The following is a 72,089-nucleotide window of genomic DNA, read 5'->3' on the forward strand; positions in this document are numbered from 1 at the left end:
TCCAAGTGATTGATATCGATTTGTGTTGAAGACCAATACAACTGTGATTAGTTTACATCAACCCTCTAACCATGAGTATAGAAAACTAAAGGAAAAAACGAAAATGGGACTGATTGTTGAAGGACTATGATATGGAGTTTTAAATGAGTTAATGAAGATTATTGTGAATGAGAATTGTTCATAGGCAATAACAGTCATTAAGAAACAAACAAGTGTTTTAGATTCCAATCTGTCGTGTTCTGATTATTTTTTCAAATGAGGATGATTATATCAGATGAAATGGACGAATGGACAAGACTGGAATATTAATCGACAGTAGAAAAGTATGACGGAATGTAAAGTCATGTCCATTGAAGGCTATTTTACAAACAGTAACTGTACATATCTAATTTCCGGTTATGTGGTGGATTTTAATGCGTATATTCAACTGGACAATTCAGTGAATCCATAATGCTAATTCTTCTACTCTCAGTAATATCAATGATTGTAATCTAGATTTGGTTACAAAGTGACAAAATATTTCAACCACACATAAATGTGAGCTAATCATATTCACTGGTTAGTTTGCTTTTATTGTTTAACAAACATATGTTCACGTTTGAGTAAGATTTGGTAAACAGAAAATTGTTTAACCATAATTTGATATGTTTACCTTGTAGAGATGGTGGCGAAAGTGGAATACATAAACACCTGGACATATTAACACTTTCTGAAGGAAGTTTGTCATTCACATGACTGATTGATGGTTACCTGTAAATTCAGTAGTAAAACAAGTCGATGCAATCAATTGACCGAATTTCTCACTTACTTCATAGTTTTGCAAGTCGACCGAAACAAATGTATTTATAAACTGCACACGTGACTCCAGAAATGTTTGTTGGAGCAATGTTGCTGAAATATTTGAAAATATCAGAGTGTAAGACTGTCCGATTTTTATTATAAACGTGTTGCATTACTAATTCAGTGTGTTAACAACACGGTAAGTGGTTGGAGGTAGTCCATCCTTTGTACTGGTGCTTCCTTTCGTCCAGCACCACTTTGCATGTTCAAAGGGTTGTTTGTCGATCTCTTTTGAAGTTAGCCTTTTCCTTACTATTTACACCTAATAGGTCTCACTTATTCCAATGTGTTTCAGGTTGAATCTCGTCGATTTTGTGACTATTCAAAGCACTTCCCCAGTCTAGCACGTTGTTCGGCCATTCCATATTCCCATCAGTTGCTGTTTTCCTGGTTATTAGAAGGGGGTCAGTCTTGTGACTTCCGGAGTCTCCTGGTTTCCTCGATCAAGTGTCTTAATGTATCTACACACTGATTTTTATCAGAATTTATTGGCTATCATTTCTTTCGCAGAGTTTGCTTTACGAAGTGTGATCGCTGGCCGTGCACTCCACCCTCCTCACTAACTGGCTTCATGACCGAGAGTTGTTCCTCAGTGTTAGAAGTCACGAAGTTTTCATAATGAGAAACAGTAATATTAACTATTCATGTTGTAAATAACGAATAGAGATTTCTTTGCGATGTCTGTATCAGGTTGACGTTGTGGGGAACACACTCTCTCACACCATTATTCAGTTATTTCCATATCTCGAAGTTCGCAACAGGATGAGGGACATCTGTCATGCTCTTCAGGCGCAGATCTTTATGTGACCAACTTCGGTTGAGTGTTATGAAATACATTTATTTCATCTATTGTTAATATCAATCCATTTTATAAATTGGAATATTGATTATCAGTGCTTTCTCTTGTTTGAAACCCGTCATGCAGATGTATTTCAATTCCATTTTTTGTTGTTAACAATGAGACCCACAGCTTGAGACATCAACTGATCATCCACTGAGCTACTGAGTGTAAGTTGATGTTAATTTATTTAACGAGCATGAAGTTATTCATTAAAACGGGGAGATAGAAATACTAAAAGTAACTTCACACCCGTTGAACAAGTTAGTGTTTACGCAGACTGAGTAGCTCGATGGACGGTTTGTTGGCGTTTCAGTGACGTGTACTGGGTTCGAGTCTCAGTGTGAAAATCAACAATGAGATGATCATCTAAACATTTGACGAGTGCGAAGCGATCAAATAATGTTTGTTTTACATTTCATTGGTAACTATAATTGCTACTTTACCAAAGGTTTTGACCAAATGGCAATACCGAAGCAATCCATGTAGGATGATGCATGTACATCAACAGAGACTGATCAATCACATTATTTAACATCGACCACGGAAAATTACGCACTGCTACTAATATCTTTCTATATAGAAATTAGTCATCCAATTAGTACTAATCTCTAAAATGAACAAGAATTCTTTATTTTAAATTCAACACAGTTATTGTTCAAACTTGTTCTGATCAGACAAAATAGATTCTTATGAAAAATAATATATTAGAATGGAATGTTTTAGAATTAAATTAGTAAACGAAAGTTATAATCACAAGTTAGAATATGAAATGAGACTTTGTGAACAAGAGCTAATAAGAAAGTATGCTTCTTTCAATAATCTATTCGTAAATTATTTTCTAATCGGTGAAGTAATGTCGTTTTTCTATTGAGAAGAAAGTTCATATAGAAAGAATATGATATTTGAGATTGAAACGTGATCCACTTTGTGTGTTTGAGCAGAATAGTGATTTTGTTTTTAATTAAACTTTGATTATTCTATTTCTTGATCGAATTTTTATATGTGATATTAAAAGTTCCCGTTCAGCACTGGTAACGAACGCTGCCATAGCTGCATTGTAATTAGCAATATTCAATTGATTAGGTGCTATGCCTAATTCTTCAATACAATATTTAGCTTCTTGTAAATCCCATCTTTCTGTCAGTGTTGGATCATCGGTATTAATGGAGAAGTTGAGTTTATCCGCAATGAAACGATGTACAGGGTGATTGTTTGGATTTCGACCATCAACGGAACCAGTTACAAAACTTGACGATGGACACACCTAAATCATAAAGAAATACTTTACTTCAAATAAGAACGATTGATTTAATGAAGGATTGTCTTTTTGGCGAATTCATTTGTCAAAACCGTACAATCGGAAGTATACAGTTATTTTCCAAAGTGATAATAATTGCAATCATAGTGATAATAAAATTCTACTAAACATGATAACAGTGAAGTAGAATAGACAAAGGGATACCAAAATTATTGTTAGTTTACTGAATAAAAATTACGTTTTCATGACTTTGTTTATTTTACCTGATTGTTATCCTGTCTAAGAGAATTCTATTATCATTATTATTGTAATTTTTATTTGATTATTTCACCTCTACCTTATCTTGTTGAACACACCACGTTCCAGCTGAATTTGATGTCAGGAATCGGCGCTGAATTCGGATGGTACATACATAATGGTTCTCATCAAAAATGCATCAGAAAGCGATCGGTAACTTGGAATTCTAAAGGTAATCGGAAAGTTGGAATGCCGAAAAACACACATAGTCGGGAATTTGAAGCAGACATTAAAATTATGGACAACAACTGGAAGATATTGCTTGGGACGTGTTGAATGGAAAATGCTGGTTTACGGTCTATGCTCCTCTGTGAGAGGTTACAAGTGTAAGGAAGCAAGAATAACATACTTACCTATAGATGATGTTCGTTAGAAGGGAATATTTAACGTAAATTTTATTCTTACGACTTGTTTGTTGTAGTGACTATGATCTGAACGTTATTACAGCCTTCTTATAATATCTTTCATTTAGATTGCTTGGTTTACTATCTTCTGTCCATCAATCTCTTTCATCCTGCCTTTAAACTGCCATATTTCTATGAAAGTGTTTTTCTGACGTATTTGTATGACAACGAATTTATACATCCTCGAAATCATATTGTTAGGTTGGGTTTCATTAGAGCTGTTTTCTTTATCTTAGGTAATTTATAAACTTCATTCGAAAGATGTAAATTTCACATTATTGATGTTATAATGTTGTGTCTAACACATATACAAGTATAAGGATTTAAGGTCAGTGATCCTCTAAACAAATCTTCTTACTTTGATTATTAAAGTTCTAAGATTTATTCATTCTTTGGATCAAAATTCCATGCTTATGTCTATAAATAATTGAAACATTTTTATTCATATGTAATGCGCCATAAACTTTAATACCTAACATTGCTCTAAATAAGAGAAATTATGTGATAAATTGTCGTTTATCAAATTTCTTTCTTAACTTCAAGAAGTAATGGTTGAACATGAGTAATGCTATAATGAACATTATATGTACCTTTCGGAAATGATACAATGTAAATCCAAAAACTAGATGTAGAGAGCTAGTAACCTGGAGAAAGGTGATTACGGAGCTCGTGATTTTCACGTAAATATTCATTTCACTAAGAACTAATTAACTCAGCTGACCAAGTATTCCTTTTTGTATTCGGTTTTACGTCACACTTTGTTTATGCCACCCGCTACGAAACCCGATGCAAGTGAAACTTAAATCTCAGACCTAGAATTTGGATGCCAAGCGCTTTAACCGTTAAGCAGCCATTGAATCATGATAAACATAGTAGCTTGTGATTTACTTGGTCAATGCATGAATGTTATGCTTTGGAATTGCTTCAGACCAACAACATGCAATTTAACCAGAAAAGGTGATCCTCAAAATAATATACTTTTCATACCCAACATTCATGTGATCTCATTCTATCTTCTTTTTGGTTTCGCGTATAAATTAACATAACTATGAAATTATAATTGTTAGTAAATTACTTCATCCATAATACCAAAACAACTTTGATTTATCAAAACAATCATCAGAAGACTATTGAACGATATGATCACTAAGTTTATGGATTGACTTCTGAAACTTATAAGTCGCCTGACGATGTTTACTATGATTTTCAACGTAGAGAAAAAAAACAATCAACATCCAATTATTTTCATTTGTTTTAATGCTAATGACACTTAGAAATATGATATGTCAAGCTGAGTAAATTAATTAACTAGAATACACCCTTTTTAGACATAAAATGCAATGAAAATGGTCTAACTAAATTCGAACGGCATATTTTGCGAATAGTGCAAATTGAAATTGAGTATTTATACTGAAAGAGAAAACAGTGTATAGTTTTGAAATAATATTATGCCCTGACTTGATGTTATTGAAGTACGGAATTTTGTTGAAAACTTAAATCAGCGGTTATTAACTGAATAGACTGAAATGGGGATCATTTTTTGACATGTGTGTTCTTTTCATCAGTGATATTTTAATGTTACTAGTATCAGCTGTTCTGGTGGGCGACCTATGCTCCTCTTCGAGGGGTAACAGGAGTAAGTTATTAAGTATCAGTTCTAGACTAACTGATCACTGATCAGTAATGAATGCCATGCTGTTTACTCGTTTGTATTGAACAGAGTCTAGTAATTAAGTATCAGCTAAATATATTCATGTTTTGTGGAAATTTGCCTCAATGAAAATGATACCTCTTATGAGATTTGATTTTTAATGAATAAAATGATATAAAGATTCCGATGGAATTATCTCGATTGTTTGAAATGGTAAAAAAGGAATGTGGAATGCAACATCTTGAATGAAATGACCTCTGGAATACTTTAAAGTGAGCATCAAAACAAATGAGTAGTAGAATATATCACGGCTTTGACTATTCTATATGCTTACTTTTGTTGTGAAATGACCTATATGAATTGTTATGCTTCCAAATTTCTTTATATTAATCATAACAAAGTAACTCTGGATAAAAAAAACATTCTGATTGATATTAAGGAAAAGCAAGAGGTATTTTTGACAATCAACATTGATGTCATCACAATATCGTAAAGAATCTATTTGATTATGCAATGTAATTTATATTCACTGTTTACTCTGTTTGACCTTTATTTCAGGCTTATTCAGTTTCTTTTTGTATATTATCATACTACTTACTAATATTCAGTAACTTATGTCATTGTCAATAATTTGTACATCCACAGCTTTATTTTCATTATTTTGAGCTATACTTCTAACTATCTACAAGAATCTCTTACATTTAATCCATTTATTATTACTGTTTTTCCTAAACATTCTTAACGGGTTATCTCCATTGTACATCTGCTCATTGAACACTTGTTTTTTCGTAATGATCCCCATATTTTATGTGTAGTGCCCAATTTGATTTGTTGGTTCTTACTCTTGAATTAATACAGCTATTGCTTATTGCTTAATTTATCGTATATTTTTGTAAATAGTTCTTATATAACTACGATTTTCCTTTAGCCGCGTGTAAATGCCTTAGACATCCTATGAATTGATGTTTTCGAAATACATTGCTTGCTTTATCATCAATAATACTACCGTTTCATAAATAAATTATTTATGTTGATTCTGGTTGGACCTTAAACCTAAAGTGGAGTTGAGCCTGCCTTGATTACCTAATCAATATACCAGTAGACATTTAGACACCGCTTACGATTTTAGTTTAAGTTGTAATCCCATTGTCGTTGTTGCATTGCCAATGATCGAATTGGCCGAATTTGACGGAATGCCTATCAAATTTTGAATCTTCATGAAGAGATTTAAAATGGATTTTGTGGCTAGTGATTATAACAAACGATTAACTAAGAATGCAGTGAGCCATTGTTATTATTTTCTGAAGTTGAAAGCTACACTAAGATAATGGATATTTCGTCTTCATATTTCGGGTTTCCGCTACTGATGTAATTGAAATATTTTTATTGGATTTATTCACCGGCTCACCGCTACATCCAGAAGAGGTGAGAGTGAAAAATCTCATAAAAAACACGATTAATTGTAAAATTACCGTCATAAATGAAGCATGGTGCTGACTTGCACTTTTTCACTGACTTGAAATGCATAAAACAGTGTTTAACTTTAGTATTCCAGCTTGAATAGACAGATGTTGTGAGCATCTTGAAGAATTATTCAGATCTGTTTTCTCTGATCTACTCGAATTTCTAGAACAATCAACTGCCGGATTTGTACTAGTGTCCTGATCCCCATAGTCGTTGTCAGTGGGTTTAAAAAGTGTCTGACATGCTAAAGGCATTTATACTACCTTTCACCTACATAAAGCCTAACCATCGAGAGATTAACTGCTGACAGTTTATGTTTTACAATATTGCTGGATCTAGTTCCTAACAACATAAATTGCTACACAACACAGACAGCTTTAGAACAACAGGTCTCTTAATCTTTCACTACACCAGCCGGCGCTCCCCTACGATTTAATCCTTTTAGACTACATGGTTAAAATATATGATTAAATAAAATCGCTTTGCCAGACAATGGTTTCTGGATCCGATCGCCTTTGGGATAGTGAATGAATACTGCTGATGAACCCTATTCTAGGGCGAGGTAAACGTTCAATGCACCCGGGCCTCTGATTTTCATCTAACTCATATGAGTTCATGATCTATACTACGGAATATTGATTACTTTAACGTTATTTACTGTTGGCTACGTTAGATCCCCAGAACTCACTTGAGAAAGGACCTAATTTTGTAATTTTATTTAGAAAATTTGAATTTCTTTATTTTCACGCCAAAGGCGCTCTTGTCACTTTCATGTCATATTCCCCACTGGGAAATATCTTAAATGCTATTGGTCCGTTGCGTCTTTCAGTATGCTACTTGGTAACTTTCCCCAAGGACGGTTTTTTACTGTATATATACGTTTTGAATTGTGTTTGTTGTTATTGCTCGTTTCTGGCTGTTTGTAGAATATACTTCCCCATTCTAAACTTGGACTTCTCCTTCTAGTTAGCGAGGCTGAGACGCATCAATAGCTAGCTTACTGGTCTTTGGTCACTGAGTGGACTCGTGATAGCTTCAAACCTAGCATTTACCGAAATGAATATGTATACAAGATTTGATTGTACTAGTCTGATGTATTATATTAAAAGATTTATCTTTTTTTTGAAAAAAAAAACATATACGCACACAAATATTTAAGGTGCCAATTCTAGTAATCCGTTGTATAGAAAAATATAAAAGAAAATATCAGAATAATTACTAATAAAGTTTTCACAGCTAATTAGCAGACAATTTCAAAGAGTTTCTAATAATAGTAATAATAATAATAATAATGGTAATTAGTCGTATTCATATTAATAGTAATAGTAATGACAATAATACCTAACATTTTAATAAAACGTCTATTGCTAACGTTAAACAACCTTGATTTTTTTTTATTTTTCAGAAAATAATTTCTATTTTGTCCTCAGTAAGAAGAAAGAAAAAAAAAGAAACAAGTGAAAAGGTTAATCAAAATATGAATGTTCTTATTGTTGTTGTCAATGTAAATCACAAATAATTCGAATCTCTGTTAGTTCAATGTTGTTTTAAATGAACATTATTGTTGTTGTTGTTGTGGTTGTAGTTGTTGCTGTTTATTTGACATATTCTTTATTTTTTTCTTCCAGTAAACTAACATGATATATCATATTCACATAGATTAAAAGAAAAATTTAACAAGCATCATTAAACAAGATTATCAAAACCAATTTTTTCCGGTTTCATTAAATCTTGTTCTTTATCTATTGAATGTGTATTATGATAATGATTAATAAAGTTATTATATAATTCAGTGACAATATCTCCTGTAATAATATCACCTGAATTAATAGTTAACATACGAATGATGAATACACCATCAGCACGTAAATATTTATCAATAAATTCATCTAAATCACTTTGTTTCAATTCATCACCTTTTAATGAATGAATACCTTTTAATCTAAGATAACGTTTAATGAAATTTTTACGTTTTGATGCTAAAATCATACGTGTTAGCCATAATAACAAACTAAGAATACATATGATCAGTAAGAAAACAATCCAAAACCAGAAAAATATATAAATTTTTTCATTTAACATATTTATAGGTAATGCACATTGTGCAGTATATGAATTTTTTACACCAACTAATCTTATACCCGGTACACGACAATATGCTACACGTGGAAATAGCATAGTTTCAGGCCAATCACGTCCAGAACGTATATGATTAACAACAGTTAAACCAAATCCATAACCTTCAACATTTTCATTTTCTGAATAGGATAAATCATTTACTGAAGTTTATAAAAGAAAAGTCATGAAAAATATACATTATTATATTCATTTCATTAAATATTGAATTTAGAAATAAGAGTCATTGAGTTCCGACTTAGTAATCTAAATGTAACGTGTTCATAGGTTCAATCTTTGAAGAATAGAGCATGTGGATGAACATTTCTGAGAAGTTCCATACTAGAACAAAACATATGTTGACTTTTAGTGGTTAGTTGTTTTACAAAGATGAACCGTCGTGTAGTGAACTAAAATTATTAGCCAATATGTGATTATAATGACTGTCCTTAAAAAAGTTGAGGAAGTCACTACTACCCTGCACAAAACGAATTGAATTCCAATTCACTAACCAGTTTTACAAACAAACTAATAATGTAACTATATAGTCACCACCACAAAGGTGTTTATTCAAACATTTTTGAACAAATTTGCAAACTGATGTGTCAAATTTCGCCAGTGCCATGAATCCGAAAACCAAACAAATGGAATAATTGCACAAAATTTGAAGTTACAAAATAATTATTATGTACACGGCTCCTAAACATTTTTTATAAACCCTAATGTATGCATATTACATATCATTACTTCATAATTATCTAAGTTTCAACTGGATGTATCTGATGTCAGTGCGTATGATGTGTTTGTAAGTAACATATAACACAAATTAAATGCCCCTTTACTAATCACAACGTTATATAAATACCTGACTGATGTGTAGTAATAAGATTAAAGCCGCTACTCGTAAAACTTCCTTTGACCTCCTTTTAGCGTCAAACCCAAAATAAAATACTTGAGTTATGTTAGTGGAAGGCTTATAGTGATTTCGCTATCAAACTACATACAAATGATATAACATAGCTAATTAATCATCAATTCAATCAGTAGTAATTCTTTGTAGAAAGCACTCACACAAACAGTGATTTTATGATGTTCAATAGTAAAACATTTGTTCTTTTCTTACAACTTAAATATTATGCCTTTTACCTGAATATTTGGTCAAACTTTGATACAAGTATTCAGTAATCACTTATTTACATGATAATGACCATATAACATATGAATACTTATTTTAAAGAAAAATCAGAACAATCTGTCAGTCAAGGTAATCAGTGAATGGCTAATGAGCGAAGATAGATACATCCAACTAAATTAAATATGAAATACCATCCCAAAACTACTTTTTACTGTGTTGGTACGACACTATTCTTGTTTATATCCTCTTGTTCTTGTTCAACTGTCGAATAATTCAATCGAGGGTATCATGTGCTCAAGTATCGTATTCTATTGATTTAGAGACCCAAGTTCAATGTTGTATTGAATAAATCAATTATTCTCCATTATAAAGAACGTAGATGACCTACACAATGAAATCTAATGGTAAATAGTTAAAACAACGACTATTATTAATTAATAGTATAATCATTATCAAACTTACATGCTTTAAAATCAGTCACTTTGCCTAATTGTAAGCTACGTCGACTTGCACTGCCATTTGAATAAAAGCCCAAAAAACGTTGAATTAAAAATAGTTGTAATGCAGCATTAATAATTGTAACAATTTTTACGCATAAATAAGAAAATATCAAGTGTGTACCGAGTCTTTTACTAGCTACAAATATCCCACCAAATTGAGCAGCTGTTTTAGTCAGTTTAGCACGTTTACCCTTAGAAAAAAAAAGAGAGACAGAGTTAGAATACAGTAAAACTGGAAAATGCAGTTTACGGCTGTGTTATAGTAGTAATAGTAATTATATATATATAGTCATTTAGTTGCAAGTTATAGTAGAGTTGAATTTTGGGTTAACAGCGAAATTCAAGTTCTATTTGGCATTTTTCGGCTGGAAATGGATGCATCATTGTGTTGTCGTTCACACTGAGACACAAACTATATACTATTTTACTTTAAACTCCGCCAAGTTATTCACTGAGTAACTGAGTCAACATGGCCATCAGCTTGTTCAACTGGTATGAATATATTTGTACGGGTCTGTATTTTTTTTTTGTTTTTGGTATTACGGACTATATTTGATCCATCATTTTTTAGGATAAGTCAGGAATGATTGTTTTTGGAATTTGTATAGTCTGTATCATTATTTAGACTCGAGTTTGATGGGGTAATGGCATATGGTTGTAAGACCCGTACTAGTCTTAAAGAAGGAGCTATCATCATGTGTTGAGGAATAGTGATCTACTCGTTGGCGACTGAATGTGACGGTTCGTAATCAATGAGTCACTACTACTTCCTGTGCTCGCGAATTCACTATTCTTGAAAGTGAAGGTTCGGCAAAATGTCCGATAAATTATAAGCATTTCAACTTTAGACATATGAATATATTAACCCTTGCATAAAGCAAGACAATCTTATTGTAATGACTTTATCATGGTTGAAAATCTTAACTTTTTTATTATTATAGCTGGTTTGCAGAGTTAGATTTTATTGTTTATATCATAAACTAACCTCAGTTAAACAAAACTGAAACTGAATAATTGTCTCAACCTAGTGTGAGTCTCATCAGATGCGATCACTCAGTGGCCAATTTCGATAGGTAAATCATGAGGCTCTTGTAAGAAATTGTGACCAGTGGAGCTCAAACCTATTGGATATGAGACAATCACCCAATAATGGGGTTGGTAGATGATTGAGCAATATTGACAATTAGTTGAATTTAGAAATGTCAACCATTGGACTTTGACTCAGTGATCTGAACTTTAAGCCTTTGTCATGAGATTTGAAGGTCTCGGGTTCTATCAGTGGAGCCCTACTAAATAGTCCCATACTTGGGGATATATTTAACAGTTCAGTTCAAACAATCAATTACCAATGGCAAACTAATTTTATCACCAAACAGTCAAACAATAAGCACAATACATTTTGTGATTATTTCGATTATCCTGTTGTTGTTATTTCAGTCGAAATTTGGTCAATCTTAGTTGACACATGGGCCTCCTATGTGGATTCCCTTGATAAAACTTTTATGACATAAGTTTATATAGAGTAAATGGAATGTTGCTAACAGTGAAATCCAGAACGAGTCTCAGATTGAATGGAACGCACTTCCTGGATTCCACTGCTAGTCACATTCAATCTATTTTACGTAAATAAACATAACATTTTATTTGTTCGATGAAAAATGTAAAGATGTCTTAAATAGGTTTAGAAACTTTTACTATAGGAAATCTGAAACTCAGTAAGACATGTCTAAATTAACTTACTTTCCGACATTCTTTGTGCATTCCAATCATGTCCTCGATGAATTCCGCTACACGAGCTACTGCTTTCTGACGATCATCTCGAGATAGTATGGCAGCATCTGCCGCTGATTTTACTAACGAAAACATATCACCACCAGAACGACAAGCACAAGCAGCTTGCCAAGCAATATGTGGAATATAAAATAATATGCACTGTAGGCCAAGTACAAACGGTACCCACTGATAATAAGCTAACAATGTAAAATAAAGTGAGAAAAATTGGACAATGAATAATATAAGGTATTATTTGATCAATATATTGTAAAGGATCAATCAACTGAAGAATTATTGTGTATTGACCAGTGACTTGTTTCTGGCTGGGTTCCACAAGTTCTTATAAGAGGCTATGTTAGGTAGAATTTGTTCATTTCGTTAGTTATGAAGATGTCGTCAATGACATCTTATAATCATCGCGCTATTGCTTCGCTGAAGTTGAACTTGCAGACTATTAGATTTAGACGCAGTGGTAAAAAGGTTAGATGCTCACCGCGAGACTTGAGAGTTCTAGGCACGATCTTTGGTGTGGTCGAAGAGAAGGACTGTTAAGAAGCTTTAAACTAGAACGAAACAGTTTTATCTATTTTACAATGAATCTCCACCTTAGGTTACTCCGGGAAGAAATCATCTAAGTGATTTTGATTACATCACAAATTAATAATTCTCAGTTAATCCCAAGTTAGTTAGTTAGTACTACACAGTAGTATTACATACTTAACACATTTGTAATCTGTTTAGTTACATTATGAACATTTACTAGTAAAATGATTTCATATATTTTCACATTATATATATATATATATATATATATATATATATATATATAATGAATGTTTCATGATAAATATTGATCACCGGACACGGTGTCCAGAATAAAAACGAGATGTATTATGTTTACGTAAACTAGATTGATATCAATACACTTTAGTTCAGACTGGTTCTATTTTACATGATTATGGAACATAACACAGTGAAAGTAGGTTGGATTGATCATCATTACAAAAAACTGTATACTCATTAGTTGATGAAAAACATATAGAAATTCATTATGGTAAAACTTCCAGACTATGAACTATGAATGTGTTTTTAATGTTTCAGAAAATGAGTACAGAACCGATTAGTTTTTCAATCTTTATCTAATTCGAATTAATTTGTAGTGAAAAATTCCCTTCAATTATTTTATTTACATAGTTCTTGATAGGTCTTGTCGATCGAACGCTATATACGTTTACCTAAGCTATTCTGGTAACCCGCAGTCTAGAACTACACAGCGACTTAAACACCAGGGAGAAGACACAAGTATGAGAGAAAATACTTTATCCAAAGGTTCATTTTTGTACAGAAAATCATAGGTATTTATAGATGTTGGCGTCTGTTAAATCAACATTATATTTCAGCCAATCCGTTAATGACACATTATGCTACCGACCAATAGTAGCATGCCACGTTGGAATTCTAGAACGTTCCATCATGCTCTGATTGGCTGGGACCCTTCGGCTCCTTTTGGGCCTCTGGAGGCTCCGTTGAAGTTTTCCGGAAGCCGACTCAACAGTTCTAATCTGATGGTTACGTGCAAACTAACAAACATTGATGTTAGAGACCTAATTATATTAAAACTGTTCATCCCCATAAACACAATTACTGTATACATTAACGATCATTAGTCTTCGCAAAAATACTAATCTATCAATCACATCATTGAAAAAACTAGTCAAGTAACTTTCTGCATTCAAACATAAAATACATAATTATGAAATTCGGGGTATGAAACCGAGTGACATAATTTTTTCTTCTAATTTATGAGCGGAGACAGAGATTTAGGTAATTTCTGAAGTTTTTAATCCATGTCATGCATATCCAGTACTTTGAACTATTTTTCCATCCATCTAATAGGTGAATGTTGTTACTTTCAAACAAACGTTTCTTTTAGAGGTATGTATATTTACCTCACTCAATTTATTCAAGTATATGTCCTTGATTAACCAGTCTATTTGTAGTTAAAATGCCACCAAACAACATTTTTTGCACCCCAATCCAATAGTTTTTAGTTCTGTATTAAAAATCAAATAGGTATGGTATTGTAATGTACTGTGATCCAAATTTCCGAGAATGAGTACATTGGTGTTATGCTAGGCTGAATATTTTATGTACACCATATTTACACCATTTTAATTCATGAATATTTCTAACCATTGATTTATATCTATGCAAATTTATTCATAGCTTATATTAACTGAATGCCATTGTTCATATAAAACATCATTCATGTAAACAGATTATAAGTTCGAAACTAGTACTATTCACATTAATACGGATATTAAGGTTTATATATACAAATGATAACTCACTGAACATGAATTATGTATGTCATAGTGAATTTTGATGTTCCTGTCACATTTAAATTTATATCCATTTTGATTGCTCCCCATCTGAGCACTCAATCACTCAGAAAGTTCAAATAGTCAATAATTTGAAAATACTAAGTAGTAGAAGTATGGACTAGTAAATTCTTTACAAGTGGTTTCAAAAACATTTGTGAAGGTGATATGATGCGCACCGTTATAAAACAAATCAATCGATCAAAACAAACTCAGAATAAAAAGTTATCTAAAAGTTGAATGATAGAAATTCGCCAAAAACAGTGAGCTTCCTTTTTCCTACCATTGCTGAAGCCTTTACTATATTAACATTTAGAAAAACGTGAGCTATTTACACTAAAGGATTCTTCTCGAACTTGCCTTCTATCATAGTCTTAATTAACTCCTGGTTTTATAAAATCATAATCTTTCCCATCTTTCTATCTCTCTGTTCACTTTCTACATATGATTGAGTTATTCTGTCTCTCTCTCTTCGACTGCATTTTATTTAATCATATCATGTTTTCCATCCCATTTTCTACAGTCCCTATTCTTTATCCAATATGTTTGCTGGTCTCGAGGAATATTCAAGCTTTTCATAACCATATTTTGAGTTTTATCATACATATTAACGATTATCTTTGCGATTGTACAGCTTTGAAAATGAATTGGACAAAAAGACAATACTTTATTGAACCATTCTTTCCACATTTATTTCTCAGTGGGTGTATTCTGTTTAATTGTGAGGTCAACAATAGCAATAATTAACAATTCTATCAAACACCAAGAAAATTGAAATAGATCAACAGAATACATTACGGATAATATTATGAAAACGATACTTAATGCATAGAGGACATGGGTACAATAAACTGTTACTGATTGTAGGAGAGAGGATTAAAGGTTTCCCTCTAAATTATATTCCTTAATTTAAGCAACTAAAGGTAACTATTCATAAAGAATTGTATAGTACATATCCTACTAACAGTGTTGTAATGTAATGTAACTCATTTACGAAATACTCAACTTTAAGCCACAATACTATTTATCTGTTTTTGAGGACTAAGAACACCACTATGCTGTGAATATCGAATTATATCAAAAGAGGATTGAAACCTGTAACCTACTGGTTGAATACCGAGTAGCTTAATGGTCAAATTAACGCTTTAGTATGTCATAATAATCAAAATCATTTCAATTATTTCAATCAATATAGATTTAAAAACACCCTGAATACTAAAGATCACTTGTAAGTTGACATGATCACTACCGAAATGTGTATTCCCGATAATTACTGAATCTAAGCTTTCGATCGACAAACTATTTTCATTTCATTGTATGACACAAGAATATCTTACCGATTGAATGGATTTAAAAAATTGGGACAATTCAATACTCGATCTCTTGACAGCAAAATATCTACCTCAAGACAGTTGTGAATAGATGTGTCACGAGTTACGGAGTATGAAAATTGATAACTATTGCTTTCTGTATTAAATCAACTCATTTATCATTCCAAGTTAGTCTTCAAAACGAATTAAGTAAATTGGCGGAAACTAAAAATTTTCGTTCCTCGGATCTGAAGGTCCTGGCGTGATCGTCGATGCTCACTGCTCAATCATATACTAAGATGAAACGTCTCCAGTTCTCTCTGGTTTTCTGTGATACCCCCAAATAAGATTAAAACGTAGTAAATATCACTTACAAAATAAAGTTATTACTTAAGATACTTTACAAAATTAGCTTAAAATAGACATTAAGATCCCGGATTACATCTTGGACTTTTAATGGATTGTTTTTTGTCAGATATGTATATAAGGATACCGAAAAATCTGTCATACGAACCATGGAATGATATTTCACACTAATTCATTACACTAACAATGATAAGAGTTCAATGGAGATCGGACGTGAAACAATTCCAAGTTGAGAAGTTGAAGGAGAATTTCTTCAATGAACATTTTATTACTCTTATGATTTATCCGTGTAACTAATCGTGAAGTCATAGAAAGTAATATATTGTTTTCAGCATAAATAAAGATCTCAGTGGTATCTTTGAAGTATCCACTGAAACTCATTTTAATGCTAATCACTGATTTACCAGTTGCTAATGGGATTTTAATGATGATTTAATGGATGAATTCTAAACGAAAATATAGAGAAATCATATGAATCGAATATATAAAAAACTTCCCATCATTATTGTACATACGTCGATTATAAAAAATATTGATTCGAAACTAAAGGCTGTGTCACTTAATATGTTGAATAAACATTACTCAAGTAAACTTTAAAAATGTGCACGCAATTCTTTACCAAGTACAGGTTCATTATCTCAGCTCCGTAGAACATACTTTAATTGTTATTACTACCAACCATCCCCCAAACCTAAGTAGCTGGAGAGAAATTCAGGTGTTGGTAGCTAGTTTTATCAGAATACTTATTCTGTCTAACCCATATCTCACCTAAATATTTCGATGAAAGTTAAATAGATGCTTGATAGCAGAGCTGTGTTCAGTCATTAATAAATATTTCACAGGTTTGAAGCCAAATAGTTTCGCTAACCCTTAAATATACACAACTGAAATACTGCTCAAAGCTGAGTAAATAAATGAAATGACACTAAATAATTGTGCTGGAAATCAAAGTAGCTAACCACTGAGTTTATATATGTAGTGGCTAAACAAATTTACACAATAGTATACAATTTTCCACTGAAAAATGAAAATTAGTTGTGTCAATTATCAATCTATTCATATATATCCTTATCAGTTCATTTATTTAGAGATGGTTGAATGATTATAAAGTGCACAAAATAAAATAAAAAACTAACAAGTAATAAGTACTCAAATGTAAATTTATTTTACTCTTTAAATAACTTTTTTCTTCATTTGTTCATTGTCCATGACCTTAGATTTTTTTTTAGTATTATGAATGGACGGATACTGTAAAATGATTTGCTTATTAATTCTTACTGGTTATACTGCGAAATAGGTAGAAAATACAGTAAAAGTCAGAGTTCAATGAATGTAAGTTACATTATTTAAATATTAAGTATTTTAAAGTATAAATGTAAATCAGTACTTCACGGTATTTAAATGAACTTAATAGCTTAATGAATAAATAACTCACTGAAGTTCAAAGTGAAAGGTACTGTGTTTAGATACTATTGTGAACATCAATGTTAGGATGAAAGAACACTCTGGCAACGAGTCCAGAACGGGATGAAACGTGCACATTGGATTCTTATAACAATCACAACTCATCTGTACCTTATGTTTTAATCAAATAAATCAATGGGATTTTAACAACAATTTTATTTGATTAACAATAAACTAGTTTTAACAATTTTCTCTGGTTATAATCTACATGAATTGAGAGGCTAAAGTCTAAAACTAAATATTTTTTTATGGTAAATTACTTTGATTTTGCTAGTTTATTATTTAAAATTACACGTCAAAACTGATGATTGTCTTACTATATGACACTTCAGAGATTAAAATTTGATGAGTTTCATGTGATATAATATTGAAATAACTTATTGTTCGTTATAATTCTATGTTAATTCATAATTTTCGATTTGACCTAGTGAATAGGATTTTTAATGATATAAAGAATATGTAAAAAAAATGATCTCATTTAAAAATCCAGCCAATGTTTTCACCAATCACTAGTTATTAGAGAACATTTCTCAAGGAATTATTCAGTCAGTTATAATCAACTTGGCATATACGCCTATCTGTTGCCATCCAAATCAGGACAGGAAGATAAAATTATCAAAATAAATACCAGATTAGTTTATATAGTAACAGTATCAGTGGTAGTAGAAAAGAATAAGAATAAAAGAATATAATTCGAGAACATAGAATAAAATAATGGGATGAAACAGTTTCAGATAATAATTTTAAAGCTTATGATCTAATGGGAGGATTAAAGACTGAAGTTAATTAAGCAATTGAAAGATAACTAACTTTCAGAAGGACATCGAACAAATATAGTGCTAAATCCCACAAAGGTAGCTAAAGACCATTGAATTCCAATCCATTGGTTGATACTTGCCACAAAACATATAAGTTCTGAAGTTCATTTAACCCAGTATGTTGTTATTCTCTATTCATAATAGACCCAAACTACAACATCTTATCGAAACGTAAGAACTAACTGAGAAGTAAGAATACAGATTATTTTTGAATAAATGGAGTAAAAATTGTTGTAACGGGTGGACTGCAGTTTAGATGGAGCAGCATATTTATCGATCGACTACAGTGACACGGGAAAACATGTAAGAACGACCTAGAGTCACGATTGGTCCCGCTTCCCTGTCTAGCCCAGCCAGTTGAGTCTAGAATGCAAGTCACAGCCTCTGAGTTATGAATCGTTATATTTCAAACATACTCTATTTATATACTAACCAAACAGACCACATCGTACCATAAAAATAGAAAACAACATCTGTACAATATTTAGCGAGTGAAATAAATAACAGCCAATAGGGAATGTTCATTTAACGTCCAAGGACATCATTAGACTTAACATGTTAATGATTGGCACATTATTCCTCAGCATCCATAACAAAAATAAAACCAGTGATTAAGATTATTGATTTCATTGATTCATTTATAAATCTACGAAACCTGCAACGCCTAACGGCGTATTATATTTCATATGTAATTTTGTTATGAAAAAACTTATTCTACTGACTAGTCTTAAATTTCGATACTAATTAGCTTGGTCTTTATGAGGGATTATCATTTAGCCACATAACATCACTGCGTACCACTTATCAATTATCATTTTGTTTATCAATTCAACAATAAATGAATCATGTTCATTATCAAAATTAAAGATCATCTTCCTATAATACAATACGAAACGCTCATAAATTGAAAACAATCTCTCTCAACTCATTGAAAGCTATTCACATAGACGATCTAGACATATACATCAATTTTATTTCGTAATAATCCTACTCACTTAAAATAGCCTCGCAAATTTACTTTGGCGATTTAGGACACCAGATTAACTTAAAGAAAATAACTGAAAGTTCTATGGAACATTAGCAGTTGGCCGATAACTAATAATTACTACAGTATAACACTATTCACCAAAACACGCATTCTCATTTCACCTTATGCATATATGTTCTTTAGTAAGGACATATATTGTGAACTGAACATAACTGGGACTGATTTGTAGTTCATTTATTTAAAAGAAATATACTTAATGTGAAAGTGTAATAATATCATTATTATTTGAATCTATAATCTTTTAACATTATAAGAAAACTGCTGGGCCAATATACAATGTATGTTAGTCAGAATCCTTCAAATTCACTGAGTACACGATATTCCAAGTGTGCTGAACTATAGTCAAAGTTTACTTTTCAAACTCATAACTAGATTTTATTTACTCCAAGTGATCAAAACTTTCAACAAGATTTACGAAAAATAAATGTTAGTATTTAGAAAAGTCAAATGGACATTTCATTCCTTAATGAGTACTTTTAATTTAATCATGTTTTCTCCCCGTGGTGACGACCAGACTTGTATGTACAAATCTATTATACATGACAGAATACTTATCATTAAAACTATAAACAATATATATGCTAATTAGATTTCATTGTTCAGTCATGACGATTATCTAGTGTATATTGTGTTCGAGTGAACTGATTTTGAAGGTCATTCTTTTTAAACAAACCCACGTATTTATCCATATTAAATAACTGGAATACAATTAACATATTAGTTTGTAATGTGTATTTTGAATAATTGCACAATAAGACCCGAGTATATGTTCTACCTCTTATTTAATAATTAACATTGTCAATATCAATGTAAATGAGAATGGGAATGTGTTATAACACCATAAAAATTAAATATCACCCACCGAAATGTAAAAGCATTCCTTAATAAATATGTTTAAACAAACCTTAGTAATAATAATAATAACATAGTGAAGAAACTTTCTCAACATGTTCTCATAAATTGAGTGGTTTAATCATGAAGTTTGTGTAGACAACGATAAATTTACGATTAAATTACTCAATTCATTGAAAACAAAAATGTAAGCAAGTTTATCTACTTAGACTTTAGTTAAAAGTAGTCAACAGACCACATTTTGAATGGTAAAATCCAAGAATTAATTGACAGGATAAAATCTTAACACAGCAGGTAGATACTACTGATGTCCATAAATGTTCACATTGATATTTTAATTATCGATCAGTAATTACGTGCTCACTAGATAGATTTACCAGTGATTCTGACAAGAGGCCTATGAAAACCTATGGATTTAATCATATCAATTGTGAAACAGATATTATGGATAACAATCAAAGGGAATCGTACTACTCAAAGAACAGATTAAATTTTTTTTTTAAAACTACTGACTTTTAACGTGAAAGTCTAAAAGTATCGTGTTCATCACAAATTCTAAGGGTACTGAGTTTGATTTTTTGTTTAGGTATGACTATGTAATTTTAGAGAGTGATTAACTAAAACCCAGTCGTCAAATAATGTTACCCAATTTTTACTAGTTCTCTAGATAATATGTTTATTATTACAGGATATTACAGGGATTGAAATATTACGTTTGGAACCGAAATTGGTTAGACAATCATCGAAAGTTACGGAGTAATAGACATTTGTCTTATTCTAGCATAAAATTCCCAGGTAGTGAGAAATCACGAGCTCATGAAGGATGAGATTCAGAACCTTCAGTCCTTTTGGCTGTCTGTTTGATTGGTTGACTTTCAAAGTTACACTATATTCATACACTCAATGGATCATTTTCTGAAAATCACAGTTACATAAAATCCTAAAAATTAATTTACACAAAATTAATGTGATTCTCGTATCAAATTTATGCAAGTTCAACATACATTCAATGAAAAAAAAGATGGAATTTGACAAATTATTCAAATCAATTACTATTTCACTGTTATGTTCACTTCAATAACAAATCATTTGAAATGCCAACAAACAAGGTGAGAATGAGAAGATGATTTCAAAATAAAAAAAAATCATTTGTTCAATTTCAATCAATTTGCCAAATAATATCGAAGAATTATCGATGATATGTAATTTACATACAATATGAACGGTATCTAGAAGGTGAATTTAAAATAGTTTCTAAGTGATAATAGAATAAATTACTTGAATAAGTATCACATGCAATCGACTTATAATTTATCAATTGATTTCAGGGTTTTTTTTTACAAACCACCTACCTACTCAACTAACTTCTTTTAATCAAACAATAGTATTACCAACTGAATTACAAATATATCATTTTAAAAAATGAAAAGTATGTCAGATTTAATTGAGAAGCGGAATATTTGGAAAGACTTTCGAAAAAATTGATAATCATGTGCCCACTAAAGAAAGATCATTTTATTAGGGAATTTTATAGTAACAATGAACCTGTGTCCTGCCTAAAGTTTATTGGTCAGTGGTTTGAACTATCTATGTGGCACAGTAGCTATACCGTCAAATTCACTTTTTCTTCATTCCCCTTGGGCATGTGCCGTTTGTGTATGGCGAAGAATTGGTTGCATGTTATCATAATATATTACATCACTGAAGCTTTTTTTAAAACATCTCGACTCTTACAAATAGATAAGAAACAGAGTGATGAATTAAATAATTGGTTAATTACGGAACTACCTAGCTTAGTCTTGAACAATATACACTGTTCTCCTTAAATGATGTGTTAACGTCCACAACTGTGATACTTGATTATTCAAGTTTGAACTTCACTAAGGGTTAGTTAGTTTCCTCAAGTTTGTAGATACATCTTCTTGACAAGTTTCAATTGGCATGAAATTAAAATGCAGGACTTACTAATGATCGCTTACAACTCAGGAATACCTTTATGATGCTTAACTGTTGAATTAAGTACAAGAACCATTTGGGTTGAAATCAAATTTAGACCACTAAAATTTACACTGTTGGTGTGATTGTTATCTTATAATGCAACCTGAACGATATCATACAGTTAACGGGTCACTTCTCTAGATAAAATGTTTGTTTTTCTACATCTACTCAGTATAATTCATCGGAAACTGATCTTGATGGTCCTGAAATTCTTAAGAGAAGCCATGTCTGGTAGAGCTAGAACATGTTGTGAGTGAATCAGCTGTAACAAGTGGTTATACGTGATAAGTTTGAAGATGGAATCGTAACAATGAACTCCGCTAAAACAGTTCTAATGGTTAAGCATACATTGAGAGACCTCAATATCCTGGATTCAACCCCTGTTGGTTTAGTAGTTACGTAGTTCTGCGAAATTCCATACTAAGAAAAAACAGATGCTCAATAACCCCATTTTTCAGTGGTATCTCAAATGAGACCAATAGGTGTTAAATACTTCCTACTAATTAGAATAACCTCTATAGAACTCCCTCACATAAACACCATTTTATTCACTATGTACTTAGTTATTCAAATAAAGCAAAACAAAATTATCATTTTTCTACATTGTCTTGAATCCAGATCAATTCATAGAGTGTGCTACACAAAACACAGTAGTGATTCATGATTCAATGGAAATTTTGCACTAATCATAATCAAAATGGTTTGTCTTTTATTTTATCAGAATAAAACAACATAAAATGACTCTTTCTAATGATCAATTAACTTTTTCTAAATTCATTTTTATGATTTATGGTAGTAAAAATACATCTGAAAAACAATTCATCAGAACATGTTTATTCACTCTTAAGTTTATAAATAACAGAATCAATAGAATTAGTCTGCTTTTCTTTCTTCAATTTTACTCTATGACACACAATCATTTTAATCTAGAGCACTCTATATCCCTTAAAATCAATTTATTGGTTATAATTATTATGATGGAATAAGTCAATTATTCCTTACTTTCAAATAATCTTTATCACGAACTAAGAGCACTTGTTTCAGCCCTGTTGAAGACTACTCAATGGTGAATAAACCACAACTCTAAATAGGATTGTGTACACCTAGGACACTTCAGGTTGGGTTTTTTTTCAAAATAGAATAACTTTCAACCATTTAGTTGAAATACAATGATGGTTTGACTTTAAATAAAAACCATCTAAGTCAGTGATATTCACTTCACATTGTAATGATATCAATGAATTTGTACGTATCGATACACTACCTGAAATGTGTAATAAGACGAGAAACCATTAAAAATTTCCGTCCAATATTTTTCTTCTATAACTTTCGTCAATTATGTAGTTATAATATTAATAATCATTTTGTCTCGATGATCATATCGAACAAACAATTAGATTAATAGAGTGTAAAGGATTACTGTTAAATGTCTGTCATGTACTTTGGTATGTACATTTATAGTCATGATGTTTTAATATTGTAGTCAATTAATTGATCAGTTACACGAGTAAATTTTGTATTTAATTTCAAATCAATCACTCCAGTTAGTTAATCAAATCAACATATTTATCATAATAACAGCTATTAACCCAAGGCTTAAGTCACAATTCCCTATTAAGTTGCATGTGGCCACTAATCTAGTTGACTGAACATCGTGTGCAATAGGCTGAAATGCTAGATGGTTTAGAGGTAGTCGTGGCGGAAACTATGAATCTAGTTTTCATGCTAGTGACCAATCAATAAAAACATCCTAGTCAGTTGTGACCCAAGTAGCTCATTAAGAAAGTTCAAGATCATGAAGCAGAAGGATTCGGGGTCGAGTCCGCTGGAGAGCAACAAATCTCTGAAGATTACCGACACACCTGTTGACGAGGGCAAACTAGCACGAAGTCTAGATCTAGAATTTTTTTGTGACTGCCTTCATTCCGCTAACACATATTTGACTTGCGAATTTATTTTCCAAGTTTTGCTTAATCCAATGACAACAAAATCTGAATTTGTCACATAGAGAGTGCAGGAATAATTGATTAACTAAGCTTTTCTCTCAGATCTTATTGTCTATTCCTGTGATCGATTTCAAGCGCTTTGTAAAATAAAGCTTTGAATGGTTAACACTTGTTGTTTAAACTTATTTTTTCAGTTTGTCAGTATATTTTAATCCCTAATATTTCACCGGTGAAAAACCATTGTATCAAGTACCAATTATGAAACAAACGAATAACCAGTTAACCACCGAATAGTAGCCAATGTCATTTTACTATAGTCCTTACAGCTGATCGGATTCAGTCAGTCAAATCGAAACGTGATCTTTAGTCCCAGCGAACCAGCATGGCTTAGACTATATTAGGTAGCTTCAGGAGATCGGAATAAACCCCATGGTTGTGGACTTTATACTGGTTGACACTCGTCTAAAAAACGTATCTGAAACCTTAAAGGGACTAATATTCTCTTCGAGATTGGAACCTAGTTTACTCAGCATCACACTCGGAGATTTTACCACTGAATGGTCTACTATGACACCAGAATCGACCAGATCAAATTACCAGAATTTATGAGGTGGCCACACTAGTAACTATATCTCAACTAGATAAATTTCAAATGATATAAACCAAATGATTGACGATTTTATTAGGATTCACTCGCATTCTGAAAATTATGTCAGTGAACCGACTTGAAATTAATTCCGATGGGTTCGATCTCGTGTGTGATATCATGAGTGGTTACTACTGTAACTCGTCAAACTTGTACATCATTTCAAAATATACGAAAATCTCTGCTGAACTGCTTAGCCGAATGATATTAATAATAGTCCCTAGTCATAAGATTGATCGCCCAAAAGTCCGGTGGTAAACTGTGGTATATGTTCAGTTAAACGTGATCAGAATGAATCACTACATCATTAAAAGCATTAGATAGATTGTTCAGTATCACAAATACACTGAATAAATACTCTTCCATACTCAGTAAATTAGCTATCATCAACGTAAAACGTTCAAAAAGTATACATCGGTTCAAGTGGCCACATCACATTAACATAGAGACATCAGATAATTAGGATAAACCTAGAGCAGTAGAATTATTAGCAATGTAAGTGGTGGTAAAAGAGATACTCTGCGAACAATATTACTGAAAAAGAATGAATTAATTTGTGGGATAAAAACTCGAAGCCTACGGTAATACAAAAGTATTTGGAAAACTGAAACCGACTTTAAAACATGTCACCCAACATCTCCAACCATTAACCATTATAATCGCATGGATCCCAACCAAGTAGACGGTCCCTACCAACAAGTTCCAGTTCAACAGTCAATGGATTCATACACTGATGCTACGACTTGGTCCGGCCGCTCCTAGCATACCAACCAATACTGCACCAGTAAACGCTGGTAGTGATTAGGCGTACGTGTTACATGTCTCGACCATCTCAGTCGACAAAGACTCACTACCTCCTACATCATTTTGCCATCATTACCTAGTACCCAGTGTTTAACCTCAGTATTATTCACTCGGTGGCATCAACAAGCAGAAGCACATCCTTCTAAGACAGTTTTTATTATTTAAACAACGTCAATAAAAATGCTAGACAATGCTTTAATTGCCGATGATTAACCCTGTTCAAAAGTGGATATGTATATGTGACTAGGAGAGTAACAAAGTAATGCACGATTTCCACAAGTATCTTTGTACCAAACAACATCAAATAAATATAAATAAAAAATTAGTACTAATTTCAACAACTCCACCTGGAGCCCCTCTGAGGGTATTGCTGACCCCAACTCGGATAAAGGAGGCTTGTTGGGCATGGGGTTAGCGACCCCATCCCGTAGAAAACTCGCTAAAAAACGCTAACCAGAAAAATTAATTTTAACACACATCCCAAGTATAATTGAAGAAATGAAAAGTATTTTTTTAGTCAATGTACATTCAACTTGTACAATGGACAAACAATACTGAAGTGATGATTTTCTTTTCAAAAAAGGTCAGATAAATTGTTTTTAAAGTTTTATATTATATTAAAATTTAGCTCTAATGAGATAAACATTCCAGTCAGTATTGATATATATATCATAATACGATGAAGTTCGCAGTGTTGACCTCAAGACTTAATTCCAACCTCTGTTATGCAGTGTGAATAAACAACTATAGTTTAGATCACAAACTGACTTATCAAAACAGACTATGAATTCTTGCCTCATTTCACTCAAAGATCAAGTTAAAACACTTTTTATAACAAAGTACACTTATAATAACATGATAACATACTCATGAATACTGGTAAGTATTAAAATGATCTTCAATTTATACTATCAATCGTTTATATGACAACAAAGATAGTGAAACATAGCCTCGTATCAACTATTTACTACCAATACATTTTTTTGATAGCAGTGAATACCTTTTTAATAAATAAAAAATGATTAAGCATTCATTCTAACCAACTCATATTTTTCACTATATTTAGGTTTTCCCATCGAAAATCCCTTCGTAACTCAAGTCACATGTTCACGTGACTAGGACCTTGACAAACACAATTTATGTGAGACTACTAATACTACATGATCGTATCCAAGTTTAAGTCCAAATCTGTGACCTATTGACTAGGAATCAAAGTAGTTTAAACCAACCAGTAATTATTCTGAGGTATGTGATACGATGCCCAGTGTTGTGACTTTAGGCCCGGCTAATTATCACGTGACTCATTAGCCAATCGAAATACAACCTATACAATTTTAGTACTGTACCAAACCAATGATCTTCGACTGGTATGAACAGCCTCCGTCCCTATTGGTCCCTTGTTCCTCTAGCCTTTCTCGTTGAGTCCAGAATGCCAACAGCAGCTCCCACTATGCGAATCACCTATTCCAAACATATTTGGCTTATATACCAACCAAACAGACCACATCATACCATAAAATAGGAAATAATATTTGTACAAGATCTAGCCCAAAAGTGGCTGTGAACGTGGGAGACTAATTGGTAAACTGAGTATAATTTAACAATAGTAAATCGTATAATAATCATCTATGGGTCAAAATGAAGCTCATAATAAGAATATAGATATACGTAATCTAGTTACTGAATAGTTATACAATAAGAATATATATGTATAATATTAGTCCATTAATAGTTCTCAGAAGTTAGCCGTAATTTAATCTTCACTAGGATATAACACACAGTTTATTCGTAACAGCCAAGTCTTAAATGATTGTGTAATGGATGACCTCCAATACCCTATGAATATTTGATTGTCGTTAAGGTTAGGGGAATTCGGACTAGGAATGTTAGGGTTAAGGGTATTCGTGTGGGAGAATGCTTAAAGACACTCTTAACTATGTCCTGAATTATATCAAGTACGCTCAGGTAAAAACTGTAACCTAAGTCAAGTACTTTTTGTAGTTTACCCTACACAAAATGCTACACTTACTATGTAACTGTACTGATATTTCTATCCACTTAAATGATTTTGGAAACTAGATATAGAATTTTTTAACTTAATTACTTATAAGATATACCATATCCTTCATCGAGTCTTCAATTTAACGCATTAATCTAAGAGGAAATATCTTAAATTGGATTAATTCACTCAATGTCGTCAGTATATCATTGCATTACCAATCTTTCACTGGACATTTATGTTAATTTCATTGCGTGGGATGACACGTTCACAGAGCTAATCACAGGTATTATTTTACACTTTAATTTTGTTTTGTAAACTAATCAATATTTGATATTCTTGGCCTTTTTTTTTCATTTTGCCATAAGAATTTTGAAGTTGAATTCTGTGTTTGAGTATTCCGGATTGAATTAATTAATGTATAAGTACAATTTCTATCGGCTCATATATACACAAATGTATGTACATTGTACACTTCATTTGAAATTTATTTAAATAGAGTAAGTGTAGTAGTATGGTCTAGATAACTGACTTATCACAATCGGATTAATGTGGACTATAAGTTGAACATTATTAATCGAATCTATGTGTAAAATAACATATTGTTTGGTGCATTTTTTGCATGCATACACACGTGAAAGATAATGGTTGTTCCTTTTTATCTAGAAACCAAGACAACATAAAAATTTAACCAATATGTATTTAACAGAAAAGTTTTTTCATCATAAACCTAGTGGTAGGTTCAAAATATACATCATAGTTTTATAGTAAGGTCGAGGCAAGGGGTTGATGACTAAAGTGCCCGTCTTCATTCCAAATTTGCTACAAGTCTAAAATCTATTCGTCAGTTGTTTTAACAGGTGAGTATTAACACCCGTTAGAGTCTGATACTTTTAAGAGGTTTATTGTTCATTCAAAGATTATTATTAGTTTTCTGATTTTAATGTTCTTGAAATATGTTGCTATATAAACTCGTTAATTTTAGTGCAAATATATTCACACAGAAGGTATCATTCTGATTCCTTCTCACAACCATAAAAAACTCATCATCGTCTACAATATATATTAATAAAATCGCTGAAGTTACCGGGGTGAAATTATTAGAAAACCACAGTTGCCACATCATATCGATATGAAGTTATGTGTTAAAATCGTTATCGATTTTAGCATTCCTATCTCACCAACTCATCTATTATCATTCACTGAACCATTAAGGAAATGAATTATTTGCAATTTCGTTATAAACAAAGAAAACTGACTGATCCATATGTTATGAGAAATCTGTTTGTAAAGAAATTTAGCACTTGATATGTCTTAGAATGTTGTTTTTACTACATGACAAAAAAGCTCTCACTAACAACTTTCAATTGCTCTGAGCACTACTGAAAGGTATTTTTGTTGGGAATTCAATGTGATGAAAGATAAAAGTCATTCATTTTTAAATTTGCCAATTCTGGGTGACTCATCTCTACCTCTACGTTTTTACAACTTAAGTTACTGGGATCACGAACCTACATAAGTTAGGCAGCCACTGGAAGCATAAAACCACTAACCAGCCATGTTATCCTAGTATATGACTTCTTAAGAGTGCACATTCACGAACCCATCACTAGACATCTGACTCAGGACCTGAGGTCTCACGAGTGGACGCTTAACCTCTCGACTATGTAGCCGGAATCCAGTAGTTTATCTTCCTAACCCAAATCAATTCACGACATGGAGCGACCATCTTTCATTTTTTGGTGGGTATCTTAAATAACACCCGACACGATTGAACTCCACTTGTCGCGGCTTCTGACTAGAACTCCGAAAAATTCCTCTGAAAGCTAGTCACTATTGAGTACGTGATAATTTTGGAGTTGTTGAGTTTTTCTATATTCGCAATAAGTGAGCATAAAATATTTAACATTCTGTGTATGCACGACGAGTATTCAACTCATTTTCTTAAGTATTCTCTTCTAATTCACATCTTGGTGTTAAATGATTGGTTAAACTTCTCTCTTAACACATTTGCATCGTACTCTCCTTTATACCTCAAATTTTAAAAGCCAGACACAAATCTACGCTAACAACTAAATGTCATGACTAGTCTTTCCAGAGAGTTCGAAGTCCCACATTCGAGAGAACAGCAAAGAAATTGGATAAATAATAATTGTGAAAAAGATAGAGTATAATATGACGAGACAAAGTGTTGAAATTAAAATGAACTGTCGTCAAGTGTGGAAGAGAAAAAAGTCGGTTAGAGGGTAATGTCTGTAAAACTAGAGATTAATATTACGATTAAAAAAACGCACTTATAAGTTCCCATTGATTTCACAGTTTCGGTTTTTTGATGTAATGTATCACTTCTTTAAGCAAATAAAATCACTTATCTGTAATAATAAACTATCATTTGGAACACATGCATGGGTAAACTATGGTTTTTTTTGTGAACGTTCCTCAAAATTTGACCGAATAGTTTGGCTGAAATCAAGCACTGAATACATCGAGGATATTAACTGTAAGAATTGTATTTTAATGATCTCAGCTATTCAAACTTAATGAATCTCAAATTTTCGTCCGGCAAACGGGTCTGAATTTCCTCAGGGGAAATATAGTTGAAACCAGCACTATCAAACAGTTTATGCATACCAATTTGGGATTGTGGAGATTATTGGGTTATGCACAGTGATATAAAAAAGATACCACACATAAAGCTTATTCATTTTGGTTATAGTAAGTTGAAGAGAGTTCGATGCGGAAATTGCTTATCATGTAAAGAATGTGTGTGTATATACCTCCATGCTATTGTTGGTAGAAAATAGTGAGTAAACGATGTCTTCGTTAATGTCCAAGGTCAGTTGACGGCCCACATCTATCATGTCTGAAAATGCATAGGTGTAAAGCGAACAAGTCAAAGTATCCGTAGAATCAGATCATTCACACAGTTCATTGTGGTGTTAAAATTAAATGATGCTAATGATAATCATAAGTAAATCAGTTATAACGAAACGGATATTGCTGATAATCTAATCATTATTAATTGCAATTTTGCGTAATTAGTGAGTAACTACATTACTATATCTATGTATTCTGTTTACCATAAGACTTCGGTTAAGCCATGAACTATTATCATACGATTTACTACTACTAAATTCTGGCTAGTCTGTCAATCCCAGTCTTCTCTACTTACCGACACCTTTGGCTTGTTTATTTATAACTGTTTTTTTGTTTCATGGTGCGATCGACCCTGATCTGCCTTTATTTGAACTACGTCTGTTTGAATTATAGGTATGATAGAGACTGGTTGCTGACCTTTGGACTCAAGGGCAGGGCGGAGAGAAGCTAAAGAATCACGGGCCAATAAGAACTGAGCTGTTGACTCAAGGTCAGTGGTGCAGTCGAGTGTGTAATTGGCCAAATGAGAGATACTAAGCTAGAGTAATAACAGACGCGAGATCGACCAACAAGGAACGAGATCCCGATTGGTAATTTGTCACGTGATATTCACCAGTAATAAAAAAAGACAAAAAAATTTTAAAAAGAGAGATTAAATAAACGGTCGTGGATGCTAGTAGCAATTTTTAAATAATGGAGGTCTGAGGTCCGTGCATTTATTGATTCATCAACAGTTGCCATGGTGTAAGTAACTGTATTTCAACTCTTCTTTTAATGTTCCTCTGGCTTTCTCATACACGTACAATGCTTCGGATGTTAGTCTTCCCGGATGAGCACCGAAGTCTTTGTGAAATATTTTCGTTCCTTAAAAGTCAATCTAACTGTAGGTGAAGTGAATATAATTGAGCTAGATTTAATTATGATATTTTTTTATCTCTGTGCATAACATTCCACAATCTCCTCAACCCCATATTGATATACAGATATTATTTAATAGTGTTGACTTCGATTATATTTCCCTTGAAGAAATTCGAACTAGTTGTTGTTTTGTATTTTGAGTAAATTTCATGAAAATAATTTATATTGGATTCATGTTTATAAGCTCAACAATAGTGACTCATCATTAATCTGCAATCATGAAATGAAATCAAATACATAGTGACTCATCAGTAACCTGTAATCATGATATGAAACCACATATACATATAATCATTATTTTGCCAGTCTTATAGAAGCAAGTAATACGTCAGCAGAATTTTCGTCAATTAGTATCCGTACTTTGACTCTAAAAACTAAACATAAGTATCTCACGTTTACACTGTTTAGTCTATAAATGTCAGAAAGATGCTACCTAACTAGGTGATTCATTTTATGTTTTCTTATGAAATACTATTGATTTATTTGTTGATATTCATTATCACGATGTCAATGATTAGTTAAGTAATATTTCTCAACATAAAATAAAGATGTCTCCGTAAAATATACACACTCCATGGTGTATTATAACGTGAACTTAAAAAATTGAATATAGTACTTGACATGTGAAAGCTTTCAACCTGAACAAAGGTCTCATCTTTCTCCGTACTCATCGGCACAAAATATCGGTGATATCAAGAACAAAGACTATCCTATTTTAGGTTCTATTTTGACAATTAAATAACATAGTTCTCTTTCAAATTCGTCTAACTGTAATGTGAAATAGGTCAGTTTACAAGAAGATGTGTACCCTTTGCAAAACTAACCTTCATAATATCTGGTCGATTGCCAACAAAAATCAGTTTATGTTGTTATTGATAGTTTATTGGATTTAAGGAAAGAAAATTGAACTTCAGCTTCATTAACTAGATTTATGATAACAGGGAAATGATTATACCTAGAGATTACTGAATAGTTGCAAATTTGCTTTATTCCACAAATTGATAAAAATGGAAAATATCAATTCTCAGATTTTAATCTAATGATGCTGAGTTAACCTGGTCATTGTCAAAACTAAAGAATTCCACCAACACTAGGAACTATGTAACATGAAATCGTTTGCTTCTCAATAGCAGGCTAATATATACAACATTATTATTGAGTGATATTTCATTTAGCACTAGTTATCCAGCTTCTAATAATTTACACTCATCCACCAATTAGTGTCATGTTGAGAACCATATCGCTATTCAGATGTACAACACAGGATTATGAATCTCCTTGAGGTGAGATCTATTTTTGTTCACAAGTACCAACAAGCACAAAAATTACTCTAAGACAACAACCACCACAAGGGATAAAGCCAGGAACTTTCCTTCAGCATACAGTTTATTAAATTGTGTTTTTTTGACAGACAGTTAATAGTACTGTAATAACTACTCAGACTATTTTACTTGTAAGTTATGGTTTCGTGTAATAAACACGCCGGATAAATTCCGATCAATCGATTTTCCATCTCAACGGTATAAAGAATCACTACTGACCGACTTCATATTTACATGGAAGTAAAATACCATAGCCACCAGAAATGTCCTATCTCTATTGACCTGCAAGAGTTACAAAGTTATTTCACTGAATGGTGCTGAACTTCGCGTGTTAAAGTATTACATGTTTGTGATGCTACTTACACCGAACACTCAACCCTAGATCTCTCGTCTTTTGACTAACATCAAAAATATGGCAAGTCAGCAGAGTCATGTTTCATGCAATTGGTTCCCTTTGTGAATTTAAATAAAGCAAGAATAATATGAATTTATACTATTCTGCACCAATATTTGTTCTTGCTTTATTTAGAGTCGTGTTTCGAAGATTCCGTACGTTATCTATGACGTTATTGTGGTGTGGACACGTTAGACAGATCTCCTACATAAGTTTGGGTTTAATCACTGTTAGATATGTTGTGTATACCTAATGCTTTGAGATGATTATCTCTGAGTATATGTCAGTGGATTAGCATTAATAACGAAAGATTCAACTATGGTGAATGAGATATTCTGAGCAACTTGTCGAGTGATCAAAGTATTTTATGATAGTATAACAATTGTTTGTGAAACCTAAGTTGTGATATCATTTCGTCATTATGACTTTTTTATTAGTAAACCATGTGACTGGACGTAATTTAGGATTGATTTATATTTTGGCCATCAAGAATTTAGAAAAAATTAATTTATGCTATCAATTAACTGATAAAATGGAATTTAAACTATTGTCTCCGTACTGCACTAACCAAACTTATCAAAAACTAATTAGGATGAAATCTAAACAAGAATTTGCCAATTAGTTATAATGATGTATTGTTCAACAAAGTATTTTGACTACACTACATTTCATTTTGTCGCTAGATAATAGAGAATCTCTTCCTTTAGTACTCAGCACTGGCTGGAATCCATCGTCTACGCTCCCTGATGTAACCATTACTTCAAGTGGATAGACATGTCATAAGTTCCATTTTCTATTGATACTTCAAACACTCCTTGCCGATGAGTTGTGACCTAGACCTGAAACTTTCTATTGGCTGCTCTCAACCCTCTAAAATTAATTTTAGCTGTTCAGTCATAACCCGAATATTGACAAATATATTGATTTAGTCACTGTAAATAGAGTTGTCAAGTAAACATGTCTCACGATTCTCTTCCTCCATATTTGAACAACAACAAAAACACGCACCATATTGCTATCGGCCATTATTGAAGAGATTTGGAAATAGTATGCTACTCTATCTGGAGCACATATCCGGATTCTAATCAAGCTCTGATGAAGCTACATAATTCTCTGAGTATCACTGGAAGCAGAAAAATATGGAAGATCTTATTAAGAAAAAGTTAAATTCCAAGAACAACATGATGTGGATGTTCATCCTGATATATCTTGAAATTTTTCGAAAACAGCAGTGATGTCTATTAATGGATCAAACTGAAATGTTAAAAAGGAAAGTAACGTTTACAAGCCTCTAGTGAGCTGAAAGATGGACATGAACTTATCTCTATACGCTGCGAACCTGATAAGGGTTAATGGCAATTTAGACTGACTGAGAAGTACTACTTAATGATCGATCACGAGCAGTAGTGTGCAATAAAAATAAAATTCATGAAGTAAATAACATGAAACTCATTAAAAATGTATTAAAACTCAGCTGTTACTGTATCTGTTATCAACATACTGCCAGACTAATCAACTGGAGCAGTGGGTGAGACATTCTAAGAAACATTCTGATTGGCCTTTAATTACTCTACAGTTATCCGCCGCGCACCAATAATATGAATGGTAGATTGGTACAAAGATTCCGACTATTATTAAATTAGGAAAATTGGTAACGAGCAAAGTGAGGCATAAAATTAGACCTTGTTGTGATAACTCGAAATGTTTTGATTTATAGCTGTTCAGCATTATAAGACATTGGTTATGGTATGGGAAACGGAAAAATATTATTCCAACACTGAAGAGATAAAAGATTTAAAAAATGGCATACATCCTGCAGAATCTTACTGGGATTATACAAATGCGTTTATTAATTTCACACATCCTCATCTATTTGTCATCTATACACCACTGTTATATGTCTACTCATTATTTAGCATCTGTTAACTTTCTTACAGATAAAAAATCTTACACATTCCACCTCCAGTGTCATAGGAAACAAACATGCAATAGAATGAAATTTTATTGATTCCACATACAATTCCATAAATGTTTGGAAATCAAGATGTTACTGAGAAAATGGTATTATGCAATCATATTAGCATAGTTTTATACTTCCTGATATTATTCAACTTATAATGGTTCAATGTCAAACTTCAAAGAACAATACCGATTGAACTTCGGAGACAACTTTGGATTATTGTGAAAAACCAATTGATCATCACCCCCCTAACTAGAAAAAAACTAAGGTGAGTAATTTCGGAAAATAGGTCATTGGAATAATCTAGATAACTATGAACGAATACTTGTTATTTTTTAAGATCAGCTGTATAGTTTACACTATTGTGAATACACGTTAAAATAGTGAAAAATAGTACAGATATAGTAAATTTATAAAATATTCAAAATTCCCATACCGTGAATTAGAACATAATGTAGAAGAGAACAATATTGTTTTCTATCAGATCCTCATCAGACTTTAATATACAAGAATATTTATATGCATATATAAAATTATTAATTATTATTCCTAAAATGTTTCTTATCAGATGTCGGGACAGATTTACAAATACTAATTAACGTTTGAGTACTGATTCACTTCGTTGATTGTCAAACCTTATCATTTGTGATCAGGATGCAGAAGTTTTGTATTATACTGTTTTCTCTGTCGGGTAATTTAAAAAACAACAATGAATACAATGTAATTAATTTTGTTACATTCGAATTGTTCAACTTATCGGTGAATTTCAGTTGACAGTGACAATTTTAGGATGACACTGAGTATCATACGATAACTTCATTCGTGATGGATTCTCCTCATCGCCTGGTAGAATTTCAGGATCTCATCCTACATAGTGTTGAATGGGAGAATTACGAGGTTTTAAGAGCTCTACAATTGACTTCTTGATAGACACTGGGGATTACATCAGATAGAACATTATACTTCATCGAATTAACCGTGTTATTTATATGTACATCAGCTGACTACAATCGAAACTATTGGTATCACTCCTAACAAACATACTATTTATGGTTTAAAGAAAGTCATACGACCACTCTCACCACCCGTGCCCTAAATTTTTTTATGTAACATTGTACTCAATACACAAGTGCGATTTACAAATGACCTAGTGTAGAATTATGATGAAGATCTAATTAAGCAAAATCACTTCGTTATTTAATCCATGTTTTTGAATAAATACCCAAATGAGAATTTCGACTGAAGGCTTTTTATATATTTGGTCATTAGTGAAAAGTTTATCAATAATGGAGTACATCAATTATCTGAAAAAGAGATTCAAGATATAGAATCCTGTGTAATTCACTACTTACAACAGACCGATATTCTTAGTGTAAGTGATTTGTGGTTACTTTTGAATTTTATAATGTACATCACGAACCTTTTACAATAATCATGTTATTATGTGACTAGCTTCAAGAGACATCTCCTGAAGTCCCCGTGAGAAGTAGTGAACATTGAATCCCGATCATTTGCGCTGTGAGACATTAACCCAACGACTATATGGGATGGTGATTATCAATATAATGAAACGATTGGCGTTATAAAATGTGATCCACCGGATGTCGAGTCAGAAATCTAAAGGATAAGCGCTCAGTGCAAAGTGTGAGGGTCCAGTGTTTAGTCGCCGGTGAGGTCGCGAATGCTCAATACTGAGTCCCATACCACGGCGAAAAGGCAGTCAAGTGCCTTCTCGTGTTCAGTGGTTGTCTAGATCAGTTCGCGATACAAATTATGAAACCATTATTCAATACTGGTTAATGATTAGAAATTCGTATCTGTAGATAGTTCACTGATGGAATCCTCACCTACCATCCAGATTGTGTAAGTGAAATTCCAAACTGACGCAAAACGCTTTTAGAAGTGGTCTTTAAACTTTCAGTTCAATCATTTAAAACAAAACTGGACACTAACGCAAGCTAGTTAGGAAGGATTAACACTAGCCCCCAGCCTTACATTCTAGAGAAATCCTGAAATCTACTTAAAACCATTTAAACCACTCACAACTGTATGTTTGACATTTAATAGTCGAATTAGTCGGAGATGAATGTTCTAATTTTTAAAAATAATTTATATCAGCTGAATTACTGATTCTCAGCACTATTTTGTCAAAACATACTAATGGTACTTTCTTCCGAGATTCTACTCCATATGACGTAGCTTGTATATAATTTGTGTATATAGATTTTTAAAAAGAGCAAAAATACAGATTTGAGCAGAATAATAGAAATTCATTCTGCTTCGGTTACGTTCTCGTTAGCCGCCTACTATCAATGAATTTAAAAAATAAAGACTACAAAGTGGACTTTGACTAAATAACTCAATTTGGTTGTACGTCGTCAATATATATATATATATATATATATATATATATATATATATATATATATATATATATATATATATATATTAATAGTTTTAATGATTTTTAATAAGTCAGAAGACACAGTACAACGAAAACCACTCACATGAACTACAAATATTCCCCAGTATTCTGAATTTCTAATAAAGTTCTTGTTTCCATGTTCACACTTTTTGAACATTTAACCTCGAGAAAATATATTAAATTGTTAAATTATTCATAGAACTATAAAGGGATATCACTTATAGTTTGATGTCTACTATTAGCTTTGTATTGAATATTATTTATAAATAAAATACATTGTATCAAACATATAGTAAAACAGTGACAATTGTACAATAAGATCGACTCACTAATTCTTCGTGTTGAATCATATTCTTCCCATTGAGCTTCTGTAGTTGGCATTCTTTCGTCATCAGCCAATGGAATTGTTCCATGTACCCAACAATAATTTGCAAGATAATCATTGAAATTTTCTCCAGCTGGTTTCACTGGTATATAGCATGAAATCGAATTTAATAAATATTGTTTTGTTGAAACAATAATACAAGTGATAAGCAGTAAAATCACAGTGAATAAATTTAATCGATCAGCGAAATCTTCAACAGTAGAACGTTGTGCTAACGATATTGAATTGAACAAGTCAATGAATTCCTGAGCAACCATTTTTCTGCTCTCTGAATAAACGAAATATCATACGTGAAGTTTATAGAAAAGTGTTTCAGCGTAAATTTTATTAACCATTCCATGAAGTAAAACCAGTGATATAGAAAAAAACGGATACATGTGATTGGTGCAAGAGGGTGAGATGTTGAATTTTTAATTAATTTTACGTGTATTAGTGCTATCACTTTAAACCAATTACAATAAGGTGTAAAGCTATCCAATAAGAGAACAGTTTTAGTAGCGGATGAGATAAATCTAACTCATTATCAATTAGGGCATCTATGGTGAGATTTTGTGCAGATGACCTTATATCCTGTAAACGTGTTGATTTGAATTAAATATTGATAAACCATTTAGTTGTATTAATATGTGGGATAGCCTAAACTGTATTTTATGTAGACAGTTTAAAATTTGAAATAGACATTAACAATCTTACTCAGAATGACACAGAAATTTATTCGATTAAGTTATTTAGTCGAAAAAGTCAAATAATCACCAAAAACATTCAACTTAACTGGTCTTAAATCCAACTTTTAAGAAGTTTCCTACTAGGACGAAAAAGGCATCTCATATTAAATTATAAACTAAATCCACTTTTTTTAAGTATAAAATTACAAATCCAATCATCTTGATGAACCCCTCCCCCTATGATAAAAAGATTCATGTACTCATCATTATGATATCTTACACAATCATTGAGTTCTTTCTTAAATTTGATAGGTAGTTTTTAATTTGGTTATTTTCAAGGGGTTATATTATTATAAGATTAACAAAATAATTGAATGGAAGTTATACAATTTTACTTTGTTGATATATATATTTACCTAACTTAAAAATAATATTAGTTATAAGCAATGATGGATAGTGGCTAGCAATGGAATCCAGGACGTGCTTCCCACACTGTTTGGGACTCATCAGCTGGATGTACCTGCATCTGAGAGTTGAGCTGGGGCTCGAACTCAGTACCGTTCGCTTCAAACGCCATCGCGTTATCCACTTAGCTACTGAGTCCACTGCTATCCACTATCCATCATTGCTTATAATGCTTGTAAATTAAGGCAATATCGAGGCATACGCACAGTGTGCACATATGCCAATAAGAGACTGATCAATTTCAGTCCTAAAACATCAATGGGAAGATTCAAGTAAAACAATACCAAGTGAATATTAGTTATGTTTTAATAAACAAATTTTAACCTTTAAATTTGATGTCAACTACAAATTTCAATTTATCATTACAAAATGTCACATGATATAATTTAACTGTTTGTAACCGATGTAGATTCATTCTGGCATTTATGTACAAATCATGTTTAGTATCATTTCAATGGTGAATTGTTTTTCTCAATCAGGCTGATAATATTATAGTAGATTTTTTACCAGTATTGATGTAATTTTTTATGCAATTTATCCTATAGATATACTATAAGAACTGTAAACGTGATACTGGCGATTCTATAGCCTATATGAAAGCTATAGTCAGAATAAGGGCAACTTGGCTTGAAACTTTATCGTTTTCTAAACGTAAAGACAATTAGATTAGTACAATAATTAAAAGAATTATAGTCATTAAAATGGAACGCACAAAGATACCGACCAGTACTGAGTTTCTTATCGAAGTGAATAAAAGTTATGAGTCACACTAATATAACAAGATAATAATGTCCTTCAATTTACAGGTCAAATGCAACAGGAATAGCTTACAGACATATCAGACCAGATTAACAGGGTGGAAGCCTAAGCTACTATTTGATTGGTTAGTTATGGGCATAATTAACAGTTTCAATAAAATTCTACCGTAAATTGTCGCTTAGACTATCCACATTAGTTTTGCACTTTACATCACATATTGATCTTAGACAGCCATCAAAAACTGAAAAGCACTGGGCATCTTATTTCTTCTAATAAGTTGTTCAGTAGAAAACATTCATGACTTTAGAGGTTTTCGCTAGGAGCACCTAACCGTTACACTTTAACTTTAGTGTTCTTTGTGGTTACTGAAAGACGACTGTATAAGGAAAACGTTTATGAAATCTAGAGTATGGCTGATTATTTACGAAACCCTTAGTGAAATGAGTTCTATCTATTTTTTTGTGATTTCTTCTATCTTATTTATTAAGTTCTTACATAATACTTTCCAGCCAAAAGACAACGTTGGTGATTGCCATAACCATTCGCTATAATTGAAGCTAATACTATCTGGATATCTTGAATCCATAATTCTTTTCATATACTCCAGTACGACCGTCGCGCCACCTACTTGTTACTAATCTTTGAAATGATCTATTATGTAAGTTATTCTCTCTTTCCACATTTAATTATCTCTCTTCAATGTCTTACACTTACACATAATCATTTACATCTTGTTATGCGCATCTACATGTTCCAGGCCTAATCTAGTGAAAATATAGTGAGTTTCGAGAGTTTTATGAAATTCATGTATCCTTGAGCTTTCTACATGTTTAACGTTTGTTAGAAAATGTTTGATCACTTAATGGTGACAAACAATGTCTATCCTTTTAAGTGCTGATCGAATTCTTTCGAATGAGTCCTAATTTGACCACTAGTACAATTGACTCCATACACTAAGCTTTGATTTTAAGTGGTTGGAGGCAGTTTTTTCTTGCGTGCATGGATTCTAATGTATTGACGACTCATTCTACTAGAAGGTATACTAGGGGAAAGATTTGAGTGAAGTGTATGGTCAACATCTGATAAGATAACACCTTTCAGGAGTTTGTATGATGTTAGATATCTAACCACAACCATATTAATAATGGCATTAAAAGATTCGCCACACACCCTGCTAGCTGCCTTCAGCACTCTTTTTAATACAGAAAAGTCTTTTCTCAAAAGCTGGGGAAAGAATAGTCGCGAACAGTAAAGAATAACAGGCGATATGCAAGAATTGACAAACAGTAAGAGTAAATGTCCAATAATGCCAAAAGCATACAGCATACACGTCAGACGGAAAACTTCCTTTGATAACAATAAAACGTGAGAAGACCAAGAGAGATCATGTAAATGATTTCTGACATTGTTTTCATCAAAGAATCTCCAATAGTACAAGGTTTATGGGGTTCAAATGGGGTGTTCAGACGCTGCCCATATCTCAGGCTAAAGCTAACAGCTTGACATTTAGACGGATCAAGTGTGAAACTATTAACAACAGACCATTGTTCAATAAGAGACGAACTCCTTCATTTCAAGAGAATGTAGTGACTCACTTTTATCACGAGAACACGATTGGTTTATTGAAAACAATTATTATTATAACCAATTGTACTAGTGATTGTTTAATGTGCTCTTTGTTTAACTGTGCTAATGACAGCTATATTATGCTTCCATTATTATTCTTACACTTTGATTGTGAACTCTCGCGAATTCGGTTACGCTCTGTAACCAAGCTTGTATCCTGGCACGATCTCGGTATTCTTTCGATACCACGAGATCGCCAGCGAATATATCTCGATTTGGTCCATTAACTGCCTTCTGATATTTGGCTTCCGGGGGATTTTATGGATATCCTGGCACGCGTTCCTTGTTAGCGGTGTTCATAGTCAATCTCGACTCGACACCACGCTACAAGGATATGAAGAAGTAGAAATCGGCATAAATGTAGTCAGATCGTTCGCACATTTAACTAAAGTGTTTTCTGTGAAAGATGGTAGATTATGTAGGAAAAGAAGAAGAGGGTAAAGAACAGCTTTTTCTGGTACACCTTCTTGAGGTAGTAGAGATGTCGAACACTTTTCTCCAAACACAGTGTACTGTTCTCTTCTGGAGGAATAATAACCCAGCTAGTTGGTTATCCGGCTGCTAGTGTTAGCGCTGACAAACTTGCCAGTTTATGGCGGTTTTGGAATAGTAAAAGACAATTATAGTCTAAAAACGCGTGTCGAACACACTTTTTACCTTTTTCCATGCCGAACACTATATTATAATGCGAAGCAACAACAGCATCTAGGGTACTTCATTTGCAGTTGTAAGAGAGCTGATATGGATTAATAAGCTATCTTAATCCAGGTTTAAAGTAAGATTAGCAACAGTTTTCCCAGTGTTTTGAGAAAAGGTGAGCTTATTGGTATGAGTCTAAATTTTACATTCTTATCTCCAGATACTTTTTGGACATTGGGATTATCTTTATCTTTCTCCAGATTTTCTATATGAGATTAGTTGATGATGCTCGCGAATAGACGACGAGGAACGGCAGCAGACTTCTTAAAAAAGAGGTTTGGGATTTCGTCAGGTCATAAACATTGGGACGAGTCAAGTGACTAGAGACATTTTCGAACGTTAGTTTCAATGAAAACTGGAACATAAATATTCTTCAAACTTGTGGAAATGTAAAGCATGACATCAGATGACTGATGTACAAACATTCAGCTAGTTATCACTTCTAATGTGTTCCTCACCTGTAAGCTCTTTAAGGAGTTTCCACATACTTAAAGAGTTTTTACAAGATCATAGTTTCTGAGTAGGCATTGAATTCAGGCGTCTAATCTCTAGGCTTATTAGTCTATTCAGCCTTCGGAATTCAATGGAGTTTATCTCCTTGTATATTCTTTCTTTTAGCCTTTGTAATCGTTTTAGTTGTGTATATGCAAGTAGATCGAAACTTGCAAAACATTTCAGTAGGACAACAAGTATAGAAACAGAATTTAAAATAAAAGTTGATAACATCAACGATATTTTCCAATGAGTCGTCTGTAAATAATCCCTAGATTATCATGCGAAACATGTTTTTTTTTCAGATTTAGGACACTCTTTTCAAGTTTGCCTTATACTTTAGGTACAACACGAATCATACAACGATCAGAAAGATGCAACAAGGCACGTTTACGAGTAACATATATTCACACATCATTGATTAAAACTAAGTTTAAATGTATGTCCAAACGAGTGGAAATATCCACCACATTTTGGTGACTTAGTGACAAAGAAAGGAAACATTCACACGAATTAAAATCACCACACGTAAGGGAAAGTGAACCATTGAAGTCAGTTACAGCAAATTCATCAGCAAAAACAGATAATGACGGGAACTCCAAAGTCACGTAGATGCTGGAAACATAAACATAATTGTACATACTCATGTGTTTTAGAAGGTATCTTGAAATTGAAAAGTCGGTAAAGTCATTTGAAAACCTAAAACATGCAAAATTAGATCACAATAAGTTCACATTTACGAATCTGATTGGTTTATCGACCCAGACGATAAATATTGGGACCTTTTAGTGATACTAAGCAGTCGTCTTTAAAATCGCCTACCAGGATTCTTTATTTATGATTACAATAAAATTACGATATATGTTTCCCTAGAAGTACGACCTCTAGAAGCGCGATTCGACGAAATGCATCCTAGGCCACTAAATGAATTAGCAAATTTTGTCGCGAATCACTTAAGTATATGTTTTAATACATTCGTAACCCAAGGTTGTTTACCAAAAGACTGAAAGAAAGCCATAGTAAGTCATATCATCAAAACAGCTACGAAACATAAACCCGAAAACTACCGACCCGTTAGCCTAACCAGCGCGATTGTTAACATTTCAAAAAAGATCATTCGGAAGGAGCTGTTTACATATCTTGATGGAAAGCGGATCCTTTTGGAAAAACAGCACGGTTTTAGAATAGTAGCCCGTGAAATTTGGTGCGCTCTTAAAAGATCAAAGGTTACTTGTAGATGTAGTCTATATTGACTTCTCCGAGGCTTTTGACAACGTTCTCCACAACCAGCTGTTATATGAGTTAGGAGATATCGGGGTTGGATGCAGTTGATTAATGTGGATAAAAGACTCCCTGGTTGAGCGCCAACAAAGAGTACGAGTGAACTCCTTGTTGTCCAGCTGGGAAACTGTGATTAGCTGAGTGCCTCAGGGTCCAGTTTTGTGGCTAGTGTTATTCCTCTTGTATGTAAATAGCCTTCCCCATCACTCATTATCATCGGTCTTGCTATAAGCTGACGACGCCAAGATATGGATGGCGATGAAATGTAAAGCTGATAGCTTAGAGCCTCCAAATGATCTGGAGAAGTTGTGTTAATGGTCTCAGACTTGGCAGTTGCCGATAAATACTTTGAAGTATATTGTTATGTATAGTGGTCGTCAAGATACGGCTACATGTATGGTGAGCAACAGTGCGCTACCTGTTGTCCAGATACAAGACGACTTTAGAGTTATCGTTAGTCAATAATTAAGAAGTACTAGACACTTCCGGGTGATAGCCGCCACAGGTTCCAGAACGCTTTATTCAATACATATGTCCTCTAGCCATGTCGATGCTAAAATCTTTTTGACTTTGTATACAGTATTCGTATAAAAAGTGATTCCATGAAATGTGTACCCGTTTAAGTCCCACTGCATACAAAAGATGCTAGAAGCCTAACTCGCATTGGCTTTGTATGTTTTGCTTTACGAATAAGACGTTACTGATCCGAGAGGCTATGAGCCTATTAGCTTCCGCTTGTAAGAAGAGAGATGGTGGTTGCACTGGTATCGCGAGTACTAACAGCGAAGAATGTGTCAGTGTAGTACGTGCTGTTACGGGACGCATTAAACAGCCAACTGTGATTGACGGGAAAGTAAAATCTCCGTTAAAACTAGCGACTAGTGAAGTGACACTTGATATTGACATGGGTAGTTATATCTCGACGAGAATTATGAATGGTAACTTTTTAGAACTATTTACGGATCAATACGATACATATACTTTTATTGTTTAATTGTTAAGTAGCTAAACTATGCCTATTCATGTTCCTCTTATCATGAGCTTTATTTTGACCCACAGACTATTCTATGAATTAGGAGAATTAGTGGAAAAATTAAAGCCACTCATTGTAGCTGCGATGGAAACTTGGTTAGTCCATGACTTCGACACTACTCTGGAATTATTCGGATACCACTACCTACAAAGTGATAGACATAGATGTGGGAAAAGAGGTGGCGTCCTCTTACACATAGCCAGTAATATAAATATCCGCTCCTTTGTTTGCGACTCCCATGATAGTGTAACTTGTGAAATTTTAATGGCCTGGGATCTGACTCCAGTTATATCGTATGTCTGATTGCTGTCGAAATATATATACCGTCAATCCTCGTATATAATTATCGACTTTCCGCATTAGTGAATAACGAAATTAAATAAACCAAATACGAGAATGGATTTTGAATATGTATATTTTATGCACCCATTGATCTTGACAGGCAATCAGAGGGACGAAGCGAAGTAAGCAGAGAGAAGAGAGTGAAGTGGAATAAAGGGATGCGCCGTGGAGAAGGCCAATTTTATTTAACCAAGCGTTAATCAATATTTATACTCACACAAAAATAAGCTACAGACATGTGATGAGTAGGATAAGATGTATACACACATACGCTGATATAAAAATAGTCAGGGTAGATAAGTAAATGACCAACGAGGTCAGGACGTGATTCAAGAAGAATAGATATATTGGCCTGCCCAGAGGCTAGAATAAGTTATATGGGCTTAACATAGTAATCGACACTACAAAGTCATTCGCAGTAAGCTCACTATCGGATATTGTATATTTATACTCGGTGTCGTCTATCGCAGCCCAATCTGCTTAGCTGATGACTTTATTTTAGAGCAGCTTGTAACACTGTGGGTGTCCCATCTTGTTTTAAATATATCAACAGAAGGCGCTGACATTACGTGTTCCGGTAAAGAATTCCAGTAATTCACTACTCGGTACGAGAGACGAAACTCCAGACGTAAAAGATTTGATCTCGGTTTTTGAACTTTCTTCGAATGTCCTCTCAAATGATCAGTCCTAGACGTAAGTAAAAGATACGGCATGTTAATACTGTAGATCACCAACGTAGATGATCTATGTCGAAAATGATTGGAGACCTACTCGAATAAGACGGGAATGGTGTGACGAACCAGCTAACGTCGAAGTCACACCTCGTGGTCAGCACCTTACGTGGACTACCCCATTGACGTATCAAGGTACCATAGATGCTTTGAAGACTGTACAACACAGAGGACGTTATTACAGAAATATATTGGTTAAGGTAGATACAAGCGAAAGTAAGACCACTGCCGCATGGGCCAGTCCATGGCATACGATTAACTGATGCGCGTTGGTTTTACTTGACCTTGGCAGGGAGCGACGATCTGTTCGACATTCAGTGTTCCAACTGCCCGATGATTTGGCTAGGGCTCAGTGACATTTCACTGGCCCTACAATACCAAGGTCATCGTTCAGTATACGATAAGCTAATATTAGATCACCCCGTATTCTACGGTAAGATAACAGAAACTAGTTAAGGTGTCTCAGTCTGTCTTCATAAGATAGGCCAGATAGACCTTTTACCATCTTAGTACCTCATCTCTGGACTCTCCAACATATCTGCTTCATACTTGAAACAAGTACTCGCTGTTTGAGTCCCATATTCTAAATGTGGTCGCACGTAAATCGGGTATAATAATTTAAACATTTCGTCATCTAAATACTGGAAAGACCTACGAATAAACCATACCATCCTATAGCCTTTTGCAGCAGCAGCCTTACAGCGACTATTGGTTTTGAGACCACTGCTTAATATGACTCCTAAATCTTTATAGTTTCTTGCTTTGGGTAGCACGAATCCACGTATTATGTAGTGATACAAATCGTCATAGTTACTTAATTGCATCACCACACACTTGTTAGGATTCACTTCTAGTGACCATCCATCCATCCATCCATGCCACCAATAAGTTGAGATCATCCTGTAATACTATTCTATCTGACATACTGTGTAAGGGTCTCCAGATCTTTATTTCATCGGCGAAGAGTAAAACGGATGACTTTTCTGCAGTTGGCAATTCATTCACATAAAGTAAAAATAGAAGAGGACAGAAGATTGTGCCTTTGGGAACTCCACCTTTTACAAGTTCTCACAATGAGAGAGCTCCACTAACCCTTATCCTTTGTCTCCTGTCATGGAGAATGTTGAATCAACTGAGACCATCATTGCCAGGCCACCTGGCCTCCTGTCCTTTCCAAAGAGAGACTGAGACAAATATTTGTTTTAATGTTGATTAGTACTCAATATCGTATTGTAATGTTGATGTTTATATGTAGTAGGAATTGCAGATAGTCCACATTACCAATTAGTGATCAGCAGCTCGAAGTCAGCCACCCAGAAATAGCCGTCTGTTCGATTTTTACTCTTTGCAATCCACGTTTCCAGCCACCACAATTTCTCTGACTGTACTTTTTGTACTTTGTGAAGCGATAAGTCATAAATGTTTCATAAACGCGCTTGAATAGGTTATGCGATTAGTGAACGCAGTAGTGTGTTAAAACAAACAAAAACTAATTGAAATATCTAGATGGTAGGAGCTGGTAGCTCGATTATCTAAACACATCGCTGTGCTGTCGAAATCATGAAATAACCTACATTAGGTAATCCGTGGAAACCTACGAGACTCGACATTGGGTAACCAAGGCCTTGCATTTGAGAATCGAACCCAAGATCGGTCTGAAGTGCAAACACTTAATCTTTAGACTACTTAGCGGGCATCTGAAGATGATAATCCCTAACTTAAATCAATTAAGTTAACAGTACAACCAGCTTCCGTTGTTATCAATGGGTAATTGTTTACCACCCAACTTGATTTTGGTCCTCTGATCACGGCTTATCAATATGAATTTATTTAAGCATATTTAAATTATAGGAGTACTTTTCTACAATCAAGTACTAATAGTATAGGTTTTCTAGGAGTTAACTCCTTCAAGTAAAAGAACACCAAATTGGTATTGCCGAATAACTCGGACAATATAAGCCGTATCAAAATGAACAAGTATCTCATATAACTTTGTACCTATATATATGCATATATAATTAGATCCTTTCATTCCACTTAGCTTGTTAAGGCATCTTCATCAGAGACTAATCATCAAACGACTGATTGTCAGCATTACTTTTCTTAATATTATACGAAAGTCTAATGTTTAATCGCTTTCACTGACCTATTTGATCCGTCAGTATAGTAGTATAATTCGGCTGTAACAGTGTTTACACAATTAAATAGATAGTAATAACTAGTTGCAATAGATCTTTACTTTAAAAATGTTTATATATTAAAAATAAAAGAACAAATGAATGAACATAGATCATCATTAATGTACAACAAACTACACATTGAACAATAAAATGTTCATTCATATAGCTGATGTATTTCGTGGATCAATTATGTGAGACAGTTCTAGATCCTAGGAAAATTTATTTTTAAAATAATTCATATGTAAAATGGATATGAAAAATGAAGAATTCTTACTTTTGTTATTGAAATACTACTTATATAAATTGATGATTCAATAAATTTGATTTCATTACGGAATGTAAAAAAATCATTTACTTAGTAATATTAAAGAAAAGCATATGGATTAGTTCAAGCCATCGTTTTCATAAAGCAATAAGTTTTGGCCTACTTTATTTGTATTTGTAGTTGAAAGTACAATTTCATGCACACGGTTACCATTATTATTTAGAAATGAATGAATACAAATATTTGAACAGAATTCATTTTATTTTGTTTGGTTCTTGTCAGTTGTTTACAACCTGAGATACTTGAAAATAATAACTACTATTATAAAATGGGTTTAAATTACTTACATAAAAGAGTTTAGTTGAAAGCTACTTTGAATAAACATCAGTATAGTATAGCAATGGTGTTAATAAATTTAATAGATTAAATAAAATATTGGAAATATATATCTTATAGATTTTAATAGTTAAATCATGAGTCAACTGAAACTAGACCACCATAGAAAACCTGGAATCACTGAACGGCCGTTTCGTCCTACTGCGGGACTCCTCAGCGGTGCAAAAGAACATTCTAGAACACTGATTGCAATAAGAGTTCAAAGGACCAGGAACAAGTGACTACATAATGAGTAAACCTTAATAGGAATAAAATGAGTGAAGCTCAGTCGGAAAAATAAGATTATTAATCCAGAAAACACTCAGAGTGAAAAGAAGTGGTGATGTAATTAAATGAAAGAAAGATTTGAACAGAATTCTTATGATGTAAAAAGGAATGTTTGGCCCCAAGGCAGAGAAAGATTGACAACCATCTCATTTTGAACACATAAATCAGGTTTATAACACCTGATAGCAATAGTTTTGGCAAACACCAAAAGACGTGAGTTTGACTGTTAATTAATCACTTTGAAAAAATGCAAGGTATCGACCTGATATTCTTTATCCAAGAAATGTTTAGTAATTGCCTTCTAACTAGTTGATGTCACCCATTCTCCTGTGTCCCAAAGTCAGGTTTTCTTACATTTCTGATTATTTAGTGAAATTTAAATATGTAGCTTAGAAACGATGAATTTTAGTTGCTCACATATAGTCTAGACCAGTTAAAATATCTAAAGTACTCAGGGAATCCAAATCAAAACTTATCATTCGAATTTTTTACTTGGGTAGATAGATTGAGTATGAACTTGCAGAGGGATTGTGTAACAAAAAACATTGATACGTCCAACAAAAAAAACGTTTGGAAAAATGCGAACTGAAATAATAGAAGAATACAAACACTACTAATAGAGAACAACCTTAACTTAATAAAAAATGAGTAGATCGATGCTATCCAAATTATGGAGTCTAAACAAGTCATGTGACCGAAATATGTTTACATTTTTATTATCTACTTATAAGTAACACGACAAATTCCTCAAAAACTCACCAATCTACATTGACCGATATTCGAAGTAACATCAGCAAACGTTAATTAGATTGAAAGATGATTTACTACATTGAAAAATGATAGATGAATCCAGCTGAATGTTTATTGATTTAGCGAACTCTGACTTAAATTTTTTTATCATGAATTTGCTTTGCCATTTAAATATAAAGCCTTACGTACATTTGTTACACCTCGTAGGGGACCATAGACCACCCAAAAGTATTCTACATGCATCTCTGTCCTGGGCAATACTTTCCAGTTGTATACAGTTGCTATTTATCCTTCTGATGTCTGTTAACGATGCAATGTGCTTCTTAGCCTCTCTCTTTTCTTTTTCCCTTTAGGGTTCCAAGTTAGGGCTTGTCTCATGATGCAGTTTGATTATTTCCGTGATGTATATCCTATCCACATAAAGCATCCTTCCATAGTTTCCTCCTCAGTTGCAACCTAGTTTGTTCTCTACCACAGTACCATACTGCTGATGGTATCTGGCCAACGGACATTGAATATCTTGTGTAGACAATTGTTTATAAATTACTTGTAATTTTCTAATGATGGTTGTGGTTGTTCTCCAAATTTCGAATCCATACAATAGATCTGACTGTCTTGACGTTCATATTGAAGATTCTGACTTTGATGTTGATTGACAGTTGTTTTGAGTTCCATATGTTCTTCAACTGTAGGAAATGAGAATGTGTCGGTGTTCTCAGCGTTGTATTCGAGGATCTTGCTCTTTCCATTGTGTATGTTGACGCCTACTGATGCAGAGGTTGTTGCTACACTGGTTGTATTGACCTGCACGTGATGGTACGTCCGGAACAGAAGGAATAGTTTATCTGCGAAGTCCGAATCGTCTAGTTGATTCCGAGCTTTCCATTGTATTCCGTGATTCTTCTGAGATGTAGAGGTCTTCATTATCCAGTCTACTGAAGATTCTACTACTAATACTGGAGATTCAGTACATGTGAAGAAGTGATTAAAAACAGAATCTGGATCTGCATATTCTCCTGCTCTGTTGGAGCAATGTACATAAGCGGAACTGTATTCACTCGTCTAATCACTCATATGGCGACAGTTAATTGACTCGAAATATAACTTACATGAAAGAAGACATATGTTCAATAGTCATTGTCGTCATCTGTTCATTAATCTGGTTAGCAAGGTAAATTATATTCACTAAAAACCATATTAGAAGGATCTCTGTCAGTCAGTATGTACTAGCTTCAAGATGTAGCTCCTGGACTTCTAGTGAGAAGCCGTGATCAATGGAGTCCAATCTGTGTCGAATATGAGACAATTACCCACCACAGACGACAGATGAGGGTTGTGCAACACCATATATTGATTGAAGTTAGCATTAACACCCTCGGATTCCGTATCAGTCGTGTGGAGGTTGGGTCTCGAGCTTGAAAATAAAAAAACCAGGTTCAGTTCCAGGCTTCGGGGTCGTGATTACGTACTGCCCAGGGACCCCGTACCAGAACGAGATAGTCTTTCAATGCTAACAGATTTTTAGTGGTGGTCTAGCTGAGATCAGATTGTGATCTAAACTTAAATACATATAATATTTCAATATATTTATTGGATATTTAAAAGATTTGTAATATAAATAAAAATTTGACTATGGAGTGAAGGAAAGGCAATACAGTAAAGACTTTCATATACTTTTAAGGGTCATTTTGTATCGATAACATTAATCATACATTTTCTACTGGTCTTTTCAATCATTTGACCTCATATCTATTAACCAGTAAGACAATTCATTAACAAATAGTTCCTTTTGGTCACATAAGTTCACTAGAATTATGACTGATAATTACCCACTACATCGAACGAACTGACTCAAATAGGGTACAGTTCAGACTGTTTTACACACAATGGAAACTTTAATAAGTGACCAATTCAAATGTGAATTCTTGATTCAGAAGCTATCTGCTGGATCCTTCATTCATCGATTGTCCTAACATTCATTCTTTTTTTGTGCCTTGTAATGGGTAGCTATTACCACATTCATGTTTCTTTGTCTTCACCTACATTTGACATTTAGTAAAAAGAACGAACGGAGAGAAGAAATCTCTTTTCAATTAGATTTTCATCATGACTTTATACTAATATATATGATTTATAACAATGAAATAACATCAAACAGTTGTATTGAGTGATAATTACATGAACTTCGATTAAACTCTTTCCTTCAACAGTATTTAAACAATTATCTAATTTCGTCCACTTTATATTTCTACATATTCTCAACATTCTTCTCATGATTCTTACATTATTATTATATTTTTATCAAAGGGACTAATTGTTTTAAATTTCTGAAAAGAAGACTCCCTACACATATTATTATACTGATCTTTCATTAAAGTATTTCGTTAGTTCTTTTTACATATTATGCAAAGTAGCAACTGTTCGGTTTTTTCAATAATTATATATTAGTGAATATCCATGATAAAAATCTAACTTAAAAGAGATTTCTTCACTCTATTTATTCTTCATCTACTTCCAGTTCTTTTGAGTGAACAATTGACTTTCATATTTCATGCTTATCAATTTTTCCTCCTTCCCGTACTATAGTTTTATAAACTTTCAGATAGTTACACAATATTACAATCATACTTAAAAATTTTTTTGAACACTTCCAATAACTTAACGGCTATCTCTAGTACCACCGTCTACTACTATATTTGTTAAATAACGGTATGATTCAACAGTTTGTAGTGGTAAATAGATCTCCAAACAAATATATTTACAAGACTTCGGCTATGATACTAACTTTATTAATTTTACTGATCATAACCTTAGTTGAAGGCACTCAGTCAAGCACCTGGACCAGATCACGTTGAGATACATCGTGCTACCCATTTCCTACGATAATTAGTCACCCTAGATTCAATACACCAAGGTACATAGGTTTTTGATACAAATATACGTTCATATCCCATCACCTTTAAATTCTAGTTTGACTGGCTTTGTGATCGTTGAGTAAGAAGAGATTTCGAACAGCTGAATTGTCAAACTGTATAAATACGTGACTTGTTTATATTCTACTTATAAGTAGGCAAATTATATCCGAATAAATATTTACTTATATCACATGGGCTTTGTGGATATTACAGTAATTTCAATGGTTAAGATCATGAGTCAGTTGAAGCCAGATCACCATGGAAAAGCTGGAAGCACTGGACGACCGTTTCGTCCTATTGTGGGACCCTTCAGCAGTGCGCATCCACGACCTCACCCCTCGCGAGATTCGAACCCAGGACCTACTGGTCTCGCGCGTCGGGTTCCGGCTCAGTGGTCTAGTGGTTAAGTGCTCGAGAGCGAAACCAGTAGGTCTTGGGTTCGAATCTCGCGGGGGGTGAGGTCGTGGATGCGCACTGCTGAGTCCCACAGTGGGACGAAACGGCCGTCCAGTGCTTCCAGCTTTTCCATGGTGGTCTAGCTTCAACTGACTCATGATCTTAACCATTGAAAATATTTATTTGTTTGTTTTTGATTATAGAAGTCAGAATGTAAATGACGAAACCCATACAAACAAGTTCATTCTGATTTTACACAGGTTTCACAACAAATTACGTACAACACAAATGACAAATTACATGTATAAACAAGTTATATAGTTAGACCTATCAGTTATTAGACAACCTAACATGAAACAAAGTAGTGGCTTACCTTTAATAATATCGGTTGTTTCTTATATTCATGTTCACGTGTTAATTGTTTTGATCACATTGCTGAAAACGTAATATCCTCTTAGTCTAAGGTTCTGTGGAATGTGCTCAGCAATGAGGACATTAACGCTCTTTTCCGTTCTCCCGATGTATGTGCTTTGGCACGTACATGTAAACTAGTAGATACAATTAGAAGTAACATAAGGTGGGAATTTTTCTACGCATGACTGTTTAAATGAGCAATTTGTTTGACACAGAGAGATAAGCTTAGAAGCTGGACATGACCGTCTTACTATGACTTTTAATCTGGAATCAGTCTCTCCACCTACTTAGTCACCCTTGAAGCCAAGTTTTAGGAGGACAAGCTTCTTTTTAACAACAGCATATTTTATTCCCTTCGTTTTAGTCTTCCCATACATGGTCATGAATTTCATAGGGTAGCCATAATCACATGAAAAACGTTCAACTAAGGTTAATTCCTCTTCAGTTTTATCTTCTGAACATAATCTTCGGACATGATTGAAGAGCATTCTAACCAAGGATCTTTTGTAGCTTACTGAAGAGAAACTATTAAAATTTAAGCTTTATCCACTTCATGTGTCCTTTCGATAAATATAACTTTACAATCAGCCATCTCGATTTCGGTTTCAGTATGAAAAGGAAAGAAGGTGACATGGCCTGTGTTAGTCTTGGGAATCGTTGTCTTTCAGTTGATCCAACTTTCTTTTGAAAGCGTCCACAGCAATGCAAATTTATGATCTTACTAGAGATCTATAAGTTACTTATCAAATAAGTGAAATTGTTTGATCAAAAATATAAACCAATTAATTAAACTTCGATTCTGTTTATCGTATCCTTAATTTTCTAATGTACTATGAACAGAGAGTGAATAATTTTAAGATAGAAATATTTGAATCTAAAATGACGTGACAGTTTTCTTGTGCTTGTATCACAGCCCACACACAAGTCAAGTGACTTGTGTGGCACTTATATATTCGGTGCCCCTTTTTATCAATATTTATGTGTTCAAATAAACGTTGGATTTACTTCAAATTCATTCGCTGAGCTTTTACAATATATTCTTCACTATCTCGCATCAACACGGCACCCAAATATTGGGAAACTATTCGATCAAATTTAGACGAAAGTTCTTATTTAATAAATAAAAAAATCTGAATCAAATAATGATACATATTTGTGATATCCTAATGAGTAGAAATTTATTATGCAACAAAAATCTTGTAAATTTACCGTTATTCTTTTGTTTGACGATCAATGACCGATCAATTTTCCTCCTGCTTCAAATTATTAGCTGTCTTATTTCCTTAGTGGTCACTTCTCAATTCGTTTGTAGTGAAAATTATACTGTCCTAGAAAACTTCTCAGCTTATATAATCATATTGAAATTAGATGAACAGTACATTATAAGGGTTATATTATCACGGAAAAATAGACCAGTTCATCACAACACAAATATTTACGTAAACAATGGTCTTACTTGCGCAAAAATACTACGAAACATCTCAACCGTCAGAGTTGACAAAAACGACATTTTATAGTATACAGTAAGTAAATATTGACATACAAATCCATCTCATTTAACATATCCCAATCATACATAAAGCTTATGATGCTATTAATAAGTTAAAATTTCCTGTGAAATATATTTTATAAAAGTGATAACATAGTTTTAATCCTTGACAGAGTTAGAAGTGTTCACTACTGAATTATCACATGATGGAACAAGACAACAGTTCATTATCCTCTGGTGTTCTTTGTTACCTGACTAGGAAGAAGCAAAATATATAATTTACTGACTTGATTACGCCTGTTACCCCTCGTGGAGGAGCATAGGCTGCCCAACAGCATTCTCCATACAACTCTGTCCTAATCAATCCTTTCCAAATCTTTCCAATCGCTATTCATCCTTTTGATGTCTGCTTACAATTCCAGACCTAGTGTTCTTCGATCCACCCCTTTCCTTTTCCTTTCAGGATTCCAGGTAAGCACTTACCATGTGACGCAGTTTGATTATTTCCGTGATGTATATCCTATCCACATAAAGCATCCTTCCATAGTTTCCTCCTCAGTTGCAACCTAGTTTGTTCTCTACCACAGTACCATACTGCTGATGGTATCTGGCCAACGGACATTGAATATCTTGTGTAGACAATTGTTTATAAATTACTTGTAATTTTCTAATGATGGTTGTGGTTGTTCTCCAAATTTCGAATCCATACAATAGATCTGACTGTCTTGACGTTCATATTGAAGATTCTGACTTTGATGTTGATTGACAGTTGTTTTGAGTTCCACATGTTCTTCAGGTGTATGAATGAGGTCCTTAATTTGACAATCCTCGCCTTTACATCCGCATCACATCCGCCCCGTTCATCCATGATGCCGACCAGATACGTGAAGGTTTCCACATCTTTCAGAACTTCTCCACCAAGCGTGATTGTGTCTGTGTTCTCAGGATCTTGCTCTTCCAATTGTATATTTTGACGCCTACTGATGCAGAGGTTGTTGCTACACTGGTTGTATTGACCTGCACGTGATGGTACGTCCGGAACAGAAGGAATAGTTTATCTGCGAAGTCCGAATCGTCTAGTTGATTCCGAGCTTTCCATTGTATTCCGTGATTCTTCTGAGATGTAGAGGTCTTCATAATCCAGTCGATCACCGGAAGAAAAAGAAAGCGAGAGAGTAAGCATCCTTGTCTGACTCCGGTCCTCACTCGGAATGAATCTGTCAGCTGTCCTCCATGCACCACTTAGCACTGTAGTCCATCGTATAAATTCCGCATGATGTTGACGATTTTCTCAGTCACACCATAGTGTCGAATAAGGTTCCACAGTGTTCTCCTATCCGCATTGTCAAACGTTCTCTCATAGTCAAGTAGGTTGGTGTGTAGTGACGAGTCCCAATTCAATTGATTGTTCAACGAGGATCAGTAGTGTCACGATTTGGTCTGTGTACGACCGATCTTTACAGAATCCAGTCTACTGGTCTCGAAGTTGATCGTCTACTGAATCTTTCATTCGGTTCAGTAACACTCTGTTGAAAACTTTTCCTTGTACAGTCTGTAGTGTGTTACCTCTTTAGTTCACGCATTTGCTCAGATCTCATTTCTTTGGTACCTTGATGAGGTCTGTCGGCACTTGTTCTTCCTCCCAAACCTTCCCGAATAGGACGTGAAGAATGTTTGCAGTTACTTCCATGTTTGACTCTAGTACTTCGGCTGGTGCATAGTTTTGTCCTACTGCTTTCCTGCTCTTGATTTTTCTGATGGTCATCCTGATTTCTTCTATCCTTTGTGTAGTGAAATCTACAGAAAGATCTGTAGGTGCTACTTCGATGTCAGGTGGATTCAGTGGAGTTGGTCGATTTAGGAGTTCCTCGAAGTGTTCTACCCATCTTTTCCTCTCTCCTTGAAGTCCAGTGATTGGCTTGCCCTCTTTGTCCATGAACGGTCTCACTGCTTTTAAAATATTTATCTGCTAGTTTCTTCATCGTGTCATATAGTTGTTTCATAATTCCTTCTCTTGCAGCTTATTTCACTGTCGTTGCCAGCTTACCCACAAATTTCTGCTTGTCAGCTCTAATGCTTCTCTTCACTTGCTTGTTTGCTTCAGTGTATTCACTTTGTGCCTTGACTTCCTCTGTTTTCGTTCGGCTGTTTTTAATTACTGTCTTCTTGTTCTTCAGTGCTTGAATCTTATCCAGGGTTTCCATAGAGACCCATTCTTTATGATGAGTCTTATTACAGCCCACAACCTCCTGACACGTTGAAGTTAGTGCCTTTTTCATCCCTTTCTAATTTTGCTACATAGTAGTTTCTACTTCTTTGAGTAAATCTTGTAAGGCTTGGGACCTGTTTTTGAAAGTTATCTTAAATTCGTTGAGTTTATTAGTATCTCGAAAGAAGGCTGTATTGAAACTTTGTGTTGCTGTTTCCCCAGTTGTCTAGTGTTTCTTTAACTTCAGTTTGATTTCGGCTATAACCAGGTGGTGATCTGAAGCTATGTCAGCTCTTCGCCTGATTCTCACGTCTTTCACTGACCTTCTGAATTGTTTACTGATTCAAATATCGTCTATCTGGTTCTCCGTGGCGTTATCCAGTGAGACCCACGTAGCTTTGTGTATGTGCTTATGTGGAAATATTGGGCTGTCTATGAATAACTTGGTGAATGCACGTCAGTTTGCAAATCTCTCGCAATCCTCGTTTCTTTTCCCCTAGTTCATGTCGTCCTATGATATCTTCATAACCGTTGTTGTTCATTCCGACTTTGGGCTTTAGATCTCTCATCAGGATAATCAGGTCCTTTACTGGGCACTTCGCTATGATCGATTGCAGCCCCTCGTAGAACTGATCTTTATCATCGTCATTGCTATTATTGGTGGGTGCATAACATTGGATAACATTCATTGTAATTCCCTCCTTCTTTGTTTTGAAGGATGCCTTGATGATCCTGGGTCCATGAGATTACAATCCTATAAGTGCATTTCGTGCTTCTTTGGACAGCATCAGGTCAATTCCCTGAGTGTGTGGAACAATTTCCTCTTTGTGGCTGGAGTAAAGTAGGATCTCTCCCGTATCTAGCCTTTGCTGTCCAGCTTGGGTCCAGTGGGTTTCATTGATTCCGAGAACCACCAAGTTGTATCTCCTCATTTCCGTTGCTATTTGACTGGTCCTTCCTGTTTCCCACATTGTCCGGAAATTCCATGCACCTATAATAATGGTTATTCTGGTTATTAGAAGGAGTATCAGCCATGTGACTTCTGAAGAATACCGGCTTTCATCATGAGGTGTCATAATTCTCCCTTCAACTGACAGGGTAGAGTTTAAATGGCTTAATTTGTTTAATCTGGTTAGTGTTTTTTTGGCAAGGTTTTTTCTATGGGATGGGGTTGCCGAACTCACTCCCAACTTTCTTTCATTACCCGGGCTTGGGAATGGCAGCAACTCTAGAAGAGCTACAGGCGGAGTTAAAATATATGATTCAGTAATTTAATTGTAATTGTTAAACAAAGCAGTCTAGTCGATTAATATTGAAAATTATGTGAACGCAACTAATTAATCAATGCCGACTACTTTCCAATTTAATTATTGACCAGATCAGTAAATGCTGTATCTAACTCAGTGTATTTTAATAAAGTTTTGAATCAGTGGATGATCCATTTGGAGATTTATGATTGTTGCATAATAAACTCTTTATTTACAGTCTTGCCCCTTTCCTTATTCAGCTATACAGGGCCAAGAAGCCAATTATATTCACAAAATATAATAATTAGATACATTAGTATTTTTTTAAGTCATAACATATCCTAACTGAAATCAATTCTTATCGAATACCTGCTACAAATTAAAATAACTTCTGCAAACCACTGAATCCAAATATAAATATTCACATTTTCCAAATCACGAGCTGATCTCAGAAAACCAGTAAAAACCTGAAAGCACTAGATGACCGTTTTGTCCTAGTATGAGGCTCCTCAGTAATGGGCATCCAAGACCTCGCAATCGGGAATCCAACCCAGTTCCTTTGGTCTCACGTGTGAATGCATGACATCTAGACGACTGAGCTGGGACCCAACGGTTTACAGTCCTATTTCCGGTCAGTTCACGGCGTTACTCAATCATTTTCCAATGCCATCGAATTTCGGTTAAGTAATCTCGACGTTAAGCGTTCATGTGCGAGAATAAAAGTTCTCGATCTGATTTTCCAGACGTGGAGTCATGGATTTTCATTGTTGAGGAGCCTGATAGTAGGACGGAGCGGTCATCCAGTCTTTCCAGGTTATTAATGATTATCTAACCTTCCATTCATACAAAAATTCTCAATTCTCAATAATTTATGTTGTTAACATCGACACATTTAGTGTAGAGATGAAATATCAAGCTGCCAAAATTCATTTCTGCCGATTGATTTATGTCATATGAATACTGTTCACCATGGTCGATCGATAATTGATAACATGATAAATCCTTGGATCAATTTGCCGTGAACCGTTAAATGTGAAAATAAATACTTCATATACATTTGTAAAAGTACTCCTTTATCTTAAAAATGAACCTGTTATTATATTACTCATCCGATGTTGCGGTCAAGTATATGTGATAGACTTTAAGGTCAGTCGCCTTTCATAATCGATAAACTTTGTGTTCCAGATTTTTAATATTATTAAGACAATGTTAAATGATAATCAATCGGATAAACACTTGAACTGTAAAGGTTGTTAATTATGGGTGTAACAAACTATGCAACCGATTAGATTTCACCTAAATCCCACTACCTTGAATCTGTCTAACCCAGACGATTTATCGTTACCTAATTATAAGTCAATAACGCGATTAGTTTGTCCAATAAATCGATAAAATGAGTATATAATAATTGTATTATACAAAATTTAGGGTAATTCGACTGACCTTCATGTTAAATTATCTCTCCCTGATACTTTTTTTGTATTTCTAAAACTCAGACTGATAGTACCTATGATGGCAATGAAATTATAAAACGACAACAGCAACAGTATACCTTCTGAAAAATTCTAGGAATATTCTAAACGATAGAAATAAAGATTGAACAAATTTATTTTGAAAAGCATAGAATCGATATACTCTAAAATGTGTACAAATCAAGTTTTTCTAACTTTTGTTTAAATATTTGTACTGAACAGAGCACGTTATAAATATGTTAAGGACTAATTAGATTGAAGTCATTATTATTATTATTATTATTATTATTATTATTATTATCAACAGCGATAGAATAAACATCTCTTTAACAGTCTATTGTTTGAACTAGCTAATTAAGACAGAATAAATTACAACAGATAAACAAATGATTGAATATCTGGACTAAGTAATTTGTGTTAAAGTTTAAAGAGATGAATTATGTGCTTTTTAAATTTCTATGTGAACATTAACATTGTAACTTTAGCACTTTTGACTAGAATGTAACGCTTTTCCTAGATTTCACTGCAAGTCACAATCCAACTATAAAATTAACTAGTTTTTTAGTGTAGTTTCAAGTTTTATTGCAAACATTCGTGCAAAACAAAGTGTGTAATTTTGTCATTCGAAAGATTGTGCTGATTTATGATAAAAATCAGTGAGCATAACACAAATGTGAAATAATCTCATCTGAACAAACAAAGATATATATATATATAGATCGAGAAATCTAGGCAGATAACAGAAGGCACTAAATGGTACAAATTGGTCAAAGATTACATAGTAAATATTAAAATAATTTCAAAGTACAAAAAATTTCTCAGAGTTATTTGTTTTTGTTACTGTTACATATTCTAGTATTTACAAAAGTTTACAAAGTGAACGTATCCATAATGTATGATTTACAATCATAGATTAACCAATATGGAAATCTATCTATCTATCTTCTATCTATCTATCTATCTATCTATCTATCTATCTATCTATCTATCTATCTATCTATCTATCTATCTATCTATCTATCTATCTATCTATCTATCTATCTATCTATCTATCTATCTATCTATCTATCTATCTATCTATCTATCTATCTATCTATCTATCTATCTATCTATCTATCTATCTATCTATCTATCTATCTATCTATCTATCTATCTATCTATCTATCTATCTATCTATCTATCTATCTATCTATCTATCTATCTATCTATCTATCTATCTATCTATCTATCTATCTATCTATCTATCTATCTATCTATCTATCTATCTATCTGTTTGTTTGTTTATTTATTTATCCATGTATATGTATATCAGACTGTGTTTATTCACTTCTTTGTGTTGAATAAATTGCAATTTATTTTAAGGTGATATTTAAACACGACCTGAATGATTTGAACATTATCAAGGGTGATTTCTGTTACTTGAGATAACTCAGTATTGCGTTCTCACTTAATTCTCCTCGTACCTTTGGAATACCACATACTCTTGAGGTAATCAAAAGTGAATTTATAATTTATTCGTTTGTGTCAAACCCGATTTTATGAAGAGCTTTTATGTAAGCTATGTCGCAGTCTGCACATTTATCTCATCAATACCATTGTACTGTTAATTCAGAGGGAACTAGGTTTGCAGTGCTGTATGGTTTCACCAAATATGATCATCATCAACTTAATGAAAGAGGAAAAATCCCTTCCTAACCTTAATCTAATCGCTCGAATCCACTCTTTACATACATTCATAATCTCCATATATGAAATAGCTGTTGTAATTTATACAATCAACACCATGTCCCTCAAATACCATGATTTTCCAACAATTTAACAGATGTATAAATGTCTACCTAAACAAACTTATACTAAATTAATCAACATTCAGCCGTTGAGTCTCAGGTATAAACCCTTCTCCATCTATTCGATAGGTGAGTAGTTAAAACAACTCAAACTCGAAATCTGTGGCTCAGAGTTGGATATGAGCATCTGTCCTTAAATGGTTAGTTACAGTGCACGATCATAAAACACTAAACGGTGTCTGTGATAAGGTCGATTACTGATATTATTATTCTCAGTTGTTTAATTTAAGAAACAGTGAGGAATAGTTTCAAAGGTATAGATCAGTCACCCGGCCAAGTCTCATTCTTTCAAAACGAAATGAGTAAAATCAAAGGATATCCCATACTTTATCGAACCATTTGACTACAATTAAAATGTATTTGAATTATATTTGGTATGAATTTATGCATTTTATGCATAAAACCTAGTGTCGCTACACAATTATCAGTGGGTAAAGAGATGTCAAGTCAGTTAATCAAGTAATTATATCGTAATGGCATGATATAATTCGGTCAAAACCAAAGACGAAACATTCATTATTATTCAATTACTACGGAAAGTTGGTTAAGACTGGAATATCCAGTGATAATATTACTGATTTTGACATAGATTCAAACCTGAAATGAAGATTAGTCTCCTACATACTATGAATACACATCACTAATATGAATCAATAGTCTACATTTCAAGCTTATAAATGATTAATTTAATAATGTAATGGATCTTACAGTTGACTACTGCCAAATCCTATAACACAATAATATCATAAACCAGTCAGTACATTATTATAATGAATATATCAATCAAATTTTGAAATTCTTCTCTGTTCCTCTAGCTTAGTTAGTTTAAAAAGAAATCCTTTTTTGTGATAGATTAATGATTATTATGGATAAGATTGATATTATATTTAGTAAATATATAAAGCATTTGACTAGATAACCGATTTTGTTATATTTTTCTATAATTTGCCACTGATTTTAAGATTATGTTTTATTGAATTAATATACACAATGAAGATTGAAGTTTTATCATGAATTTTAATTGTATGTTTCCAATTCAAAATGTAACAATCGATTTAATCATAAACACAATTATGTAGACTGAAAATTAATATAAGGAGCTTTGCAGTATTTTGATGATCACTATGTTGTGCTGAAAACAGAATGAAATTGAGAATGTTGACCATTTAGTATTAACTCATTAGTTTATGGGTTAAGCTGTCGCTATTAACTCGGAATGCTCAATGATTATTTCCTAACCCGTATAAGAGAACGAATTTCCGGAGAGTCACATATAGAGCAAAACAGCTCTTCAGCCCTCGCAGGTTTTCAGTCGTACCTTAATTGATGTTATTATGGGATGAATACCACGTACAAATTAGTCCAATCTTCAATAAAAACGTCTGAACAATAATTTCAGATTCTAATTGGAAGGTAGATCATCTATAAATCATATATAGACCTGTCTCAGAAACTAGAGATCATAGTTATAGACATACTGGAAATGTATTAAAATTTTATAGCTCACCAGAATGAAGAAATGCAATCTGAACCTTTATCAATGAGTTTACGAATGTCTTTGTTCAATTTCCTGTAACGTACACTCGTCAATAATTTTTTTAACCAAATGGTGTTTGGATGGAATTTGATGTGCAAGAATCTGAGCAAGACTAGAGAACTAAGAGGAAACGTTAACCAACAACGTAGCGGGGATAAACTAAACAAGTTTGCAATAATACTTCCAAATAAGTGTTGATGGGGTATCTTGAAAACATGGTGCTTAGACAGACGATTGGCGAAACGACGGAATATTCCAGATATGTTGATGACACGTTTATTGTCTGTAACAATAAACAGCATGCAATCCGCATGCTAAAACACTTCAATAACGCTCATCCTAACATACGATTTACCATGGAACACGAACAGAATGACATGTTCCACTTTCTTGATGTTGGTATAAAACGTAGGAGAGACGGGACAGTCCAACGTTCGATTTATCGAAAAAGTACTTGGAATGGCATTTACCTGAATTTCAATAGCTTTTGTCCACTCCGTTACAAGAAGGCATTAGTTAAAACACTATTTTATAGGTCAGAAAAGATATGTACCACTGACAAACTCGAAGAAGAATTGATGAAAGTGGAAAAATGCCTGCGAGACAACTTTTACCCACAAAAGTTTATTGACAAGTATAAGAAGCGTAAAGAAAACAATACTGAAGTAATTACTGTCAATAAAAAACCAATAACTATAAATCTTAACTTCAAAGGTGACAAGGTTGCAAACACAATCAACAGGAGACTGAATACTGCGCTAGCCAGAACTTATCCGGCGGCCAAACTTCAAATTCTGTATAAAACAACATGCTCAATAACTCAATCAACAGTTGATAAGCATCCTTTTCATGTTACCGCCAATTGTATTTATAAATTTACGTGTACCTGCCAAAGCAGCTACATTGGCCGAACAGAAAGGAGGGCATATCTCAGATTTTTTGAACATGTCCCAAAAAGCCTCAGAACAAGAGAAAGAAAGACTCTAAATAGTACAATCACCAAACATCTTCTTGATACAGGACATCAGGTCGATACCCTACAATCATTCAAGGTGATTAGTAAGCAGCCAAACTCCAGTCTTCTGAAGTTTGCTGAAGCAGTTGCTATCAGGCGCCAAAAGCCTGATTTATGTGTTCAAAAGGAGATGGTTATTAATCTTTCCTTGCCTTGGTGATTAATATTCCTTCGTTATATCTTAATAATTTTTTTTATTTTTTTCCTTAAACTCTTTCTTGCATTTATTACATCATTGAGTTTTATTCCAACTATCTTATTTTATCAACTGAACTCTACTCATTTTATTCCTATCAAGGTTTATTTGTTTCTAACCGTTTGAACTGTTGTCACAATGTTCTTTCATCACATAAGGTATATATTTACAATATTCAGTCTATTAAATTTATTTACACCCTTGCTATACTATATGAATATGTCTTTAATATAACTTCCAATCAAACTCTTTTATGTAAGTAATTTAAACCCATTAATTATGATTTTAAGTATCACAGGTTGTAAGCAGCTGACGAGAACCAACGAAATAAAAAATGAATTCATGCTATTCTGCTAGAATGTTTGTTCCTGCTCTTTTCAAAATGATAAAGGGAACTATGTGTATAAGTGTTGATCGTTCGAAGTCTAAATATTTGTAACTAGTAGCACCGGATGCTTATCAATACTTGTTATAAACTGAAGGAAATCGGAAATGAATTCAAATTCAGTATGTTTATCTCCGGGTTTGAAACCCCCAAGTTTAAATTTTTGTAGGGTCATGTACGTGGACTACAAATTAAGACGCAACAGTCGTTCAATGAACTCTGATATTGTTAGGTGGTTGGAAGTAGTCATCATAAAACTTTTGACCTAGATTTTACATTGATTGGAACTCGTCAGTAAGAGGTGCTTGCAATCTCGATCGAACTGGTACTCAAAATTGCATCGCCAAGTTCCACAGTCTAAGACCTTACTACTTAGATATTTCGAAAACTTCAGTATTTGGTGACTCTTCAGCTGACCTCAATTTGTCATGTTAACTAACTGTAATTACTAACTACATATTTTACAGTTACAGTAGTTATTATTATTATTATTATGTTAACGTGTAAGCATATTACGGTCACAGGAGTTAGTATACTAAGTAATCGAGTTATAATAATGTAAAAATTAAATGTTATTGTTATCACGTTTAAAATGTTGTTATGCACAAAACATAAATACTATTATATGTAAGCATATCTACACCAGAATGGTATATTGTAAACATAAAGTTGTGTATGTTCACATAAAATCATATAAAATCAAAACTGATAGTAAATTATGAAACGTTCATATGATAATTAAGCCAACAACTATGACCTGTAACTAAAATCTGTGAAATATTCTACAGGGCTTGAATATTTGATATTGTATAATCGTTTGAACAGAAACTAATGGGTTTTATTGCATAGAAAACAGAAAATACTGGTGTTATTTGATAAATTAACTTTTGCTAATGTTGCGATCAACATATGAATGACTAAAGGTCCTCATTTTTTGTGAGCATTTGAGGATGATAAAAGTTAAACGCATTATCAGTCAGTGTTGTTTAGTTGAATATAGCCGTTGAGCTGGCTTGTCAGTGATAAATCTTGAGACAGTTTACACATAGATTAATAATAAGATATGTATTGATAAGCTAACATTCTTCAAAGCGTTAATCCAGTTTCACTTTCAACACCCTCAACGGTATGCAGTCATATAAATCTCATCCAGATATTTGATTTTGATAGTCAGACTCTGGTATGTTTCCTTGACAGCTTAGATCTGATATTATCAGCTTCAGACACTTCTCGTCCGATGCTTTTTTATTTCTATTTAATAATGAGGTCAAAATGATAATCCTTTACAAATTCTCAAAGTTTATCTAAATTCTCAGGTGATTAGTATATACTAGTGTCCGTTGTTTGTAGAGATCGTTGGGTTTTATAGTTTACATTAGCCTTAGTATCTAACTACTGGAAGATAAGAAACACTGGACAGTTATTTCTTCCTAGAATAGGATTTATCAGAAGTACTCATCTATAGCCCCATCAGGAATTTAACCCAGGACATTCAGATCTCACGGCTAGGGCTTAACCTTCAGATCATTGAGTCTTCATTCAATAGTTTACGTCTCCAACTTTAATCACTTCGCGATATTGTGCGACAAACTTTCAATAATATAGGTGGCTAACTTTCTCACACCTAAAACGGTTGAATTTCACTGATTAAAACTTCTCACTAGAACTCCGAGAACTATCATCCTAAAAATGTTGACAGTGAGCGTATGATCATTACCAACGTGAGTGGTTTGTGGAGATTGTTGACATAGACATTGCAAAGTGCATATTTTAATAAATCTACCGTTGTTTATCTACCTACTTGAAATATGAGATTTTCCAAATCAAAAGCGAGTTATGAAGATAGTTATCGAGAAGTCAACTGATGGCAAAATTCTTGATCTTGTTTGGTTCATGATACCTAACCGATTGAATCGAATGATCAAATAATACAATTTGATCATAAATTAAAATGATTCAATCTGTTGTTATGTCTACCGGCTATCGAAGTGGGAGTCTGAACACAAGAATTAGGACTCAAACTCTCGAAAAAGTGTTTATTGTCCCTACGAATTCTGATCACTAGGAAATCTGGAAACTAATTTTCGTAAATTATCACGCTTATAATTTCGTAAGTATGAGTAAGTTAACAGCAAAGCAAGTCTGAGCCTATACATCTAACGCAAAACACATTTAACACCCTTATTCATTTTCGTAATAGACAGACAGTTTAGCGATAGGCTACGTCTATATCTTCTTTGTTCAATACATGCAAATGAAAGAATCAGATTTATTGGTCTATTCTGTCTGTCTAAGCATGGTAATATAATACTCTTCTAAGCATTTCTCTCTCTCACTACGTAAAATCGATATTTCATTTTATGACTCGACAGGTTTTACTTAAACCATACTAGGTCATGACCTACACTAAAATAAACTGTCATATAGAAAGCATGTAAAAACACGAAAAAAATTGTCCGATTAACAGACAGTATGTATATTCTTTTAAACCACAACTCCGTATACAACACTACATATAATGTGAAATTATTACTATGTGGTAACTAAAACAAGCTCATTAAGCAACGATGGATAGTAGCTAGCAGTGGAATCCTGTTTGGGGCTCGTCAGCTGGATGTAACTGCATTCCAGAGTTGATGTCCACCCCGCCATCGCGTTATCCACTTGCCTACTTAGTCCTGATAGCCACCTGCTTGTACAATGGGGTGAGGGGTATATCAACTCTGGGGTACAGGCACACTCAATTGACGAGTCATAAATAGGACGAAACGCGCGTCCTGAATTCCACTGCAAGCTACTATCCATCTTTGCTTAAAAAGTTTGTGACTTAGGGCTATATCGAGGCAATCCGCATAGGACGTACATATGCCGACACGAGACTGATCAATTGCAGTCCTAAATAACAATTAGAAGATACAAGTAAAAAAAACACCAAGTGGATTTAAAACAAGCTCATTTGGTGTTTTCGCTTCTACCCACTTTATTTTATTTGCAGTAACCTATCAAAGTAGTTAGGACACCTTTGTCCAACTACAACCAAAGATTTCATTTTAGACTTGCTTTAATGTGTTAAACAGTCTCATTCATTAGTTATAAACTTAGTATAAAAATGTCGATATATGGGAAAGTTATGGTAGCAATATGTATTTTATGTTGGAAATTTTTTATCCACACAAAACTTTCATTTACGATTACCGAAGAAATAAATAAAATGACGACTATATGCCAGTAGTCTATGATGCGTTGGTTGTGTTTATGGGTGTGCATCCAGCACTTATGACCTAACGGGATCTAAAGAGGGAATTACATTTTTGACTTATTGTAATTGTTACTCAACATTACTTCTGTTTTCAATTCATTATAATGATTACTAAGTGTAATATTTGTTTTATTTTCAGTGAAATATTTTATTCAGTGTAACACTGATTGATTTCAGTGTGATGTTCCATTGATAATTCTGGTTGCCGACCTATGTTCCACCATGAGGGGTAACAGGCGTACAACCTAGTTGAATAACATAGCTTAGTTATTAGTTCACATGTATTTCTTTGGGAATGAGGAATGATCATTATCAACATTACACCCGACCGTTGCTGCTACCTTGACGTGGTGGTCGGGCTTGCCTATCGTAATGAACCGATCGAGCTATCATGGCTGGAACAATCGTTCCTCATGGTCCTATCATGCCAAACAGGTCGGTTGATGAGCGCTAAGATTAAAAGCAGAAAACTGAAGGTCCGAAGGCGAAGCCGTGCTGCTGACTGTACAGAGGTGTGATGGGAGTAAAGTGTTTCCTTCAGACAACCAGCATAACAGCGACGCTGCCGTCCGACAAGGAGGGATGGGATTAGAAAAGGTAGATCATAAAAGTGCACATCTCATCTTATCCTACGGAATTCCGTCTCCGGCGGACGGAAGTAAGCAAGTAATTAAGCAGTATTCAGCACGACACACAACATGCGATTTTGCTATCATTCTGGACATTTTTCATATGTGTGACTTCTTAATTAATAATCAACTATTGGATATACAGATCAATGCATAAATGAGTGCATTTGCGACTGGAGTGTTCATCATGCTTTGGGGTGAATAAGTCTTCAATTGTACCAGTTTGTTTTTGTCTTCTTATTTTGGATCATATGAATTGTAGTGGTTCCTCGTTCAGTTATAAGTAATACAAGACGCGGATATAACAATTGGCAAAGGGGATTTTGTAGAAATGAAAGTCATAATAACTTACTAATTGATTTTATATGAAACAGGGAATACTATGATACTATGATACAGATGAATGTAAATCTATTAAAAGAAGACTAATAAAGGAATTTATAGGACTTAAACACTATACTTCATGAAATAGTCTTACGTAGAAAAAACATTGGAAACCGGAAAGCACTGACGGCCGCCACGTTCTACTATGGGACTCCTCGGCAGTGTTCATCCAACTCATCATAATTACCAAGTGAGTACATAAAAAGTTATTAGCAATATCGAAGTGATATTACTTAAACTCGATACATTCTAACCCATAAACAAACTGATTTAAGTCAATAGATTATGCAAGAATCTAACATGTGTTCCAATGACATAAAGGATTGATTTCACAGTGAACCCTTAAGCTTTTGATAAGGATAACCATTGGTGTTGGGAATTAGCACAATTGGAAAACGGACGAAACCTTACTTTTTATTGTTGAAGGAAAATTAATAATCATATATACACTTGAATAATAACTACATGAGGAATGACGTAATAATAATAATAATAATAATAATAATAATAATAATAATGATAATATATGTTCAATCCTCATAATCAGTAATGACAGTCACATTCACATTAGAACTAGCACTCCGAGTAAGTACAAAAGCAGGTAATCGAATTGTAATGACTCATTTATTTATGACATGATTATGCTGTACTAAAGGTAGCTTACAATGCAGCGTAGAAACTTATCTTATACAGTATTGACATGTAAATCCAGCTCATAAATAAATCTGTAATGCTCTCTGGTATTTAGTTGTTGACCGAATGAAGTTATCATCATCGCAACGGGAAGTGTCCACAGAACATTATGTTATCATTCAATATAAATTTGGGAGGACAACTGAAAACAATCAAATATTTAATAATTTCTAGTTTACAATTATATTGTTGAATAATATAGATCCATTTTCACAAACATTTACTAGGAATTACCATCGACTGCCAATTTGAAATTAAAGTACTTATATTACAAATTTGCACTTTTATTTGTGATTTTCAATATATAAGCTAGGAAAACTGACACGGTAGTATGATTACGTAATATGTTTTTCTAATGACTTAAATGAGTGCAATATAATCTGAGAAATTTTAGTATTATCATCAACATTATAGGTGTATTTGTGAATGACCTTTTTGGAAATGATAATTAATTCCAATGAGTTATATATATTTAGATCCACCCAACGTTCAAATTGTTTTATGTATGAATGTAATTCAATATTTGACACGTTTTAAGTATACAATTAATTATTATGATTATCAATAATAAAAAATAACTGAAATCGTTGCCAAAAATACTTTATTACATAATTATTCTTAAGAGTTATATATATTATTTCATAATCAAATTGACTGTAATTAAAAATGTGAATTGTTGGGTTTCTTCTAGTCGTTGGTCTATATGTTTCGATCCCTGTCCGAGATATCAAGGCCATAGGTTTGAGTCTTAGAGAGGTAGCGGCTTCACACTGTTGAAGAGTTCTAATTTGGTGAAAAATACTTGTCCAGAGTTTTATTACCTTAGAAGCTCGTCATTTTATGTCATTTTATCATGAACTTAGTTTCTTACACCAAGAATAATTTTTTTTATTCAAAGAAAATCTCAGTTGCATTCAAATTCAAGCAACAATCTATGGACTATGTGTGTGTGTTCCTAATACTTGAGGTAACAGGCATAATTGTTGATTAGATTTCAGCTACTTCACTATCACTAGAATTTTCCCACTACAGCATTTTCTAGATAAAAAATCGACTTGATGTTTAATTTTCTTGATGGATAGAGGTTCTGAATAATTGATCGTTCAATAATATCCCACTTAGTTTTTAGTGCTGATCGAGTCTTATCGATTAATTTACTAGACTATGTGATTCGTTAAAGTTGTACAGCTTATTTAAATTTAGTTGAGCCCAATAGATATGAGATCCTCCTCTTATGTTTCGTGCTAGTTGACACTCATCAGGAAAATATTTATGATATAAAAGTAAATTGTTCATTTTGTGGAAGTCAATCCCACACTACTTATTATTTACAGTCAGGAGGATGTGGTCATTCAAATATTCAAGATGTAAGTGACCTCCTAAAGAAAATTTCCACTAAGTGACTACTAACTAGTACTGAAAATCACGTTGGTTAGTTCGACCTGTCTGCCTTCACCCATTTAACATCAAGCAAAGTTGAGTATAATATCGGATAATGTTAACCAATGATCAAATATGAGTATAGGGGTTGTGGAGATTATTAGCTCTACTTCAATACAATGCAAGATGGTCGCGCAATTTCATGGATGGGTTGATATTAGACATTAACACCGTTGGATGCCGTCTCAGTGGTCTAGTAGGTTGAGCGTTCGCGCGTGAGACTGATAAGTCCTCGGTTCCAATCCCGCGAGCGGGATCGTGAGTGAGCACTGCTGAGGAGTCCCAAAATAAGATGAGATGGCCATCCAGTGCTTCCAGATTTTCAATGGTGGTCTAACATCAATCGGATCATGATCTCAACTAAATGATCAAATAATTCGACCTAGTACACGATAGAAAAGTTTCATTAATTGTTTGGCA

The 72,089-nt window shown here is 33.5% G+C and overlaps 1 protein-coding gene across 4 annotated transcripts; it reads right to left on the bottom strand.

Annotated features, from left to right (window-relative positions):
* Positions 1 to 7,587: 7,587 nt before the first annotated feature.
* Positions 7,588 to 38,490, bottom strand: INX2_5 (Innexin inx2; the record flags this gene model as incomplete). 4 transcript variants are annotated; one of them, XM_051213468.1, is made up of 4 exons in its annotated part: positions 14,630 to 15,447; positions 12,246 to 12,475; positions 10,211 to 10,696; positions 7,588 to 9,034 (listed from the first exon to the last, which is right to left on the bottom strand). In XM_051213468.1, exons 1-3 carry the CDS (start codon positions 14,634 to 14,636, stop codon positions 10,436 to 10,438), a joined length of 498 nt encoding a protein of 165 aa, XP_051073453.1. In that variant the 5' UTR covers positions 14,637 to 15,447. The 4 variants fall into 4 exon arrangements, with proteins under 4 accessions (XP_051073453.1, XP_051073452.1, XP_035588074.1 ...); XM_035730570.2 differs by lacking the exon at positions 14,630 to 15,447 and adding an exon at positions 38,136 to 38,490 and having other exon boundaries at positions 8,442 to 9,034; positions 10,468 to 10,696; XM_051213467.1 differs by lacking the exon at positions 14,630 to 15,447 and having other exon boundaries at positions 7,588 to 10,696; positions 12,246 to 13,055.
* Positions 38,491 to 72,089: the final 33,599 nt, after the last annotated feature.

Source organism: Schistosoma haematobium, chromosome 1 (genome assembly GCF_000699445.3).
Source record: "Schistosoma haematobium chromosome 1, whole genome shotgun sequence".
Taxonomy (NCBI): domain Eukaryota; kingdom Metazoa; phylum Platyhelminthes; class Trematoda; order Strigeidida; family Schistosomatidae; genus Schistosoma; species Schistosoma haematobium.